This window comes from Jaculus jaculus, chromosome 3, assembly GCF_020740685.1.
Source record: "Jaculus jaculus isolate mJacJac1 chromosome 3, mJacJac1.mat.Y.cur, whole genome shotgun sequence".
Classification (NCBI taxonomy): Eukaryota; Metazoa; Chordata; class Mammalia; order Rodentia; family Dipodidae; genus Jaculus; species Jaculus jaculus.
This window is the reverse complement of record NC_059104.1, coordinates 126,216,493-126,288,581: the sequence shown is the minus strand read 5'-3', so window position 1 is coordinate 126,288,581 and position 72,089 is coordinate 126,216,493. Positions and strand designations below refer to the sequence as shown.

The 72,089-nt window shown below is 42.0% G+C and overlaps 3 protein-coding genes across 3 annotated transcripts; 1 reads left to right on the top strand and 2 right to left on the bottom strand.

The window, feature by feature from the left end:
* The first annotated feature begins 10,039 nt into the window (after nt 1-10,039).
* Nucleotides 10,040-11,263, top strand: LOC101593412 (upstream-binding factor 1-like protein 1). Its single transcript, XM_004661887.1, has one exon. The coding sequence runs from the start codon at nt 10,040-10,042 to the stop codon at nt 11,261-11,263; it is 1,224 nt and encodes a 407-aa protein (XP_004661944.1).
* Nucleotides 11,264-46,613: 35,350 nt separating this feature from the next.
* On the bottom strand, nt 46,614-47,837 carry LOC123459469 (upstream-binding factor 1-like protein 1). Its single transcript, XM_045146092.1, has one exon. It carries the CDS (start codon nt 47,835-47,837, stop codon nt 46,614-46,616), a length of 1,224 nt encoding a protein of 407 aa, XP_045002027.1.
* A 13,602-nt stretch (nt 47,838-61,439) lies between these two features.
* LOC123459468 (upstream-binding factor 1-like protein 1) lies at nt 61,440-62,663 on the bottom strand. The gene has a single exon (XM_045146090.1). The coding sequence runs from the start codon at nt 62,661-62,663 to the stop codon at nt 61,440-61,442; it is 1,224 nt and encodes a 407-aa protein (XP_045002025.1).
* Between the last annotated feature and the right edge of the window lie 9,426 nt (nt 62,664-72,089).

Genomic DNA, 72,089 nt, shown 5'->3' with positions numbered 1-72,089 from the left:
GACACTTGTGCATCCTCTGATTTGTTCAGGGGGTCATGATAATGCATGCCAGGATCATTCTCCAATGACACATCCTTTAGTGGCTGGATGTGCTGTTCAATTCTTCATAGACTAACAAAGATGTAGACAAGCACACTGCTCTCTGATGTTACCTGATGCGACTCCAACCTGCTTCAGCACCACAATGCTTTCATGATTGTAGATGAGTGCTAAGTTTTAGAAAGAGTTAATGTTAGTTCCTGGTTATATTTTGCTTCTGAATATTCCTAGCTACTTTCATACATATCAGCTTCATACTAATTTTATCCCTTTGACATGAAAACCATTTTAACTCATGTATAAAGTAAAAATTGTACATATTATTAGAGCACAAGGATATGTTTTGATACATGTTTACTTTGTGTAACATATAAAACAGATCTATCTATCTATCATCTAATCTAATCTAATCTATCTATTTTGCCTGACTTAGATATGTATACAACCTCAAATATTTAATATTTCTATTGAAATTTGTCAAAAATAATTTCCTTTTTTGAAATCTATACTACATTGTTATTGATACTAAATATCTTTGTAAAATAATATTTAAAGTGTTTTTCCAAACAAATAATTATTCTTGGAATGTAATAATTACACTTTTTTCATGTATGTGTGTGTAGTACGTGTGGTGAGTATATGGTATGGGGTATGTGTTATATTCATAGGTGTATGCAGACCACATGTACTCACATGGAAAGGCCAAAGGATAACTTGAATGTCTTCCTATGTTCATCCATTAGTTTTCAGAATGGCCATTTTCAGGCTGAAGAGCAATTCCAGATGATACTCAGTTGTCCACTCCTCAAATTTCTGAGGTTACAGGCACGTGTGGCCATGCTCAGATATTTACATGGGTGTGGGGGAATCCAACTCAGGGAAATGCAGGCCCTCAGGCCTTCATGTTGCCCAGCCAGAGCTCTTTATGGCCGAGCCATTTTCCCAGTCACCCCAGTTACAGTTCTTGTACCTCTCCAGTTGTGAGATGTTGGATGGAATGTGCAGAACCTTCCTAAGAGACAGCAGTGACAGGTTTTTGTCTTCCTTGGGAATCAAGTGCTGCAGGGACTTCAGCGGGGACTAGAGCTTCTTCAAGGTGGACAGGGCTCCTCAATCTAGGAAGGAAGTGTTCGGTCTTCCTTGTAACAAGGAAGGCAGTGGGTGTTAAGAAGTAGAAGAGATGGCTTAGAGGTTAAGGTGTTTGCCTGAGAAGCCTAAGAAACCAGGTTGAGTCCCCAGAACTCATGTAAGCCAGATGTACAAGGTGACACATTTGTCTGTAATTCATTTTCAGTGGCTCAAGGCCCTGGTACACCCATTCTCTCTTGCTATTTGACTCTCTTTCTGCCTTAAGTAAATAAATTAATAATAATAAAAAATTGAGTGAATGCCACTGGCACCCTCTACAGTTATGGAATTCCCATGTTAGAAATCTGGAACATCCTACTGTTATTTCCCTCTTCTCTCTTTTTTGGGGAGTGAATATATGTGGGTTTTTTTTTTTTAACCTTCATCAGTGGAGAGCTCTAGGAGCAGAGGGTGTAGTAATTCCACATTCTGCTTCCTAGATCTAGTTGAGAACACGTGCTCCCCACTGGGTGCTCTTAGAAGGGAGAATAGTAAATGTTTCCTTTAATAGCACACTCCATTTTGCAAGTTGCCTTTTCTCTCCACCTTTGAGTAGATCCAGTCTTAGAAGCTCATGAAAGTGAGTGGAGGCTGTCATGTCTCCCCTCTCTTGTAGGATGCACTCTTTATGTGATTACTTTAAGGTCACCAGAGTGAGTGTGAATACTGTCCTCTCCCTCAAATGGGGATGGTCTATCATTGCAAGGTGATGATCAGGGTTCATTATACCAACATGTATCAATTCCTCCCTGGAGAAAAGCAAAGGCATTTGGAGGGGGCAAGCAAAGGCAAGATGGATTTTGAGAACTAAAGAGAAGTGATGATGGAATGGTGCAGATGGGATACCACATGAGTGAGGTCAGAGGGAGGGTGCTGAATGTCAACAGTTTTGCCTACCACAGTGTGTTTCCTCTGACCCCATTATACCTTATTCTGATTCTAGAGGGGTGGGTCCTGCCTCTCGCCAGTTTGCAGTGGCAGATTTGGTGCTCTAGTACAGCTTGCAGACTATGTCATTCTTACCACATACAGAAGAAAAGAGACTATGAGGAAAGGTCTGACTAGCTCACCTTGGAAAATTCATTTCTAGAATTATTCTACTATGTCTACAATCCAGTTGCAAATGAGCAGATTGTGAACAGATAATTTAATTTTTCTCTGTACTAGTCAATATGTGTATTTTTGGGATTTATTACATCTCCAGATTTCTGCAGCATCACTCCTCTAATAACTGTGGAGAGACTGCTGCCAGTCTTTCTGTAGATGCCACACAGCACAGCCCCTTCCTCACCTTCACATTGGTTCTCTAATGTTCCAACTACATTTTATCAACAGTATAGCTTCATTAGTTGATCATATGTGTGTGTGTGTGTGACTTTTATTTTCTATTAGGAAATTTAAAATATAAATATATTACAAATTGGTCATATTCCTACTGCTTTATGACCAATTTTCAATATGTTCCCTCTCCCCAACCACCATTGCACTGAGGGTCTTCCTGAATAGTTATTGTAATTACTGTGGGGTAATGATCTTGTTGCTCTCATGGCTAAACAGAGGGCCTCTTCCAGGGAGATGGTGGTAGACACTGAGGAGACCCAAAGTTCATTGAAGCAGAAAATTAGAGGCTGTTTAGAGCTCAATGCTAAAGGAAACATAAATCACACCCTCCAAGGCTCAGGGGACATTGTGGAAGACAGAGCAGAAGGAATATAAAATCTACAGGGTCAGACACTATGCTTGAGGCACTAACCCCCACACATAGTTTCATTTTTATATTGATGAAGAAAATGACCAATTTCTTCCCCACCCCCCAAAAGGAGGTAGAGATGTTGAGTTTTCCAGTGTGGGCTCATATTCCTAGGCAGAGGTAGACAGGAGATGATACATCAGTACAGAAAAATAAGCCTCCCTTGTTCTCTCTATATAGAGCTGCTGAGACATGAAAATAACTTTGCCCTTCCTTCCAACTCATTTTAACTGGGACACTGACAAGACATTTTGCAGTGCACACAATCAGTTTCTAATTAGAAAATTCTTTCTGTATTCTTTCCTTCCTAGAAGACTGTGAGGCCCCATATTGAAGGCACCCTTTGGGGACATGAAGGATGGGGTATGGAGGTTGGGGGAGGTATAATTTTAGTGATATTTTCTGTAGAATATGCAGAACACAACGCTTCTTCCAGCTTCTGATTTCCAGAATCCTAGTGATGAGAGGGAACTACAAGTGAGATAATCTGTGTCAGTAAGTTGTAGGATGGCACTGGAAAAAGACACTAACCAAGAAAGAACCTACTGTAGACCTGTGGTTGCCCAAGTAACATCTGCTGCATTTCAGGAATTGAGTGGATATTGTCCCACTGATCACAGGGAAGATGGAAGAGTAGAACCTCACAGATGTATAACTAAAGTGACCATTGTGCCAGGATGGAGGAGTTACAGGAAGCATGTGGATTGTAAGCACAGTGAGTGATGCAGCATTCCTTAACTCACTGAGTTTATTTCCTTCCATTTAAGCCAATTGTGAGAATGCTGATGTACTGTGTTCAGTGTACCACTAATGAGGCCTTTGTGACTAGTGGTTGCTGGTTTTCATTGCAGGAATCAATTGGTGCAGTTGTGCATGCCTCAGCCTGTAAATCCACACTCAGATATTGAACCATGACAGGGATGGTACAAAGGCCTAACTTCTTTAGAGCTGTGGTCACAGGACATGGAGACATCCAGCTAGAACTGACCAGTTGGATACTTGTCATAGTGCTGGAAATTGTTGAGAGATAAAAGTCAGCAAAAATCTCTTTTTTTTTCTTTTTTGTCTTTTCGAGGTAGGGTCTTACTCTAGCCTAGGCTGACCTGGGATTGACTAGGTAATCTCAGGGTATCCTTGAACTCATTTCAATCCTACTACCTCTGCCTCCTGAGTGCTGGTATTAAAGGTGTGCGACACCACCCTTGGCTTACCAAAAGTCGTAAGTAATGCAAGATACACAACCACGTGGCCAGAGGAGATTTGCCTACAAGTGCAATTGTGTCACTAAGTCATGGGGGTAACCAAATGCTCTCTGATTAGATTTGAAGCCTACTCACTGAGATGAAATTCATGCTTGGCACTGAAAACTGAGTCAAAACTCCATGGCTCTGAAGGACATAGACTCAATGAGGGACATTGCAACTGTTCTTTGTGTAAATGGGTAAGTTTAGCTGACCAGATTACCATCTAAATATACATTTAGTTTATGTTCATTGATTAATGCTCTTCACATCTGAGCTAAAGATGCTTTTGTTTTTGGATTTTCAAGGTAGGGTTTCACTGTAGCCCATGAAGATTTTTTTCTTTTTTTAATTGATGGCAATGAATACTGGGAAGGTCCAAGACTCATCAGAATGATGGGATGAACACAAAGCCCAGTGGTTAGCAGTCAATGTGTCATCTCTCCCACAAGAGCATGGCTCCAGGAACATTCAGCGGGGGTGTCAGAATATGGTGCTTGCTCTTACTACCAACCAGAAAAAAACTTCTATGTGGAATAGTAGTAGATACTGATGGGACTCAAAACCCATCTAATAAGATTATGTTAAAAGCTTAACAAAAACTGAGGCCAGGCATGGTGGCACACACATTTAGTTCTAGCACTCAGGAGGCAGAGGTAAGGAGGATGGTTATAAATTTGAGCCCAGTTTGAGACTACATAATGAATTCCAGGATATCCTGGGCTACAGTGAGACCCTATCTTGAAAACCCAAAACAATAGTAAAAAGAAAGAAGGAAAGAAAGAGAGAGAGAAATGAGATATCTCTATCTCTATCATAGCCCCTTATGAGTAGTCTTATGGATTAAGAGAGTTTATATGTCCTCATTGCATGGAGGTAGGCTGGGTTCAAACTACTAATCCTGCTGCTTCCCCCTCTCAAATTCTAGGATTAAAGGTGTGAGGCATCACACCCAGGAAAATCCTGTGGCACCCAATAATCCCCTAAATTTCTTGGGGCTGGGATTAAAGGTGTGACCCCCCACACCCAGAAGATTCCTGTCACTCACAATAAATTGCTTGGTGGAATTTCTTTTATAAAACCAGAATTTTAAGCTCAGCAAGGACAAATCTTAATTATTTTTTTAGTATGTAATAATTAAGATTACCTTTCTAATTATTGTTAAATTAAAATTTCTAGCTCACCAACAAGTCCTTATTTAAATCTAATTGCCACTTTCTTTTTATGTCCTATTATTTTGTCTCACAAAAATCTTAGCCATGCATGCTATAAAAAATCTTAGACAGAAGACAAAATAGAGAGAAAACTAAAACTCTATGCTGTTAACATTTTCTTTTCCTTTGGTACAGAGGAAAGTAGCCATTTAAAAAAATATTTTGTGCTGGGTGTGGTTGGGCACGCCTTTATTCCTAGCACTTGGGAGGCAGAGGTAGGAGGATTGCCATAAGTTCGAGGCCACCCTGAGAATACATAGTGAATTCCAGGTCAGCCTGAGCTAGAGTGAAACCCTACCTTGAGGAAATATATATATATATAATTTATTTATTTGAGAGAGAAGAGGCAGAGAGAGAATGGGCGCAGTAGGTCCTCTAGCTACCGCAAACTCCAGACCTATGCACCACCTTGTGCATCTGGCTTTATGTGGGTACTGGGAAGTGAAACCTAGATCCTTAGGCTTCACAGGCAAGTGTCTTAACAGCTCAGCCATCTCTCCAGCCCCAAGTAGCCTTTTTTTTTTTTTTAAAGACAAGTTGTGGAAAACATAGGACATAAATCTGCTTACATCTGAAATCAAGGGAATGCCAACACTTTTCTCAGAATACAGCTTACTACAAATTAAATAGCCCATGGCAATTCATTACTATAATTAACATTTCAATAAGTAGAAGAAGCTACAGAAATGGAGAGTCACAATGAACAAGACCAAGCTATGTGGCCTCTCCTTGTGGGGTCTACCTGTGCCATGTCTCCTCGTCACCACTTGCTACCAAGAATGGGTCCAATTCATGAATGAGTTGGTCACTCTATGAAGACCCCATCACTGCACATAGGGTTTCACCCACCTGAGCAGCAGTCTGCACACACTGCACTGCATAAACCCTAGACCACTGGCAGAGTGCAGTCTATCTAAATCACTGAGGAACTTGATTATTTCTGAAGGGTATTGTGTGAACTGCCATTCAAACCCAGGGAAGGAGCCGAATAAGAAAAGGGTAAAAGAAACCCAGCCTGGAAGTTCAGCTGTGCTTGGCATGGCAGGGGCATCCCCTGGTCAGGAGAGCAAGGGAGGTATCGAAATTGCAGTGCTGATTTTTCAGGTGGTTTCCGATTTGGGTTCTCAGGCTTGCCCAGGAAACACACTGAGCCATCATGTCTCCAGCCCCTTAATCTTTATATTAAGTAAAAACTTTGTATGGACGCATCATGTGTTGGTAGCATCATTTCCCTCCTCCCTGCCCCCATTTCACTGAGGGTCCTCCTCTCTGTAGGATTGCCGGTACTCACCATGTTGGTGTGGATTATGAGTTGCAAGAGACACAGTCTGTGTGTCAGGAGAGGGCAATGCTTGTGGATATTAGCTCCCACCCAGTGAATGTTGCACTCTTCCTGCCCCCTTTTTGACAGATTTCCTGAGACTTGATGGGAGTTCTAAGGCTCCTTTAGTGTTGAGCTCTCATCACATTCTGGATTTTTAAATTTTTTTTATTTTTTTAGTAACCTCTGTGTCTATCGCCATTGCCCTAGTACAGGATGTCAGGTTTCACTTCCCTTCCCCTTAAGCTTTCCATACCTACTATCTGTCCCTTGAGTTGCCTGTCAGGTATGCCTGCAACTCACGCTGTTCCAGGTTAGGAACAAAATATGAGGGAGAACATGTGGCAATTGTCTTTCTGTCCTTGTATGAGTTCACTTAGTATGATCTGTTCCACGTTCATCCATTTTCCTATGAACATTTTCCCCAAGAAGGAGAGAATTCCACTCCACTGTTAAGCTCAGGAGTGAATTTCTCAATGAGTATTTTTATTAACCAATGATCGAGGATCTAGATATTGCCCTGGCCTCAACCCTGGCAGAATAACATGGGAAGGGATAAACCAGGCCTCAACCTGGGTATTTACTACCTAAGAGTTTGGAAAGGTCTTGGCTTTAACAGGAAAAGATGATTAAGTTATGCAACTTCTCTGGACTACACAAACCTAATCAGGGCGGGGCATAAAGGGTGTTCCTATAAAAGCTTCCCAATTGAGAAGGGTGTCTGCTCAGACATTAGGAGCTGGCTGCAGTGTTGGTATCTGGGAGAGTCACAGCTGCCATCCTGAGAGAAGAGGGGAGACTGCACCTCAGAAGCAAAGGGTGTTCCTTGCTGTAGGACTCGCTAGAGCATCTACAGGTGAGTCAGAGTCCCGCATTTCTACATTTGTCTTTCTAAAACAGAAAACCTGTAGTAAGTCTAGTTCACACAAATGATGTAATTTGGGGGATGAGAAGATTGCTGAGCTGTGAAAGGGACTTGCTTGTATAGCCTCCTGTTCCTGGGTTCAAATTTCCCAGGATCATCTTCCAGCCAGATCACAATGTGGGGGCATGCTTCTAGAATTTGCTTGTAGAGAGCAGAGACCCTAGTGTGCCAGTGATCTTCCTCTCAAGTTTTTAAAAATATCTTTAACTTATGATTTAACTAAAAATTTTTAATATTTACTTTTGTTTTGACAATTGATAATAATTCATATTTTATATTGATGTTGTATTCCTTGTCTATCTAAAGTTTGGATTTATGGCCAGGTCAGCCTTGGCCAGAGTGAGATACTACCTTGAAAAACCAAACCAAACAAACAAATAAACAAAACCCCAATAAAGGCTAGATGTGGTGGCACATGCCTTTAATCCCAGCATTCAGGAGGCAGAGGTAGGAGGCTTGGCGTGAGTTCAAGACCACTCTGAGACTACGTAGAGAATTCTAGGGCAACCTGTGCTAGAATGACACCCTAACTTGAAAAATAAAAATAAATAAATAAATAAAGTTTTTTCACTCTGTGCTGCACCAAAACCCTGCAAGTGACACATGAGGGCACGGCTTTCACTCTTCCCCAGCCACCTGGGCAGATGAAGGTTCCTCTTCTGCATCTCACACCCTGGGCAGCCGCACAACTGGCTGGGCTTCTGACCAGTATGGTCCACAGTCACACATGGGGCACAGCTAGGCGGCTATCAGGAATCATAACATTTTACCATCAGAATGTTCAGGACAACACCTGTCAGGAGGGGTAGATGCTGTGGCTGTAATTTGTTCTCAGATGGGAAAAAAATATAAATAAAGAAAGTTTTGATTTATGGAAGAGGCAACCCATCATGCTTTATTTGGGTAGAGAGCAATTGTACCTAGGCCAGTAGGTTTTGAAAGATTTGTAAGATAGTTAACTTTTTCTTTTTAATTAAAAAATAATTTCTATTAATTTAATGTTTATGAAAGCGAGAGGGAGAGAGACAAGAGAGACATACTCAGAGAGAAAGACAGACAGAGAGAGAGAGAAAGAGAGAAAGATATTAAATGGGCATGCAAAGGCCTCTAGCCACTGCAAACAAATTCCAGATGTATGGCTCATTTTGTGTATTTGGCTCTTTGGTCATTTTTATTTATTTATTTAGTTATTTATTTTGGTTTTTCGAGGTAGGGTCTCACTCTAACCCAAGCTGACCTGGAATTCACTATGGAGTCTCAGGGTAGCCTTGAAATCACAGCAATCCTCCTACCTCTGCCTCCCGAGTGCTGGGATTAAAGGCGTGAGCCACCATGCCCGGCTTATTTATTCATTTGAGCATGACAGACAGACAGACAGAGAGAAGAGAGGCAGAGAAAGAGAGATGGCGCAACAGGGCCTCCAGCCACTGCAAAGGAACTCCAGATGCATGCATCCTCTTGTGCATCTGGTTTACCTGGGTCCTGGGGAATCCAGCCTCAAACTGGGGTCCTTAGGCTTCACAGGCAAGCACTTAACCACTAAGCCATCTCTCCAGCCCATATCTAGCGTTTTTGGTACACTGGGAAATTAATTCTGGATCCTCTGGCTTTGCAGGCAGCACCTTAACACCTGAGTCATCTCTCCAGCCCAAGACAGTTCACTTTATTAAAATTAAATTTGGTTTATTTATTTATTTGAGAGAGAGAGAATGGGCATACTAGGGTCTCCAGCCACTGCAAATGAACGCCAGATACATGTGCCAGCTTATACATCTGGCTTAGTGGGTACTGGCCTCCAACCAGGGTCCTTAGGCTTCACAGCAAGCGCTTAACTGCTAAGCCATCTCTCCAGCCCTCATTCTGCCAAGAAAGTTCTTTTAACCACTAAACCATCTTCCCAGTCCTACATTCAGTTGTTCCTAAGGCAGGCTCTGTTAATGTGTGGCAAAAGGAGGCTAAAGGGAGTGTAAGGGCTTCAATTTTGTAAAACGCATGCAAGTTTTAATTCTTCCACTTTTCTTTGTGAAATAGATCCTCACAACAGATGAGGCAAACCTGTAACGCACTCTAGAGCTCCAGCTTCTCAGGGAACTCAAGGCCATCCTCCGAGGGCTTGGATTAAAGGTGTGCTCTGCCAATACTGACTCACAAATATCATTACACAGGGGGAAATTTTCAATATATGTTGCAAAAGTCAAGTAATCATATGTGGGACACATTGGCACTGAGGTGTGATGGTTCTCCTAAACCACAATGAAAGGGATTAACGTTCTTTTCTCTTCTCCTCAGACATACAGAATCACACACTGCGGAACTACAGGAGTGACTGACCTGGTCACACGCGAGTGTCAGGAGATTCGAGACCCTGTCGAGGTGTTTGCACAACAGAGACATTTTTAGTGGCCCAGTTTCAAGCTGGACATGGCGTCATCGCACAACCAAGGACACTGGTCCACAAAAGACACTCTGAAGTTACTGGAGGGCATGGAGGAGAACCTGCCACCCAACGACCGCCGAGCATTCCACAAAACACAGGCAGCTCTGGACTGGGGGAAAATAGCTTTTGCAGGTTTTACAGGAGAAACGTGCAGACTCAAGTGGCAGGAGTTGTCTCACGAACTGAGGAAGGTGCGCACACTGTCAGAGTTAGTGAAGGAAGCTAAGGAACAGGTGGAGCAAGGCCAGGCCAGCAGGAAGTACAAGAAGCACCCCGACTTCCCCAAAAGGCCCCTGACAGCCTACCTGCGCTTTTACAAGGAGCAGAGGGCCCAGTGCCTCCGGATGCACCCTGAGCTCAACAACAAGCAGCTGGCCCGAGTCCTGTCGGAGAAGTACAGGCAGCTCCCGGAGCAGGCCCGGCAGAGGTACGCGCAAGAGTTCCAGAAGGAGAGGGAGGACTTTGAGAAGAAAGTGGCTCAGTTCCGGGAAGAGCACCCCGACGTCGTCCAGCGTGCTGGGCGATCTGGGGTGCCCGCGAAGCACCAAGGCAGAGTCCCCACAAAGTTGCGAGGACCAGCGCAAAAGGACAGCGCTCGTCCAGAAACGGATGGACGGCCCGCCGCGCGGAAATCTCTGGCCGAACCCGCGAAGCCCCCCATGAGCGGCTTCCACAAGTTTCAGCAGGACTCGTGGTCGAGCGGGGAGCTGTGTTACCTGCCCGTGCGGGAGCGCATGGTGGAGATTGGCAGGCGCTGGCAGCGTGTGCCCCCGAGCGTGAGGGGGCGCTACCAGAGGCAGGCCGAGGAGATGCAGCAGCAGTACTGGGTGGACCTGGACGCCTGGCTCAGGACTCTGTCGCCCGAGGACTACGCTGCCTACAGAGAGGCCCAGGCCACGTGCGGGAAGCGGAAGTGCACCATGGTGACAGATGGCCCCAGCCCCAAGTTCATGAGAAGAGATCCCCAGCGCTCCTCAGCACAGGAGCTGCCACAGCTTCCCAGGGACGAGCGGGGGCCCCTGCCTGCGGGGTCAGACTCCTCAGACACCACTGTGGTCCAGGAGGGGGGCTCCCCGACACCAGGCGAGAGGGGGATGGGAGATGGGACCCGGGCCCAAGGGACCAGCTCCTCAGATCTCCAGGGCAGTGGAGATGAAGAAGAGGCCAACAGGAGCTCTGAGGACAGTCTGTGTGATTCATCGTCCTAAGGGGAATCCTCAGACTTAGACTCTATTTGAGACTGTTCTCCTGTATTGTCCTATCTCAACCCTCCCAGTCTGAAGTCCTGGGAATTTCTGTTAGACGGAGGGGTTTCTTAGTGAAATATTTAGCGTTTCCTTCTAAATAAATATTATTTGCATATATTTTCAGCCCTTAATTTTTGTTGGTTTGTTTTTATTTTTTGCCTGTGTTTGTAGTATTGCGTGTGGTGTGCTGTGGGTGTGATTTGTTGTGTGGCATAGGCGTGTGAATATGCTCATGTGCACCATCAGTACATTCATACATCAATACATTCTCTGCCATCTGTTAGTTTTCTTAAGAGAGAGTACTTCCCTTACTCCCAAACTGCCATTTTTAGTCAAATTGACCATCAACGTTGCATATTTCTATAGATTCCATCCGCCCCCCACCCCATGAATGTCATTACACCTTATGGTAGCTGTTTACAGGTATGCTTGGGAATTGGACTAGGGAAAGTCAAGCCCTCTCAGGCCTTCATGTTTGCCCAGTAAGTGTTCTTTAGTGTTGAGCTTTCTCCCTCACTGTTCGACTTACAGTTCTTGTACTTCTGGTTTCTTCAGAGCTTTAAGGATGCAATATAGAATGTGCAAAGGCTTTTTGAGAGATACCAGTGATAAATTCTTACCTAGCAGAAATCAGGCCTTTCGTGGACTGTAAGGGGGATAATAACATTTTCAAGGCACACAGGATTTCACAATTTAAGGATGGAAGCACTCTGTCTTCTTTGTAACAAGGACAGGAGTGTGTGTGAAGGTTGTATATGAAGAGTTTTTTAGGTTGAATGAAAATGAGAATGGAGAACTGAACTCAGTAGAAAAAGTACAAGAAAAAAAAGAGTATCTCGGGCTGTAGAGATGGCTTAGCAATTAAGGTGCTTCCTTGTGAAACCTAAGGATCCACATTTTTCTCCCCATGTCCCATGTAAGCCAGATAGATGTTCAAAGGTGAGGGAAGCACATGGTTGCACATGTCCACTAGGTAGTGTAAGCATCTGGAGTTCCATTGCAGTGGAATGCTCCCCCCCCCCCTCTCTCTCTCTCTCCGTCTTTCTCTCTCTCATATGTTCTCTCTGAAAAATAAATAAATAAAGTTTAAACAACAGAGCACTTGAAAAGGAACATATTGAGGTCCAGGGCTATGTAACTCAAGCAGTGAGTCTCTCTGCCTTGGTATTCCAAAAGGTAAATCAGTTTTAGATGTCCTGACTAAACTGTTCTATTTCGCTCTCATGTACCCTCTACCTTAGATAGGACCTCACCATGTAGCCAAGACTTAGTATGAAATATTTTATAAAATATTTTTTTAATTTATTTGCAGGCAGAGAGATATAGACACATTGACAGAGACAGAGAAAATGGGTGTGCCATGGCCTCCAACCATTGCAAACAAACTCCAGATATATGTGCCACCTTGTGCATCTGACCTATGTGAGTGCTGGGGAATTGAACCTAGGACCTTAGGCCTCACAGAAAGCACCAAACCATCTCTCCACCCTATAAAGAATGATTTTTAAAAATTTTTTTTATTTATTTGAGAGCAACAGACACAGAAAGACAGATAGAGGGAGAGAGAGAATGGGCGCGCCAGGGCTTCCAGCCTCTGCAAACGAACTCCAGACGCGTGCGCCCCCTTGTGCATCTGGCTAACGTGGGACCTGGGGAACCGAGCCTCAAACCGAGCCTCGAACCGGAGTCCTTAGGCTTCACAGGCAAGCGCTTAACCGCTAAGCCATCTCTCCAGCCCAGGAATGATTTTTTTAAAGACTATCTTCAAACATCTCAGCATGCAACAGAGGCTGGCCTCATCCTCTTTCCTCAGTTTCCCTTGTGTTAATATCACAGGCATGCACCTCCACACACAACTCTTGGGGATTATTTTCCTCTTTTGTTTGGTTTTTCAATGTAAGGTTGTGCTCTTCCCCAGGCTGACCTGGAATTCACTATATAGCTTTAGGGTGGCCCTGAAGAGGATCACTTTTCTAGCCTGAACTTGGGTAGTTCTTATTAATGAACTGAATTGAAAGATGAGAGAAGAAAGGAAAGTTAAGAAAACAATCTAGGACATTTGAAATCTATGTAGTAGTATAAGGAAACTGCTCAGAAATCAATAATAATACTTCTGATGCCTTCAAAAGAGAGAGCTCAGCACATCCCTCTAGTTGTGATTCATCTTTTTCATTAAACTTAAGTCTTACCAGAAGTATACATAGGGCATCTAAGTATTTTTTTTTTTTTTTTTTTTTTTTTGGTTTTTCGAGGTAAGGTCTCACTCTGGCTCAGGCTGACCTGGAATTCACTCTGTAGTCTCAGGGTGGCCTCGAACTCTCGGCGATCCTCCTACCTCTGCCTCCCGAGTGCTGGGATTAAAGGTGTGCGCCACCACGCCCGGCAAGACTTACTTTTCTTTTTTTAATTTTTATTAACATTTTCCATGATTATAAAATATATCCCATGGTAATTCCCTCCCTCCCCACCCCCACACTTTCCCGTTTGAAATTCCATTCTCAATCATATTACCTCCCCATTACAATCATTGTAATTACATATATACAATATCAACCTATTAAGTACCCTCCTCCCTTCCTTTCTCTTCCATTTATGTCTCCTTTTTAACTTACTGGCCTCATAAGTATTTTCCTTGTCACGCAGAAGCCCAGTCATCAGTAGCTAGGATCCACATATAAGAGAGAACATGTGGTGCTTGGCTTTCTGGGCCTGGGTTACCTCACATAGTATAATCCTTTCCAGGTCCATCCATTTTTCTGCAAATTTCATAACTTCATTTTTCTTTACTGCTGAGTAGAACTCCATTGTATAAATGTGCCACATCTTTATTATCCACTCATCAGTTGAGGGACATCTAGGCTGGTTCCATTTCCCAGCTATTATAAATTGAGCAGCAATAAACATGGTTGAGCATGTACTTCTAAGGAAATGAGATGAGTCCTTTGGATATATGCCTAGGAGTGCTATAGCTGGGTCATATGGTAGATCAATCTTTAGCTGTTTTAGGAACCTCCACACTGATTTCCACAATGGCTGGACCAGATTGCATTCCCATCAGCAGTGTAGAAGGTTTCCTGTTTTTCCACATCCCTGCCAACATTTATGATCATTTGTTTTCAGGATGGTGGCCAATCTGACAGGATGAGATGGAATCTCAATGTAGTTTTCATCTGCATTTCCGTGATGACTAGTGACATAAGAACATTTTTTTAGATGCTTATATGCCATTCATATTTCTTCCTTTGAGAATGCTCTATTTAGCTCCATAGCCCATTTTTTGATTGGCTTGTTTGATTACTTATTATTTAACTTTTTGAGTTCTTTGTATATCCTAGATATTAATCCTCTATCAGATATATAGCTGGCGAAGATGTTTTCCCATTTTGTAGGTTGCCTCTTTGCTTTTATCACTGTGTCCTTTGCAGTGCAAAATCTTTGTAATCTCATGAGGTCCCAGAGATTCATCTGTGGTTTTATTGCCTGAGCAATTGGGGTTGTATTCAGAAAGTCCTTGCCAAGACCAATATGTTGAAGGGTTTCCCCTACTTTTTCCTCTAGCAGTTTCAGAGTTTCAGGTCTGATGTTAAAGTCTTTAATCCATTTTGACTGAATTCTTGTGCATGGCGAGAGAGAAGAATCTATTTTCATCCTTCTGCAGATATTTATCCAGTTTTCAAAACACCATTTGCTGAAGAGGCTGTCTCTTCTCCAATGAGTATTTTTGGCATTTTTATCGAATATCAGGTGGCTATAGCTACTTGGGCTTACATCTGGGTCCTCTATTCTGTTCCACTGATCTACATGTCTGTTTTTGTGCCAGTACCATGCTGTTTTTGTTACTATGGCTCTGTAGTATAGGTTAAAATCAGGTATGGTGATACCACCAGCCTCTTTTTTGTTGCTCAGTATTATTTTAGATATTTGGGGTTTTTTTTTGTGATTCCAAATGAATTTTTGGATTGTTTTTTCTATTTCCATGAAGAAAGCCTTTGGAATTTTGATAGGGATTGCATTAAATGTGTAGATTGCTTTAGGTAAGATTGCCATTTTCACGATATTGATTCTTCCAAGCCAGGAACAAGGGATGTTTCTCCACTTTCTAGTGTCTTCTGCAATTTCTCGCTTGAGTGTTTTAAAGTTCTCATTGTATAGATTCTTTACTTCCTTGGTTAGGTTTATTCCAAGATATTTTATTTTTTTTTGATGCAATTGTGAATGGGAGTGATTCTCTGATTTCATCCTCTGTGTGTTTGTTGTTAGCATATACGAAGGCTACTGATTTCTGTGTATTTATTTTGTATCCTGCTACATTGCTGTAGGTTTTGATCAGCTCTAACAGCTTGCTAGTAGAGTCTTTAGGGTCCTTTATGTATAGAATCATGTCATCTGCAAATAATGATAACTTGATTTCTTCCTTTCCAATTTGTATCCCTTTTATGTGTGTCTCTTGCCTTATTGCTATGGCTAAGACTTCCAAAACTATATTAAATAGAAGTGGAGACAGTGGACACCCTTGTCTTGTTCCTGATTTTAGTGGAAAAGCTTCCAGTTTTTCCCCATTTAGTAATATGTTGGCTGTAGGCTTGTCATAAATAGCCTTTATTATATTGAGATATGTTCCTTCTATTCCCAGTCTCTGTAGGACTTTTATCATGAAGGGATGTTGGATTTTGTCAAATGCTTTCTCTGCATCTAATGAGATGATCATGTGATTTTTGTCCTTCAACCCATTTATGTAATGTATTACATTTATAGATTTGCGTATGTTGAACCATCCCTGCATCTCTGGGATAAAGCCTACTTGGTCAGGGTGAATGATCTTTTTGATATACTCTTGTATTGTGTTTGCCAATATTTTGTTGAGAATTTTTGCATCTATGTTTTTGAGGGAGATTGGTCTGTAATTTTCTTTTTTTGTTCTATCTTTGCCTGGTTTTGGTATCAGGGTGATGCTGGCCTCATAGAAGGAGTTTGGTAGGATTCCTTCTTTTTCTATTTCCTGGAAAAGCTTAAGAAGCAATGGTGTTAGCTCTTCCTTAAAAGTCTGGTAAAATTCAGCAGTGAATCCATCTGGGCCTGGACTTTTTTTAGTTGGGAGATTATTGATAACTGTTCGGATCTCCATGTTTGTTATAGGTCTATTTAAGTGATTAATCTCATTTTGATTTAATTTAGGTAGGTCATATAGATCAAGGAAATCATCCATTTCTTTCAGATTTTCATACTTTGTGGAGTATATGCTTTTATAGTATGTCCCTATAATTTTTTGAATTTCTCTGGAATCTGTTGTGATGTTACCTTGTTCATCTCTGATTTTATTAATTTGTGTCTCTTCTCTCTTTCTTTTGGTCAGATTTGCTAAGGGTTTATCAATCTTGTTTATCCTTTCAAAGAACCAACTCTTTGTTTCATTAATTCTTTGGATTGTTCTTTTTGTTTCTATTTCATTAATTTCTGCCCTAATCTTTATTATTTCTTCCCGTCTACTACTTTTTGGTTTGCCTTGTTCTTCTTTTTCCAAGGCTTTAAGGCGAAGCATTAGGTCGTTTACTTGCGACCTTTCTAATTTCTTAATATAGGCACTTAAGGCTATAAATTTACCTCTTAGAACTGCCTTCATTGTGTCCCAGAGATTTTGGTATGTTGTGTTCTCATTATCATTTGACTCTATAAATTTTTTGATTTCCTTTTTGATTTCTTCATTGACCCACTCATCATTTAGTAGTGTATTGTTTAGTTTCCATGATTTTGTATTGTTTAGTTTAGAATGTATATTCTGCAGCCTTTGGATGAAATGTCCTGTATATATCTGTTAGGTCCATTCCTTCTATGACCTCATTTAGTCCAGATGCCTCTCTGTTTATTCTTTCCCTGGATGACCTGTCAATTGATGAGAGTGGGGTGTTAAAGTCACCCACCACCACTGTGTTTGGTGTTATCTGTGACCTTAGTTCTAATATTGTTTGTTTGACGAATTTGGGAGCCCCCATGTTAGGTGCATATATGTTTAGGATTGTAATGTCCTCCTGTTGGAGTGTGCCCTTAATCAATATAAAGTGACCTTCCTTATCTTTTTTGACTAATGTCGGACTAAAGTCTACCCTGTCTGATATTAGGATAGCAACCCCTGCTTGTTTTCTAGGCCCATTTGCTTGAAACACCGCCTTCCAACCTTTCACCCTAAGATAATGTCTATCCTTTGTAGAAAGGTGAGTTTCTTGGAGACAACAAATTGTAGGATCCTGCTTTTTAACCCAGTCTGCAAATCTATGTCTTTTCGTTGGGGCATTGAGACCGTTGATATTAAGAGATATTATTGAAAGGTGTGTATTTATGTTTGCCATTTGTGTGTGTGTGTGTGTGTGTGTTACTTGTTCTACCTGTGCTCTCTTCTGTTAACTGGTATTTGAGTATAGCTGGTTTTTTCTAGGTTCCTTATATGTGTGCTTTTCCTTTTGTTCAGCATGGAGGATTCTATCAAGTATTTTCTGTAGAGCTGGTTTTGTCTTCAGATACTCCTTTAACCTGCTTTTGTCATGGAATGTCTTTATTTCTCCATCTATTTGGATGGATAACTTTGTAGGATAAAGTAACCTTGGTTGACAATTGTTATCTTTCAGAACTTGGAATATATCACTCCAAGCCCTTCTGGCTTTAAAAGTTTGTGTTGAATAATCTGCTGTAATCCTGATGGGCTTGCTTTTGTAGGTAACTTGATTTTTCTCTCTAACTGCTTTCAATATTTTTTCTTTGGTTTGTGTGTTTGGAAGTTTGAGTATAATGTGGCGAGGAGAGGTTCTTTCTGGGTTTTGTCTGGCTGGGGTTCTAAAGGCTTCCTGTATCTGTATTGGCACCTCTTTCCCAATTTGGGGAAAATTTTCCTCTATGATTTTGTTGAAGATGCCTACTATGCCTCTGGAGTGGAGTTCTTCTCCTTCTACTATGCCCTGAATTCTTATATTGGATCTTTTCATGGTGTCCTGAATATCTTGAAATTCCCACTCATACTTTTCTATAAGTTTGTCTTTCTCTTTGTTGGACTGCATTAGGTCTGCCACCTGATCTTCTAGCTTAGATATTCTGTCCTCTCCCTCATCCATCCTACTGGTGAGATTTTCTACAGAGTTTTTTATTTCATTAACTGTGTTCTTCATTGCTAGTAATTCTGACTGGTTTTTCTTTATTATTTCTATTTCCCTATTTATGTCTTGTATTGCCTTCTTTATTTCATTAAATTGGTGTCCTGCCTCTTCTTTGATTCCTTTGATTTCCTCTTTGATTTCCTCTTTGATTTCTTCTTTGATTGTTTTCATGTGTTCTTTGACCTCTTTGAACATATTTATAATTATTCTTTTGAACTCTTTCTCAGGCATTTCCTCTAACTCTTTCTCACTGGAGGACATTTCTGATGCATTAATACTTTTAGGTGGATTTATATCGTCTTGCTTTTTAGTGTTTCTTGTGTTATAATGTATATATTTTTGCATCTTGGATTAAGTTAATGCTTGGATTTTCTAGCTAGCTGTGTATTCTTAGCTGTATCAATTGATTTGATGTAATATATTTTCAGGGTAGGACCTTAAGGTATTAGGTGTGGCTCTTAAGACTCTCAGAGTATCTACAAAGATGTTCTTAGGGGTTGAGTTTCCCTGCTATAGGAGTATTCAAGCAGGCTGAGTGGAATAAAATACTGGTAGATTCTAAAATTTAACTAAACACTGTACACATTCAATCAAAAACAGCCCCGAGTATGTATGCAAGAGTAGTTATTATAATGACCAGATCCTCTATCAACAAAGAGGTTTAGATTTCTGGTCTGTTGAGGTATCCAAGTCAGCTTGTGACCAAGTGAGACCCTTCCCTGGTGCAATCCCAGTTACCTTGGGTGATTGTGGTCTCAGTCAAGTTGCTGCCTGGGTCGTCGGGCTGCTGTTCTGATTTCTGGAGCTGGGCACTTGCTTTTCCTACGGGGCAAACTGAGCCGCTGCTGCTGTCCCGAAGCCGCTGCTGCGGGATCTGCCGCCGCTGCCGCTCCTGGGTCCGCTGTTGTTGGGGCCACTGGTACCGGTGCTGGAGCCGCTGAAGTTGCTGCCGAACTCTGCTCCTGCTTGGGTCCCGCTGTCAGCCCAAGTTGGCGTGGCCGGGTCCCGGGCCGCTGCTGTGTTCGCTGGAGCTGGGTTCAGGTGGTGGGGGAGGGGAGGGAGCCGGGGCTGCTCTGGTTGTATCGCTGTTCCAAGTGTGCTTCTACCTCGTGGTCTGCTCTTCCCTCCGGTGCTCGCTGCCGCTCTCCCCTCACGTTTCCCGAGTTGCGGAGAGCGCGGTGTGGGGGGAAAATCCCGCACCTGGCTTGTCCTGCAGCTGGAGCCGAGAGTCCGGCGGCTTTCTGCCGCTCCGCGTCTGCGGCGGGTGGCCGAGCCGCCCCGGAGCCGCTGTTCCCGCCTGTGCAGGCTCTGGATGCTCTGGAACTCTTCTACTTCTCCGCTGCCGCCTCAATTTCCTATACACCTCACTTTTTAGTAAAAGTGTGTATTTTGCTGAGTTTTTTTGGTCTTTTCCCCCCCCTAGGCTGCTTTGGCGTGGTGCCTACGCCGCCATCTTAACCGGAAATCTCCTAAGTATTTTTTTAATGATGTGTAATCTATGGGATTGCAAAGTGAGAACTAATCAATGCCATTGCTGCTGTTTAATTGACATACATTACCAGTATAAAAGCATTCAATTTTGGTGCTGGAGGGATGGCTTAGTGGTTAAGGCATTTGCTAGCAAAGCCAAAGAACCCAGGTTTGATTTTCCAGGACCCACATTAGCCAGATGCACAAGGGGTGCATGCATCTGAACTTCGTTTGCAGTGGCTGAAGGCCCTGGCACGCCCATTCTCTCCCTCTCTCTCTCTCTCCCCCCCCCACTTTCTCTGTCAAATAAATAAATTAATTAAAATAAAATATATAAAAACATTCAATTTTAATGGATATAATTTTCTGAGGAAATCTTAAGGAAGAAACAAAGCTAAATTCAGAGAGACAAATAACCATGAGGAATGATAAAGGTGAGGCATTCTGAAAAACATTATAGAATACATGTTTAGCTCCAAGAAATGGCAACAGACAATGTTTTAAAAAATCCATCTGGGGCTGGAGAGATGGCTTAGCAGTTAAGCGCTTGCTTGTGAAGCCTAAGGACCCTGGTTCGAGGCTCGGTTCCCCAGGTCCCACGTTAGCCAGATGCAATAGGGGGCCCACGCATCTGGAGTTCGTTTGCAGAGGCTGGAAGCCCTGGCGTGCCCATTCTCTCTGTCTCCCTCTATCTGTCTTTCTCTCTGTGTCTTTCGCTCTCAAATAAATAAATAAAATTAAAAAAAAATCCATCTGCACAGACATTCAGTATTCATTTTTGTACTGTGAAATCTCTGCCTCAAATATTCACTGATTTCTAAACTATACCTATTAGCCTCAAGTTAGTTTCAAATGTTTGGTCATCTTCTGTTAATATTCAACATTTGCAAATCATCAAGAACAGCCTGAACTTCAAATTTCTCTCCTCACACCTTATGGTTGAAGGTCTGCTCTCAGAGAGAAACCTCTTCCCCAGTAGGGCTCCTCCCACTGGAGACTCAGTTTATAAACCTGAATCTATAAGCCTCACACTCAATCCTCCACGTGGGCTTAATCCCTGAACTGACTCTGTTTTAAGAGGTACTGCTTTTGTCAGGCAAACAAGTGGGGTGCTTGATGTGTATCTAGACATGAGTAGCAGTGACCATTGGTCCACAAGTTCTCCCTCAGTCAGGGATCTACATTGTCCTCTGTCAAAGAAAGACACAGATTCCCCCATGGAGATATGTGTATGTCTATTTGACATTTAAAATAAATGCTTCTCCCTAACAAAGGGGCTGTGATTGCTGGGTTTGTAAGGAAGGAATGATGGAAGATGCACTCTCCCCTAGAGCAGGCAAGAAGTTACATAAAGAACTTGAAAAAAATATATATAGATAGATCATTTATTTGTATATTTATTTGAGAGAGCGAGAGAGAAAGAGACAGAGAGAGAATAGGCACACCAGGCCTGCTAGCCACTGCAAACAAGCTCCAGTCACATGTGCCAACTTTCTGCCCCTGGCATTCGTGGGTCCTGGGGAATCTAACCAGGGTCTTTTGGCTTTGCTGGCATACAGCTTAACTGCTAAGCCATCTCTTCAGCCCCAAGAACTTTCTTTGAAACTCATCTGATAGGCCTCTATAGGTTGAGATTAGACAGGGGCACGGGGCACATTAGAGAAGAGAGGATCTAGAGTATATTGAGCCACCTTCATAATCACCTGGGGCTCCTCAAGTGTGATGAGATTATTATATGTAGGGACGGCCTAGGACCTGTCAGTATTCAACCAAGTGAGATATCTAAAACAGGTTCCCTTGGCAGTTAGGACAGAGTCCTGGCCGAAGCCAGGTCAAGCCTCTCAAGATCTCTCTCCCTTTGGGACATTCTTTACCAAAGTGCATCATTTCTCCACTGAGGAAACTAGCCCTGGAGCTGTCTTTGGTGTGGGAGGCTCTGCCCTGAGTGACTTTCATTGCTGTTAGGATTTCGTGGGGTGTGCTTCTATTTTCTCTCTCTCCTGCTATCTCCTTTTCCCTTTGTGCCAAATCCCAGTAGTAATAAACAGAAGGTTCAGTATGGATCAACTCGTATAAATTCTTCTGTTTTTAGTTACAGATTAATTTTTGTAATATTTTGTGAATAGCAACTGCTGATTGTGTTAGGAATTACCTTAAGGAAATATTCCTCCATGGTTCATTGGAATACATTACTATACTCTTCAGTTGTCTTTGTAAGTGTCTGTAGGTAGATGATGGAGGGAGGCCATCTGTTTGACAGCTGGGTATTGTCCAGAGGTGAAGTATTGGAGGCAGTCTGTCCCATCTGAAATTAAATGGAAGTAGAGAAAAATAGAGGAATCTAAGGTCAGAATGTGCCCAATGCTGTTGCACATCGCTTTGTGTGTGGGTGTCACATCAGGCCAGCATCTGGGAAGGACACACCCTCAGAACAGCACACAGGACACAGCCAGGTTTAAGTCCATCTCAGAGTGAGGCAGACCCAGGTAGAATTTCCGTTGCCTACCCTTCACTTGGCTGTGTCTTACTCCCAATTCCTAACTTTCTCTTAGGCATTTGTCAGGATTTCCCTTCCCATTCTCTGCCTTCAAGCACCTGGCACTGAGTTCCCTCTCACCTAATTTAGATTCCTCTCCAGGGTTCAAGTTCATTGATGCTTTAGGCCTCTAGTGGAAGATCTGCTTTTTGTTTTCTAGGTGTTTTTGAGATTACTACTTTTTACAACAAATTAGCCACATGAATTTGTTAATATTTTATTTTTATTTATTTATTTATCAGGGAAATTGTTTGAGAGAAAGAGAGAGAGAGCACAAATGGGCGCAACAGGGCCTCCAGCTATGCAGAGGAACTCCAGCAGCATTTTGACCCCTTGTGCATCTGGCTAATGTGGGTCCTGGGGAATCAAACCTGGGTCCTTTGGCTTAGCAGGTAAATGCCTTAACCACTAATCCATCCCTCCAGCCCCACACTTGAATTTTTAAATTTTTTTTGTTCATTTTTATTTATTTATTTGAGAGAGAGAGAGAGAGAGAGAGAGAGAGAGAGAGAGACAGAATGGGCGTGCCAGGGCTTCCAGCCACTGCTAACTAACTCCAGACACCTGTGCCCCCTTGTGCATCTGGCTAACATGGGTACTGGGGAATCAAGCCTAGAACCATCTCTCCAGCCCTTGAATTTTTCAAATAGGCTCTATGGTAGCAGATCTTCTTAGTCTGAAATAACCCATAGGCAAGCCTGTTGGTTGTCCTCTGTATTTCAAGGGGTCAGTAACTTGATTAAACACCTTAATACAGTTTTACCAGTAGATGAAAGCTGAACAGAGAGGAACATAATTAACTTGGAAGAACACAAAATTGAATTTTAAAAATATCTTATTTTTTTAAATTTATTTATTTGACAGAGAATGTGGAATAGATAGAGGAAAAGAATAGGTATGCCAGGGCCTCCAGCCACTGCAAACGAACTCCAGATGGTTGCACACCATTGTGCATCTGGCTAACATGGGTCCTATGGAATCAAACTTGGGTCCTTTGGCTTTGCAGGCAAATGCCTTAATCACTAAACCATCCCTCCAGACCAAAATTCAAATTTTTTATTACTCTTATTATGTACAAATTAGTAAAATTGAATTGAGGTTTTAGCCCTAACATAATCAAATCTATCCATTTATTAAAAGGAGTCCAATAAGATTACATTTAGGGCTGGGATATGACTTAGCAGTTAAGGCACTTGTTTGCAAAGCCTAAAGACATGTTCAATTCCCCAGATCTCACAGAAGACTCAGAAGGTGAGGCATAAACAAGGTCACACATGGGCACAAGGTGACACACTTATCTGGAGTTTGATTGTAGTGGCTGGAGGTCCTGGTGATGTAATTCTGTGTGTGTGTGTGTGTGTGTGTGTGTTAAAAATAATTGCATTTATGACACCATGCTGCAAATTAAGATTACCTGTTCACCTGTTGCTAAATTACAAAATTATAACTTGCTGTAAGCTCTCATTAAATCTACTGTTCATGTTTTTAAATGGAGATATACATATGTGTGTATATATACACACAAATATATATGTATATATGTATCCATTGTGCATTTTAAATATCTTTTCACAAGAGTTTAAAAACTGCAATTTTTTATTATGTAGAAACTTTGTATAAACACATTATATGTTGGTACCATCATTTTTATCTTCCTTGTCCCCATATAACACTGAGAGGCTTCTTTTGTGGAATTGCTGGTATTGACCATGAGGTTGTGGGTTATGAGTTGTGACAGCAGCAGTCAGTTTCTTGGGGGGGAGGCACAATGTCCTTGTACTCCCCCACGCACTCTGAGGCTCTTCTAATCTTTCTGTCTTTTCTACAAATTCCCTGAGCTTTGGTTTGTGTGTTTGTATGTTCTAAGATTTTAGTGTTGTCATATCAGCAGCTTTCTTTGGATTTCTTTTACTTTTTCTTTTTTTCTCTTTTTGGTTGTTCAAGGTTGGGTCTTGCTGTAGCCACATGCTGACCTGGAATCCATTATATAGTCTCAGGGTGGCCTTGAACTCACTGCAGTCCTCTTACATCTGCCTGCCAAGAGCTGGGATTAAAGGTGTGTATCACCACGCCCAGCAGTTCCTGGATTTCTATTTTGGTATAGTTTGGATATCCTCAGAGTTTGTCTCCATTATCATACTACAGGCTGTCATGTGGGCTATAGTTTTCTTTTTCTTTTTGTTCATTTTTATTTATTTATTTGAGAGTGACAGAGAGAGAAAGAGGCAGATAGAGAGAGAGAAAGAATGGGTACGCCAGGGTTTCCAGCCACTGCAAACGAACTCCAGATGCGTGCGCCCTCTTGTGCATCTGGCTAACGTGGGTCCTGGAGAATCGAGCCTCGAACCAGGGTCCTTTGGCTTCACAGGCAACCGCTTAATCACTAAACCATCTCTCCAGCCCGGCTGTAGTTTTCTGACTATCTCCTCCCACCCTCCCACTTCCCTCCCCTCAAATTCTTTCATCACTTTTATCTGTCTCTTGCATTGCTTGTTAGAAATGACTGCAACTCAAGTTAGAACTGCATTTTTAAAATATTTTATTTTTATTTATTTATGAGAGAGAGAGAGAGAATGGGCATGCTTGACCTCTAGCCACTGCAAAGAAATTCCTGATGCATGTGCTACCATGTGCATTTGGCCTTGCAGGATCTGGAGAATGGAGCCTGGGTCCTTAGGCTTCCCTAGCAAGTGCATTATCCACTAAGCCAGCTCTCCAGCCCCTAGAACTGCATTTTTTATTGTTATTGTTTTTGGTTTTTCCAGGTAGGGTCTTGATGTATGTAGCTCAGGCTGACCAGGAATTCACTATGTCATACCAAGGTGGCCTCAAACTCATGGCCATCCTGCCTCTGCCTCCCAAGTGCTGGGATTAAAGGCTTTCACGGCAACACCCAGCTACATTTTTTGGGGGGGGGGGCTACATTTTTTATTCAGAGAGAGAGAGAAAATTGGTGAGCCTGAGCAACTGCAATCGAACTTCAGACATTTCCACCACCTAGTGAGCATGCGGAACCTTGCGCTGACCTCACCTTTGTGTGTCCAACATGGGTCCTTAGGCTTCAGAGGCAAGTGCCTCAACTGCTAAGCCATCTCTCCAGCCCTAGAACTACATATAGATAGTCAGATAGATAGATGGATAGATTAGATAGATAGATAGATAGATAGATAGATAGATAGATAGATAGATAGATAGTATTTTCAAATTTATTTTTATTGGGTATGGACATATTTAGTATGTAAACAACACATGTTGGTACCATCCTTTCCCTCCTCCCTGCCCCTTTTCTGAAGAGGTCCTCATCCTTGGGGATGCAGGTCAACCTCGTGAGGATTGTGGGTAATGCATTATGAGGACAATAGTCAGTTATGGAGGAGAGGCAATGTCTCTGTGTAAAATGTCCCAACTTGTGACTCTGACAGTCTTTCCTCCTCCTCTTACACAAAATCCCCTGAGCCATGTTGGATGCATTTTAAGTCCACTTCAGTGATGCGCTCTTAGGATCCTCTGGATCTCTGGTTTTGTAAGTGTTGAGTGTCCTCAGTGTCTATCTCCTGTACCCTTGTGGTGATATAAAATTCACTAGGAAAGCAGCACTCTTGCTCATTTCCCTAATTCCTCTCTGGTTTCAGCTGGGCTGGGGGGTTGTGCACAGGGTCATTTATCTCCTCAGTCCGGCTCCTGTCTGAAAAGCGAAGCAGATTCTCCAATGCTCAGTGAAGTCAGCACCAGGTAAATGGGATAACCATTATTAATTTAGAGAGAATTTAAGGTTACTGGGAGCTTGACAATAGAAAGCGGAATCATTGTCTGGATATGATTCTGACTTGTTTCCCAGTTCCAGATAAGGTTTCCTTTCCACAGACCAGATCTGTTAGTCAGTCCAAGAGCAGTTCGTTACCCACCATGGCTGTGTGCCACTATTGCACTTGTATGAGCATCACATCAAGTTGTTTGCTTCTGAGTTGCTTAGACTTTGAGTTGCTCAGAAAAATGTTGGCCACTTCCAGCACCGCCCCCACCCCCATAGCTCATGTAACACCTTCCAGCACTAGATGGGTAATTGTCTGGAGACTGGCTCTCTTCTGGATTCCAACCAAGTCTGTCCATGGTTCCTGCTGAAGGCATATGGTGTGTTCAGCAGTAGGGCCTTACCATTAACCTCTGGTTGGTAATCAAGTGCTCTGGCAGAAGTCTGTCTTGTTTGTTTTGGAAGATCTAGTAAATCTCTCTGATCAACATACCATTGTGGATGTAAACCACATCCTGGCACAGGGAGTTACAAGCAAGTGCCAAGGGAAAAGAAAAGAGAAAGAGACAAAGAAGAAAGATAAACAGGAGAAATTTAAGTTTAGGCTTCATCTCATGCTCTCCAGGGTCCTTTGATTCGTGTGCTTCCCCTAGGGTCCTCTTGAGGGTTCCAGCTTTTAATCTAACCTTCTAGGATATTGGATTCTATGGTACCAGTTCAAGTTGGGTTCAGTTTTGTGTTCCCCTCCATCCTTCCCATTCCCCCAAAACCATACTCTCCCCATTGTCCAAACATCAAGATGCAATTCAGGTATGTCAGCAACTTTGGCTGATCATATTAGAACTCTGTGTCCAAACTCTTGATATGTTAGCTACTTGCCATTCCTTTAGAAGTGATTTTAGATACCTCCTAAACTATTCAACATTGTCATCAGGTCATGTGTATATTACTGTGAATATTTTGGGAATATTTTATAACCTATGTACAGTTGGAATCTTGTTCATATTTTCAGAAACAGAAGTGACTTTCTCTTCCTTCTGTTAAGTAGAAACTAACCAAATCTATGGAAATGTTGTCACCAAAATAAACCCAGAAGTTCCCCAAATTCCAGTCTTATCTGTATCTACTAAGATACCATACCCTATGTCTCAGTTGTGGATAACCAGATAGATCAACACAACACTAAAAAATAAAGTGAATGTCTTAGAAATCAAATGAAAAGACAAACCACAGAATCATAAAACAGTAAGTAGCCAGTTGTGGTGGCACATGCTATCAAGATATGACTGAAGAGGAATAGGCAGGAGGATCAGGAGTTCAAGAACAGTCTGGGCTACACATATAAAAAAAGAAGAAAAAAGAGAGGAAAAAAAAACCCAGTAAGTATGTGAGATAATTTTTCCTTTATTAAACTGTAACACTTTTAAAAACTAGTGACATTGGGCTGGAGAGATGGCTTAGCGGTTAAGCGCTTGCCTGTGAAGCCTAAGGACCCCGGTTCGAGGCTCGGTTCCCCAGGTCCCACGTTAGCCAGATGCACAAGGGGGCGCACGCGTCTGGAGTTCGTTTGCAGAGGCTGGAAGCCCTGGCGCGCCCATTCTCTCTCTCTCCCTCTCTCTTTCTTTCTCTCTGTGTCTGAGGCAAAAAAACAACAAAAAAAAAAACTAGTGACATTAACACAAAATTAGTATAAAAATATGGTGTGTACAAATCAATGGAGCAAAATTTTATCCAGAGCACATAGTCTACATTCCCATGGACCAGTGTTCCTGTCAATTATGGGCTGGCAACTGCCCCGACCACAGTCACTTGGGTCCAAAGCAAAGGAAAGGCCAGAGGGGGAAGGAGAAGGAACAGGAGAGAAGACTGCAAATGGGGGAGCTGTTATGCACATTAACAAAGCTCATGTTGCCAAACTCATAATCCAGGGAAACACCAACATGGCCCAGGGTCCTTTGTATGTACTGAGGCAATAAAGGGGAAGAAGTAAAGAGACAGCACCCACTATCCTCACTCACACAGAATAGAAGAAAACACCCCTCAGAGTTAACGAGCATGTCATTTTTCCTGGTCCAAGAATCATCACAAAGGCCCCCAATCCAGTTTCCACAGTCCTCCACATCCACCTCCCAATAATATCGTCCAAAAGAAAATGTTTGGGCTCCCCACACCAGAGAACTCTTTGATGTTGAAGCATTATCGCTGACATTGGAGTAATGGGAATGCATGATCAGCCTTCTCAGGTCTTCAGACAGGGAGATGTGACCTGTGACTAGGTCATTCTCCCAGGAAATGTACACTGTAGAAAGAAGACAAGAATTATGCTAACCAGAGACTCACATCTCTGATGGACAGGGACTTGTACACAGTCCAATAGGCTATCACAGAATATACAGTGCAAGGCAAGAATTCTACAGGTTTATGGATTTATAAGGTGATTAGTATTCATAAAATTCAACATATATATGTTTCTTGGTTTTTCAAAGTAGGTTCTTACTCTAGCCCAGGCTGACCTGGGATTCACTATGTAGTTATGTATTCTCATGGTGGTCTTGAACTCACTGTAATCCTCCTACTTCTGCATCCCAAGTGCTGGGATTAAAGGCATGAGCCACTGCACTTGGCTAAAACTCAATATTAAGTCATAAAAATGCAAGAAATTCATGATTCCCTTCAAATACATAGTATATACATAGTGCCAAGCTCTAGAACTTATTTTCCCAAAAGATATAAATTATGGGATCACTAAAAATTCACACTAATGAAGAACAGCAACTTACTCTTCTGCTCAAATTGCTAATAGTTTCCCCAAGCAACTGAGAAGTCAACCGTCAGGCTTGGCTCAAAGTTGAAAATATTAAATGTATACATGTGTGTCTACATGTACTGACATTAAGCATCTCAGCATGAAGGTCTTCACGTATAGTTGATTATGGTGTATGTATATGTATGCAATATCTATGTCCTTCCTACATCTCTCTAAGTTTTTCATACATTTCTCCTAGAATGGAAAAATTGCCTGCAGAAATCCTATGAAAAACAATAGTGATTGAGCAGTGGGAAAAGACTCCACCAAGAAATCATTAGGGAGGAAGAAGTTGTTCTGCCCAGATTTCCCGTTACCTTGGAATCGGCTGAGCATGTCAATCAGTCCAGTTATGGGCCAGGAACTGTGCACTGGGTTCAGGGGCTGGGGCATGTTCTGCTGCACAGCCTCACTCCTGCAAGGAGAAGACTCAGTTAGGCTTTCAGGCCTCAAAGTCTTCATCGGAACAATGACATCATGTCCCGCACATGGGGAAACAGCTGAATCCATTCACTGCCCTCCCACATCTTTTTTTTTTTTTTTTAATTTGCTTTCTATTCTGCAAGTAAAGGCAGTTTGGTACCATTATTAGGCTCATCCGTGACCTACCCCCTCCCCATTGGCCCCTCCTTGTTGAGGTATATGGGTCGTGCATTGTGGAGTTAGTCCACAGTTATTGGTACAATAAATGTCTCCATATATTATGACCCAACATGTGGCTCTGACATTCTTTCCGCCCCCTCTTCCGTAAAATTTCCCTGAGCCATGTTAGGTTCATTTTTGGTCTGCTTCAGTGATGAGGTGTTGGGGGCCTCTGAGGCTCTGGCTGTCTGATTTGGTAGGCGTTGATTTTTCTCTGTGTTGGTCTCCTTCCCCCTTGTGCTGGTATCCGGTTCATCAGGAAAACAGCACCCTTGCTTGTTTCACCAATTTTCCTTAGTTTCAGCCCGGGGCCCTTTTGAGGTATGATGGGGTGGCTCTCCCCTTAGGATCGGCATCTATCTGAAAAAGAGAAGCAGATTCTCCAACGGAGAGTAAGTGTATAGTGATCCAATTAGCTTCACCTTGCTGGCAGAAAATATCCAACCAAGAGCATTTTTGGGGAGCAAATGGTTTATTTTAGCTTGCAGATTCAAGGGGAAGCTCCATGGTATCAGAGAAGAATGTGCCATGAACAGAGGGTGGATATAAACTCCTAGCCAACATCAGGTGGACAACATCAGAAGGAGAGTGTGCCAAACACTGGCACAGGGGAAGATGGCAACAGCATCTATAAGCTCAGTCCCAAGAATAAACTGTCTCCTGGAGTCTTCAATTTCTAAATTGCCACCAGTGGGGACCTAGCATTCTGAACTCATAAGTTTATGCGAACCACCTGAATCAAATTGCTACCATACCTAAAATTCCAGTTTCATTTTGCTTTGTTTGGCTCAGAATGTTCTCCTGTTTCCTGTCTTCCCCATGGAAAGAAGCAAGATCTGCTCCTTCTCCCAATTCTCTGTCTTGTTTTCTGTCAAATTTTTAGGCTTAGCACATTTGGTAGGTTGGGAGCCACTATACAAGATTCTATTATTCCTTCCCTCCTGCTTGCATAGGCAATAGAAAAATGTGAGTCCTGTATATAAACCACTGACTAATGTTATTCGGTACAAACTAAGATAAACTGGGAAGTAAGTAGGTAGAATGATCATTGAGCTTCTGGCATCTCCAGTTTTCTCTTGACCACAGGAAGCCTAGCAATGCCAAGGACAGCTCAATGCCCAGAGACTCTCTGAGTGTGTCTTTCAGCTCTAGTGTGTTTCCTATTCTCTTGATCAGAGAGATTATAGAAACATTTTCAACTACAAATAGTTTGCAGAAGGACTGTCAAAATAGAGGGACGATACTCAATGCTTCCAAGGAAAACTGCATGATAAGGATGGCCTTGGCTCATTAGCATAATTTCAGAGCCACAGAGCTCTCAGGGCCCTAAAAGTCTCTCCTAAAGAACCAAAATAAACCTTCAAAAGGGCATATTTACTCTTTGCTTGCTTTCAGTCACTCTATACAAAGATGGTGCTGCGTCAATCTAACCATGTATCACTGTTTCCCCTCTATCATCCTCAAAGTCCTTGCTGTCTACAAGAATGAGAACCCTAAGTAGCTCCAATTTGCTGTAATCCCCCTTTCTCCTAAAGCCTTTCTTTATTTCTCCCTATATTTTCTTCCAGGACTGTCTTCTCACACACTACCAAAGCACTTTTTGGGATATCTAAACTGACACATCGGTTAAACTCTCTCAGATAGAGTGTTAACAATAAGTGTTATTGAAGTGATTAAATATATTGAATAGCCTTGCATTTTATATTGGTCTGCATACAAACTTATACTTGTTGTCATATATTCAAATTGTGTCTGATTGTAAGAGATATATGCTTTGATAAAATGATGCAATTATGCCATTTGCTGAATCAACAAAACATTTTAAACTTCTTAGTGGCAGTTTTTTCTGAATCCTCATAATATATATTATCAATTAGACTATACATATCCAATAGAACCAAAATAAGTTCTTGTATAATTTCATAAAATAAATAGAAAATAGAGTCCACATATACAAAATAAAGTCAAGTTAAAGTAATGAAAGAATTTTTAACTTTTAAATTCGTCACCTAGAAGCACCCTGAAGCCTGTTATTGTTTCCCCAACTTTAATAATAATAGCACTGGTGGGCAGAGGTAGGACAATCACTGTCAATTATAGGCCAACCTACACTACAGTTAGAGGGAAAAAAATAACAAAAAAACTTTTAAGTAAAGTACTACAGCAGGTGTGTTGGTGCATGCCTTCATTCCAGCATTCAGGAGGCAATGGTCAGTGGACTGCTGGGAGTTTGTGGCCAACTTGAGACTACATTGTGGATTCCAGGTACGTTTGGGTTACAAGAAGACCCTAAATCAAAAAATAATGTACAAGGACCTGAAATTACAACATTCAGGTCAATGAGAAGAGTATCTAATGACTGGCCAGCCTGGAGTTTTAATGAGATTTTACAAAAAATTCAAATAAAAAAGGAAAGAAAGAAGACTAAATAAAAGAAACTATACTATAATGCAACTTATGTGTTATAGCACTAGTGCATTTTGTGTTGTTTAATAAAAGTTAAAAAAAAATTCTGGGCAGATGCTCACCTCACCTTGAATGCAGTCCTTTCCACAGCTCAGCTCAACCTAAGTGCAATAGTTCTGGAGAAGCATGAAGTGATTCCTCAGAGTCAGGCTTTATAAATTTCTGAAGACCACACCCTTCTCCTCCAAGTGGTGGATTCACATAGGCTTTAGAAGGTGTGGACTGACAAGAGCAGATTTCTGAAGTGTAGGGCACACCCTATGCTGACCTTGCAGGAATGTAACTTTTTATTTTGGGTGAAGATTTAAGTGTAGCCCAGGCTGACTTGGAAGTCATGCTGTAGTTGCAGACTGGCCTCAAACTCCTGGTGATCCTCCTGCCTCTGACTCCCAAGTACTGGGATTAAAGGTGTGCATGACCACACCCAGCTGGTTCCATTTTTAACATTTCTCAACCTTGAATTTATTGTTGATAATAGAATTCCCAGGACTGGAGAGATGGCTTAGCAGTCAAGCGCTTGCCTGTGAAGCCTAAGAAACCAGTTTGAGGCTCGATTCTCCAGGATCCATGTTAGCCCAATGCACAAGGAAGCACATGCGTCTGAAGTTCCTTTGCAGTGGCTAGCAGCCCATGGCGTGCCTATTCTTTCTCTCTCTTTTTCTTTCTCTCTCCCTCCTTCTCTCTGTCTGTCACTCTCAAATAAATAAATAACGATAAAACTACATTTAAAAAAAGAATGTCCAAACAAGTATTTTAGAACTTTTTTTAGAGTGCCTCCCACCGCTACTCCTCAAGGTAAATTTTCTATAGGAATTTAGGTTCATTCCTCCCTTAAGAGTTACATCTTGACTCTCCATCATTGATTTGTTTTGCAAAACTGACTCATACAAAAATGGCACCTTGAATACAGTGGATAATCAGAAAATTCATTCATTTAAACACGGACTCATGGGATTAACTTCCAAAGCCCGAATCTTGAGCTCTGATAGCTCAGAGGTTTATAAACACATATAAAACACATATAGAGGTTTATAAGGCAGTTGTCAGATTCAAGGCAGTCATTACCTTGAATTCTTTACACTATTGATGATTTACAAGTTTCTAATGTTATATGATTTGGGGGCATAAACAAAACTTCCTTAGCAATCAGTGATCAGGATGTACAAATGAAGAATAGAAAGCTGTTTGTTCAGGGTATTTTGACCCATGACTTTCTCTTATAAGATATCTGACCAACCCAGGATGAACTCAGTGCTGGTTATGATAAGAACAGGACAGGTTGGGTGTGGTGGTGTACTCCTTTAATCCTAGAACTTGGGAGGCAGAGATAGGAGAAGAGCCATGAGTTCAAGGCCACCCTGAGACTTGAGACTACTACATAGGGATTTCTAGGTCAGCCTGAGCCATTGAGATCCTAGCTCAAAAAAAAAAAAGAACAGGACAAGGTTGTTTACAATCTTCTCAGCTTAGAATCTGAGGTGTTTGTAAAACATTGATCAGTTATAGAAAAGCAAAGAGGACCTTCAGTTTGCTTAAAATCTCTACAAAATTCCCCCCTTTTGATGTCTCTTATAGATATTATCAAGAGACATCACCTAGTTGGTATCATAAGAGATGTTAACCATTTGATAGTCCTGCAGGAGTGTTTGGAATTTTACTTGACTGTCCTATTGAGATGTAAGAGCCAATGGAAGGACCATGATGAACAAGAAGAAAGGGTATGAAAATGGAAAAAGCCAGGATCTTTAGAATGGCCCTATCTCTGATGTATAGAGCTTAGTTGGGAACAAGCCCTTAGAAGAAGCAGATAAATGTTTTGAACAAGGCACAGAAAAACCCAGTAGGATTGATGGACATTATGTCCATTTCCCCATTATCCCATGTTGAACTCCTCAGGCTCTGCCTTGCATGAACCAGTGTGTTTCCAGGACTGCTACTTTGAGCAAGGCTGTAGATTCCTCAAGCTTCTTCCATGTGCAGACTAGTTAGCTTCTGTGGTGACTAGATCAGGGCTCTAGGCTTCATGTAAGGGGCAGTTGTCCTCTAAAGCTTGAACTTGAGGGGTCCCTCTGGGTCCCTTGTGACGTGGCAGGCATTGCAATTGGCTGAGGATGCTGTCCTTTAAACTCTGGTGTTAGGAATCTATACTGTATCTCTTGGCTGTACTCATCTGATTAGCAAAATTGGTTTAGTTAAAGAAGTACAGAACAGGGGGCTGGAGAGATGGCTTAGTGGTTAAGCGCTTGCCTGTGATGCCTAAGGACCTAGTTCCACTCCTCAGGTCCCATGTAAGCCAGATGCACAATGGGGCACACACATCTGGTGTTCATTTGCAGTGGTTGGAGGCCTTGGTGTGCCCATTCTCTCTCTAGCTGCCTATTGCTGTATCTCTTTCTCTTTATCTAATAAATAAATAAAAATTTATTTTTTAAAAAAGAAGTACAGGGCTGGAGAAATGGCTTAGTGGTTAAGTGCTTGCCTGTGAAGCCTAAGGACCCTGGTTCGAGGCTCAATTCCCCAGGACCCATGTTAGCTAGTTGCACAAGTGGGCGCACGTATCTGGAGTTCGTTTGCCATGGCTGGAGTCCCCTGGATTGCACATCCTCTCTGTCTCTCTATGTCTCTCTCTCCCTCTTTCTCTCTCTGTCTATTGCTCTCAGATAAATAAATAAAAATGAACCAAATATAAAAAAAGAAGTACAGAACACATCTGGTTAACAAAACAGATCTGGTAAGACAAAGGACTTTAAAATCATTCTGATCAACATTTAAGTTTACTTATCAGGTGACAGAGTAAGCCTATCTGGAACATAGATAGGAGACACATTTTTTTTTTTTGTTTACTTTATTTATTTATTTGAGAGTGACAGAGAAAGAGGCAGATAGAGAGTGAGAGAATGGGAGTGCCAGGGCCTCCAGCCACTGCAAACAACTCCAGACACGTGCGCCTCCTTGTGCATCTGGCTAACATGGGTCCTGGGGAATTGAACCTCGAACCAGGGTCCTTGGGCTTCACAGGCAAGCGCTTAACCTCTAAGCCATCTCTCCAGCCCAGGAGACACATTTTATACTTTAAGTATCTGTCAGTTATTAATACAAGCAGACCATGGAAGCATGGTTTAGAAACCTGGAAACAAAATTTTATTTTACACATTAGAAGTCCTGTAAACAATATTTTACCAATAACTTTAAGTCAGTTGGCTTGATGTAGACATTTTATGACAAAAAAAAAAAAACCCAAGAACATATGAAATCTTCGCATCTGTGTTTGGAAACATCTTGGGGCAGTATGTATACCTATGTAAGTACCAATTACCCTGAAAAAGCTTGAAGCACAACAGCAGAGTTTAAGATCATTTTGCTTCAATGAAGATCATTTTAATACAAGGTTGTATTCTAGAGCAGAAAACATGTTGAAAGTATCAATATATGCATAAGCAATGAACTTAAGATACCAGAAATGAGATAATTACTTTAGTAAAACTTTGACAGAGACTGTTTGATTAATACAGCTTAAGAATAATTCAAAAGCTGGTCATTGTTGAACTAAACCCTTATAATTTTAACATACATTACAAACCTTTTGAGAGACCTAAAATAATTTTGTAAACAAGTACCTTTAACTGTTAAGTCATTTTTCAACTTAACTTAAAATGAAATTTATGACTTTTAGAATATATGAAACTTAGACAAACTATCCAATATTATTTTAAAGCAGGTTTTCCTAGGACATAAGCATTTTCCTCAGTTCCTCTAGGGAGAAAATCACAATGACTAAATCATGTATTACAAAACTTAGATGATAACCTCGGTGATAATCACACAGCAGAGCCAGCATGAATGAGACAAGAATCATCTCAAAGTGTCAGTGCCTTTTTACATGGTAACCTTATAGTAGAAAATTAAATAGTGGGCTGGAGAGATGCCTTGTCTGTTAAGGCATTTGCCTGCAAAGCCAAAGGACCCAGACTCAATTCCCCAGGACCCATTTTAGCCAGATGCACAAGAGGGCACATGTGTCTGGAGTTCGTTTGCAGTGGTTAGAAGCCCTGGCAGGCCCATTCTCTCTCTCCGCCTCTTCCTCAGTCAAATAAATAAATAAATATTAAAAAGACAATTAAATACCAATGAGCAAACCTCAATTTTAAGAATCAGTTTTTTGTTTCTGTAGCTAAAAGTCTGACAAATTTCCAGGCATGGTGGTACATGCCTTAAACCCCAGCACTCAGGAGGGAGAGCCAGGGGGATTACAATGAGTTTGAGGCCACCCTGAGACTTCATAGTGAATTCCAGATTAGCCTGGGCTACATCAAGACCCTACCTTGAACAAACAAACAAACAAAAGAAAAAAAAAGATTGACAAATAGAGAAACATAGCAAACTTGGCTTAACTTTCTAAGGTCAGTCTTTTACAAACATTATCATGAATAGATTGATATTAGTGGGTTGAAATTTTAATTTAACCTGGATATTTTAAGCATGGTAACCTAAATGAATACTAGGACATTTGGCAACCAGTCAGGATTATCTTTTGTTAGTCGATATAAACCTTGGCTAGTCTAACATTCACCTTAGATACCCTGAGGGGTCTGCAATCTAATCAAGCACTTTAAGACTATTTATCTATTTTGTATTTTTGTCTAATAAAATTCTTATCTGACAGAGGTGTTTAGTGGTAACAAAAATAAGGATAGGAAAACACACACACACACAGAGAGATAGATACTTTAAAGCCTTTTTACTGTTTGAATTTGTTCCTTCTTGTATATCCTATAGATATATGTCTTTTCATTAAAATGTGTAACTTTTATCCATGTATTTGTACCTGTAACCATTATGTAAGATTCTCTTTTTATCAAACATCCAACATTTAAACTTTCCCTTTCAGGCTATCCTTTTAACAATTTCAAATCATTGTAACTATCAGCAAAAACCTTCACTAAAAACTCATATTTTCACTGTATAAATAAACTAAGCTTGTCCTATTCCCTTATGTTTTCTTATGTATTTTCTCTTTATTCCCATTCCTTTGAGGGCCTTTTCAGTGGGGTTATGAATGTATCAGCCAGTCTCTGTGGGTGCAGGAAAAAATGACTCAGAACACTACTTACCATAAGACTATTAATTATGATAACTTAAGTTTTTATTTTATGTTATTAATAAGATTTTTGATATTTTATGTATCAATTTGAGAGGGAGTGAGGGAAAGAATTAAGAAACTACTTGAAATAACTTTTTATAAAAGAGTAGACCAGACTTGATTTAAATATGTACAAAGTATACACATATATGTAGTATCATTTCTTGATTTTTGGAAACTTTTTCCTTATATATTCTCTAAAACATATTTTAAAAATATGAAAGCAAGTTAGAACATTATTATAAAATTTATGATAAATTCAGCATTCAGTAACTGAACCTAGGCATAAGAAATCATTAGGCTGTGTTTTCTGTTAGCCGTTCCATCAAACCATAGAGAGATAAAGTAAACCTTAAAACTGGTATAGTAAATTTCTTATAAGGAGTCCCCATCTGTCTACAGAAACTCAGGACTTACTGCACCACCATCGTGAAGCCAGGACACTAAGATTCCCATGCCTGCAGTCCCACCATGGCTTTGCAAGGCCGGGAAGACCAGGAAGCAGAGCCATCAGCTATTATTGATTAGGAGGTCAAAATATTAGGAAAGGTCTCATCTTATCAAAACCATGCACTATCACTTCCTGACAATGAAGAGTCAGTCTGTAAGTTAAGGACTTTGTATTGGGAATTTTCCAGTACAATCAACCAAAAATAATTCTTGAAATATAAAACACTATTTTTATGATTTATAACCATTCTTGGAAAATTAATGTAGGAGTCAGGATTTTGACATTTAGTACAATCAATGCCTGAATGGAAAATAAGGGTAAAGAGAAGAAGGGACTAGAACTTCCAATTTCATTGTTGAATGAATATAACAAATTCTTCAGAATCAGAATGGGAAAATTGTAGGTAACAAAACATGGGTGAAAACTAATGAACACAGCAGATATGTTTCCCATGGGGACAGGTAGGTGTGCAGAGGAAGGTGGTGTGTGTGTGTGTGTGTGTGTGTGTGTGTGTGTGTGTTGAATACTGGAGTATATGTCAAAAGCTTCATGAGGAAGAGCATCACCACTTAGAGAGAATAGAAGAGGAAAGTAAGGAGATCTTTCAAAGACTTGAGGAGAGTGAGGCCAGGATGGTCCTAAAGGGGAAAGCCCTGAGAGCAGACCTAAAGTCCAACCTAAGGTGTGAGGAGAGCAGTTTGCAGTTTAGGCTGTTCTTGATTCTTTGCAGATGTTGAATATTAACAGAAGATGAACAAACATTTGAAACCAACTTGAGGCTAAAATGTCAGTCAGTATAGTTTAGAAATCAGTGAGCATTTGAGGCAGAGATTTCACACCAAAAATGAACACTGAGTGTCTTCTCTCATGTGTTTTGGTTTGCGATTTTATCTGTTGCCATTTCCTTGGAGCTAAACAAGTATTTTATAATCTGTTTTTCAGAATGCCTAGCCTTTACCATTCCTCATGGTTATTTCTCTCTCTGAATTTAGCTTAGTTCCTTCCTTAAGATTTCCTCAGAAAATTATATCCTGTAGATGTTGGGAGCTGTAGCTGCTGTTTGACCATGAGAACTACAGTTGTTTTTGGATCTCTGGGTACAGAGGCCTTATTGTATGGCCTTGGCAAACAGTCTTCAGACACAGAGACATTTGTGGAGCAGACTTTAGGCACGTAGACACTGTCTAGAAAGTTTTATTTTCTGTATATAAGCTTATGCTTGCCTGAATAAATCTGAGACCTTGATCAGAATATAGACTTGGTCTCCTTCTTTGTGTCTCTTGTCTCCCATCCAGGTTAATTTCCCCTCAGGTCCTGTTTAACTCCCCGCTGGCCAGGGCAAGTGGCGCCCGAACTTGGGGCTTGAGGTACGAAATGTGACCTGGATGTCGCTCAAGTGGATGCCCATCACCCCCATTGGATCGCCACCTCATCGGTGAGTGAAGATCTGCATGCAAATCACCGCAGGAGTGCCCACCTGTGATACAGATCCAGAGAGATAAGAAAAGCAACGCAATTATGGGACAAGCATTAAGTAAGCACGAATTGTCTGTTGAAGGGCTTAAAACTTCTCTCAAGACACGAGGAACACGGGTTAAGAAAAAAGATTTAGTGAAATTCTTTGTCTTTTTAGAAGGTGTCTGTCCTTGGTTCCCCCAGGAAGGAACTATAGATGAGAAGTGGTGGCGCCGTGTTGGTGACTGTCTAAATGACTACTACCGTTCTTATGGTCCTGAAAAGGTTCCAGTGCAGGCATTTTCTTATTGGAATCTCATAAATGATGTACTACAGGTCCGCCACTATCACCCTGATGTTTCGAAAGTAGTTACAGATAGTGAGAATTTCCTTAAAAATAAATTCACCAGTAGTCAGACCTTCCTCCCTAAGAATGAAGTCCCAGAGAATCCCTACCCCGCCCGCACCGGCTCTTGCTCCGTGCTGTGCAGTGGGCAAACAACCTGCCCCCTCTCTCCAGGCTCTAATTGTTCCTCTATTACCATTCCTATGCCAGAAAATGCTGATGGTCCACCACCTAATAACCCACCCCCACCTAGTAACCCTCTCCGGCAATCTATCTATCCAGTTCTGTCTAACTTATAAACCACCAATCCTAATGATGACTCCCTTTCCCCTGAGAAAGAGGCAAATAAAGCTGAGGGAGAGGCTGAATTGCAGGATGAAGCTACTAAATATCATAACCCTGATTGCCCCCCAGGCACTTTTGGGTACACGGTCACCACCCTATAACATAGCATCCCCTTCTTCTGCCCTGGTGCTTGATGCTTCCTCTGATCTAGAATAAATAACTAGACAAGCCATTACTAAAATTTCCCGGGAGGCACAATCTCTTAAGACGCTCCTCCGAGCCAAAAAGGAAAAGTCACAGCTGCTCAAGCAATTACACGACCTTGATTTAGAAATATGCTCCCCCTCCACTCACCCTGTTCAGAAAACTAAAACCAAAAGTAAAACTCTCCATGCCTTTCCTGTAACTTGCTCCCAAGTTAAACCTATTGAAGGAAAAACTAATGAGGCTGAGCCGTAGGATCCAGATACCCCAGAAGAGGGGGAGGGAGGATCTGAAACAAAGGATCCTGCTGGGTCAGAAAGCACTGAGAATGAGGAAGGGGATGAAACTCTACTCATTAAAGCCCAGTGATATCACCGTCTTAAGTTTAAACATATAAAAGAGTTAAAAAATGCAGTTACCTTGTATGGTCCTATTGCTCCTTTCACTCTCTCTGTTAGAATCTCTAAGTGAAGACTTACTTGCTGTTAATGATTGGGTTATGTTAAGTAAAGCTACTTTAACTAAAGGTGATTTTCTTCTATGGAAAGCTGATTACACTGAGAGGTGCCAGAATGCTGCCCACCGTAATTTGGCCGCTGGTGGTTCCTCCAAATCCTGGACGCTAGATAAACTTCTGGACAACAGTCCCTACGATACAAATGAAAAACAAACCAAATTTCCTCCAGGATTACTTACACAAATTCAACATGCAGCTCTCAAAGCCTGGAAGAGCCTTCCCTCTAAAGGGTCAGCTGTCACCTCTTTTGCTAACCTCAGACAGGGTCCACAAGAGCTTTACAGTGATTTTATTGGCCACCTTACAGAGGCCGCTGAACACTTTATGGGAAAGGAGGAAACAGATAATGAATTTGTTAGACATCTTGCCTTTGAGAATGCTAACTCAGCCTGCCAAGCGGCTACACGCCCCATCGCTGTGGCAAAAATAGTTCTGACTTTATCAAACTCTGTGCTGATGTAGACCCTGCATCCCACAGCATTGGATTAGCCATAGGAACAGCCCTTAAAGATTTTACCCAAGGGGACAAGCTCAAAACTTGTTTTAATTGCAAACAACCAGGTCATTTTTCCAGAGAATGCACAGCCCTTAAGGCTGAGCAGCCACTCCCATCCTCTCTGTGCCTGGAAAGTTCTCCCTCAAGGTATGGCTAATAGTCCAACTTTATGTCAGAAATCTGTGGCTAAAGATTTAGCTTCTACAAGAAGCAAATTTCCCCAATTATATATTATTCATTATATGGATGATATTTTATTAGCTGAAAAGAAAAAGACAGAAATCTAGTTACAAAAAACAAAAAAGGGAAAAATGATACAGGGTTCAGTAACAAGGTGGTTAAATCATAGTTTGTTTATTTTTAAATTTTTTACTTTTGGATGCAAAAGGGTCTTCTGCTGCTGACCATTTTTGGCATGCACAAACCAACACTAATTATGCTAAAGTATTGTGGAAAGATCCATTGACTAACAAATGGAGTGGACCCGACCCTGTATTAATATGGGGACGAGGATCTGTTTGTATTTTTTCACAGAAAGAAAATGGAGCCAGATGATTGCCAGAATGTTTGGTGCAGCATGCAGGCCATGAGATCAAACAAGAGGACACTGCTGATCATGATAATATGGAGTCATCTACATCTTGCTTACAGTGAACTTTACTGAACCTATGTTCCTGATCCTCCTATATTACATCCAGTGACTAGGGAGAAAAAAGAAATCATAGTTCTAGTCAATAACACTCGGTTGCTAAGTACGCCATCTAGTAAAAATATAAAATTACATCAAGTAATTATGAGTTCATATTCAGGGCGTGGTCTAGGTATTCCACTATGCTTTTCTAAGACTAGCATAGTGGGATGTTTTGAAATAAAGGAAAGAAACATTACTGTAAAGCATGTACAAGAGCAAGTACAAGGTACAAAGAAGATAAAGCAGATTCAAACAAGCAGAATTTCTATTTGGCTTCCCTATGGAAATCAGGTTACAGGGGATAGTCCACCAGAGGACTTTATTCCCTGTGAAGGAAATACACCTTGGTTCAATAAATCTATACATTGGAGCAAATGTGTAGGGAAAAAATTTATCAGGTATAATGTTTCTGGATCTACTAGATATGTTAAGGACTGGTCAGGATCAGCAGACTCTATAGACAGTAAAACTGAATGGGTTAATGATTGGGCCACTGGACTGTCCTCAGGATCGTGGTGATCAGACAATGGACATCAGCAAACTTCTGTGTGGAAAATTGCTGCTGCTATGGGAGGTATCAAGGTTACATCTGACAGCAATGATTCAAATAGCCTTCCAAAGGTAACTGTTATGGCCTGTGTTACCCCACCTTATGCCCTGATGTTAGGGAATATAAATATTACTTGGTATCACTGGTCTGAGGAAATGCTTAATGTTACCTGTGATAATTGTAGTCTGTCCAATTGTATTTCTCATGATTTCTGGAACTGTAATGATTGTCAAACAACCTGAATTTGTTATGATTCCTGTCAATCTTTCAAAGCCTTGGTATTCTGACAAAGGTATTCAAACTCTAGAGGAGTTTAAAAATAGTTTAAGTTAGACAAAAGAGAGTTGTAGGTTTAGTTATTGCTGGGATTGTTGCATTCATTACATTATTAGCTTCTATTACTACTGCTGCTGTTGTTCTTACACAAGAAGTTCATACTGCACACTTTGTCAACAATCTAGCTAAGAACGTTTCTGTTGCTTTGGGAACTCAAGTTACCATAGACAAGAAGTTAGAAGAAGAAATAGATGCTTTATTTGATGTAGTGACCTATTTAGGAGAGCAAATTCAAGGAATGAAGATTAGAGCTCGATTAGAATGCCATGTGGATTATCAATGGATCTGCATCACCTCTAAAACTTACAATGCTAGTTATAAAGATTGGGTAAAGGTCAAAATGCACTTGGAAGGAATTTGGCACCATGATAACATATCATTAGATTTGGTTAGTTTACATTCAAAAATTTTAGCTATACAAAACAGTCATCTTGACTTTGATGCCACCAAAGTTGCTAATGATTTACTTGCTGCAATTAAGTCTGTGTTGCCTGGTTGGGACTCTAAGTTCTTGGATAGGCAGCTTTGCAGCTGTGGGAGTTTGCCTTCTGCTTCTCTTATGCCTATTGCCTATTTTCTTCAAGTGTCTAATGAAATCTGTTGTGAATGTTCACGCAGAGGTCCAAGCTATGCACTATAGAATACGTCCTTGACTCCCCTCCTTTAGGAGTTGCATAGGATCCAGACCTATGCATATCGGCTCACAATAAAGTGAGTATGATACGGGCACCAACGTGGGTGCAGGGCAAAGCACCACAAGGGAAGGTCCTTTTCTGACTGCTTCTGAATTCCCTGAGAGAAAAACCTGACTTGCATGGAGGTTGGTACCACACTTATTATGATCATATAGGCCCTGCCTCCCCTCCCCAAAAGGTACCAAGGGCCAAGATTGTGGGATGAAAAAATAACAGCCCACAGGAGGTGTCAGGTCAATACTCCCCCAGTTGGTTAAAGCCCACTGCTGAATAGCCGGTCTCCCCGTCTTTTGTATAAAAGAAGGGAGGAGATGTTGGGAGCTGTAGCTGCTCTTTGACTATGAGAACTGCAGTTGTTTTTGGATCTCTGGGTACAGGGGCCTTATTGTATGGTCTTGGCAAACAGTCTTCAGACACAGAGGCATTTGTGGAGCAGACTTTAGGCATGTAGGCACTGTCTAGAAAGTTTTATTTTCTGTATATAAGCTTATGCTTGCCTGAATAAATCTGAGACCTTGATCAGAATATAGACTTGGTCTCCTTCTTTGTGTCTCTTGTCCCCCATCCAGGCTAATTTCCCCTCAGGTCCTTGTTTAACTCCCTGCTGGCTGGGGCATTTAGAAATTGAATATTTTGAGCTGGAGAGATGGCTTAGTGGTTAAGCACTTGCCTGTGAAGCCTAAGGACCCCAGTTTGAGGCTCCATTCACCAGGACCCACATAAGCCAGATGCACAAGGGGGTGCACACATCTGGAGTTTGTTTGCAGTGGCTAGAGGCCCTGGACACCCATTTTCCCCTCTCTCTCTCCCTTTCCCTTTTTCTCTCTGTCACTTTCAATTAAGTCAATAAAAATAAACAAAAAACTTTTAAAAAAGAAATTGAATGTTTTTACACTGGTAATGTATGCCCATTTCAAAGCAATGATTGGAAATGATTGTTTCTCACTTTGCAATCCCATCGATTACACATGATAAAAAAAAAAACAACTTAGAAGTCCCATTGTATAATTCTGGTGAGACTTAAGTGTAATGAAACAGATGAATCACAAGTAGAGGGACGTGCTGAGCTCTCTCCAGTTTGAAGGCATCATTAGTGTTACTACTGATTACTGAGCAGATTTCTTACATCACTACAGAGATTTCAAAGATCCTAGATTTTTTTCCTTAACTTTCCTTTCTTTTCTCACCTCTCAGTTCAGTTCATTAATGAGAACAACCAAAGTTCAGGTTAGAAAAGGAAAACCCTTCGTGGCCACGCTGAGGCTATATAGTGAATTCCAGGTCAGCCTGGGCTACAGCAAGACCTTATATGGAAAAACCAAACAAAAAAGAAAGAAAATTGATCCCCATGAGTTGTGTGTAGAGGTGCACACCTGTATTACTAGCACAAGAAAAACTGAGGAAAGAGAATCAGGCCAGCCTCTTTGCATACTGAGATGTTCAAAGATTAATATGATAGTCTGTGAAGTTTAAGGTCCTAGGTTCAATTCCCCAGTACTCACATAAGTCAGATGCACAATATGACACATACATCTGGAATTTGTTTTCAGTGGCTGCAGGCTATGGTACACCCATTCTCCCTATCTCCCTGTATGTCTGTATCTCTCTGCTTAAAAATAAACAAAATATCTTTTAAAAAAGATTTCATGGTAAGCCTTGGCTACATAGTGAGACCCTATCTAAGGCAGAGGGGACATGAGAGGGAAATAGAACAGTTTAGCCAGGACATGTAAAACTGTATTATCTTTTAGAACACCAAGAGGGAAGGGAGAGACCCTCTAGAGACCCTCTACTTGACTTTCATAAACCTGGAACTCAATATGTTCCTTTACAGATGCTCTTTTATTTATTTTTTTGTTTCTTTACTTTTATTTATTTATTTGAGAGTGTCAGAGAGAAGGAGGCAGAGAGAGAGAGAAAGAGAGAGAGAGGGAGACAGAGAGAGACAGAATGGGCATGTCAGGGCTTCCAGCCACTTCAAACGAACTCCAGAGGACTGCACCCCCTTGTGCATCTGGCTAATGCGGGTCCTGGGGAATCAAGCTTTGAACAAGGGTTTGTGACTTCACAGGCAAACACTTAACCACTCAGACATCTCTCCAGCCCTTTTATTTTAATTTTATTTATTTACATATATTTTCATAGAGAGAGCACATGTAAGAAAGTTAGCATGCCAAGGTCTCAGTTATTGCGCTCGAACTCCAAGTGCTTGTACCACCTAGTGAACATGTGCAACCTTGCACCTTTGTGCATCTGGCTTACATGGGACCTGGAGAGTTGAACATGGGTCCATGAGTTTCACAGGCAAGCACCTTAACCTCTAAGACATCTCTCCATGCCCATGTGCCTTGAAAATGTTTTTATCCCCCTGCAGTCCCTGAAGGGCCTGATTTCTGCTAGGCAAGAATTTGTCACTGGTATCTCTTAACAGGCCTTTGCACATTCTATATTGCATCCTTAAAACTCTGAAGAGGGCTGGAGAGATGGCTTAGCGGTTAAGTGCTTGCCTGTGAAGACTAAGGACCCCGGTTCAAGGCTCGATTCCCCAGGACCCACGTTAGCCAGATGCACAAGGGGGCGCAAGCGTCTGGAGTTCGTTTGCAGAGGCTGGAAGCCCTGGCGCGCCCATTCTCTCTCTCTCCCTCTATCTGTCTTCTCTGTGTGTCTGTCGCTCTCAAATAAATAAATGAAAAATGAATAAAAACATATTAAAAAAAAAAAACTCTGAAGAAACCAGAAGTACAAGAAATAAATGTAAGTCGGACGGTGAGGGAGAAAGCTCAACACTAAAGAACACTTACTGGGCAAACATGAAGGCCTGAGAGGGCTTGAGGTTCCCTAGTCCAATTCCCAGGCATACCTGTAAACAGCTACCATAAGGTGTAATGACATTCATGGAGGGAGGGGGGGTATGGAGTCTAGAGAAACATGTAAGGTTAATAGTCAATTTGACTAAAAATGGCAGTTTGGGAGTAAGGGAAGTGCTCTCGATTAAGGAAACTAAAAGATGGCAGAGAATGTATTGATGTATGAATGTATGGATGGTGCACATGTGCATACTCTCACGCCTATGCCACACACACCAAGTCACACCAACAGCACACCACACGCAGTACACAACACACAGGCAAAAAAAATAAAAACCAACAAAAATAAAAGGGCTGAAAATATTATATGCCAATAAATATTTATTTAGAAGGAAACACTAAAGTAATATTTCACTAAGAAACCCCTCCGTCTAACAGAAATTCCCAGGACTTCAGACTGGGAGGGTTGTGATAGGACAATATAGGAGAACAGTCTCAAATAGAGTCTAAGTCTGAGGATTCCCCTTAGGACGATGAATCACACAGACTGTCCTCAGAGCTCCTGTTGGCCTCTTCTTCATCTCCACTGCCCTGGAGATCTGAGGAGCTGGTCCCTTGGGCCCGGGTCCCATCTCCCATCCCCCTCTCGCCTGGTGTCGGGGAGCCCCCCTCCTGGACCACAGTGGTGTCTGAGGAGTCTGACCCCGCAGGCAGGGGCCCCCGCTCGTCCCTGGGAAGCTGTGGCAGCTCCTGTGCTGAGGAGCGCTGGGGATCTCTTCTCATGAACTTGGGGCTGGGGCCATCTGTCACCATGGTGCACTTCCGCTTCCCGCACGTGGCCTGGGCCTCTCTGTAGGCAGCGTAGTCCTCGGGCGACAGAGTCCTGAGCCAGGCGTCCAGGTCCACCCAGTACTGCTGCTGCATCTCCTCGGCCTGCCTCTGGTAGCGCCCCCTCACGCTCGGGGGCACACGCTGCCAGCGCCTGCCAATCTCCACCATGCGCTCCCGCACGGGCAGGTAACACAGCTCCCCGCTCGACCACGAGTCCTGCTGAAACTTGTGGAAGCCGCTCATGGGGGGCTTCGCGGGTTCGGCCAGAGATTTCCGCGCGGCGGGCCGTCCATCCGTTTCTGGACGAGCGCTGTCCTTTTGCGCTGGTCCTCGCAACTTTGTGGGGACTCTGCCTTGGTGCTTCGCGGGCACCCCAGATCGCCCAGCACGCTGGACGACGTCGGGGTGCTCTTCCCGGAACTGAGCCACTTTCTTCTCAAAGTCCTCCCTCTCCTTCTGGAACTCTTGCGCGTACCTCTGCCGGGCCTGCTCCGGGAGCTGCCTGTACTTCTCCGACAGGACTCGGGCCAGCTGCTTGTTGTTGAGCTCAGGGTGCATCCGGAGGCACTGGGCCCTCTGCTCCTTGAAAAAGCGCAGGTAGGCTGTCAGGGGCCTTTTGGGGAAGTCGGGGTGCTTCTTGTACTTCCTGCTGGCCTGGCCTTGCTCCACCTGTTCCTTAGCTTCCTTCACTAACTCTGACAGTGTGCGCACCTTCCTCAGTTCGTGAGACAACTCCTGCCACTTGAGTCTGCACGTTTCGCCTGTAAAACCTGCAAAAGCTATTTTCCCCCAGTCCAGAGCTGCCTGTGTTTTGTGGAATGCTCGGCGGTCGTTGGGTGGCAGGTTCTCCTCCATGCCCTCCAGTAATTTCAGAGTGTCTTTTGTGGACCAGTGTCCTTGGTTGTGCGATGACGCCATGTCCAGCTTGAAACTGGGCCACTAAAAATGTCTCTGTTGTGCAAACACCTCGACAGGGTCTCGAATCTCCTCACACTCGCGTGTGACCAGGTCAGTCACTCCTGTAGTTCCGCAGTGTGTGATTCTGTATGTCTGAGGAGAAGAGAAAAGAACGTTAATCCCTTTCATTGTGGTTTAGGAGAACCATCACACCTCATTGCCAATGTGTCCCACATATGATTACTTGACTTTTGCAACATATATTGAAAATTTCCCCCGTGTAATGAAATTTGTTATTCAGCAGTGGGGGAGCACACCTTTAATCTAAGCCCTCAGGAGGCAGAGGTAGGATGACCTTGAACTGCATGAGAAACTGGACTCTAGAGTGAGTTCCAGGTTGACCTCGTCTATTGTGGGCATTTATTTCACAAAGAAAAGTGAAAGGAAGAAAACTTGCTTGTGTTTTACAATATCGAAGCACATGTTGTCACATGTTAAGAGGGCCTGCCTTTGGAAAAACTGAATGTAGGACTGGGAAGATGGCTTAGTGGTTAAAAGAACTATCTTGGGGGAAGGGGGCTGGAGAGATGGTTTAATGGTTAAGCACTTGCTGTGAAGCCTAAAGTCCCTGGTTGGAGGATTGATTCTCCAGTACCCACATAAGCCCTATACACAAGGTGGCACATATATCTGGAGTTCATTTGAGGTGGCTGGAGATCCTAGTGTGCCCATTCTCTCTCTCTCTCTCAAATAAATAAATAAATAATTTTTTTTAAAAAAAAGAACTATTATGGGCTGGTGAGGTTGCTTAGCGGTTAAGTGATTGCCTGTGAAGCCTAAGGACCCAAGTTCGAGGCTGGATTCCCCAGGACACACGCAATCCAGATGCACAAAAGGGCGCATGCATCTGGAGTTTGTTTGCACTGGCTTTAGGCCCTGCAGCACCCTCTCTTTCTCTCTGCCTCTTTCTCTCTCGGTGTGTCTGCAAATAAATAAATAAAAGTAAATGAAAAGCCAAATGCACAAAATGAGCCATACATCTGGAGTTTGTTTGCAGTGGCTAGAGGCCTTTGCATGCCCATTTATTATCTGTGTGTGTGTCTCCCTCTGTGTCTGTCTGTCGCTTCCCGCCTTTGTTTCTCCCTCACAAATTAAATTAATAAAAAATTATTTGTACTTAAACTTTCAAAAATTAATTATCTGACAAATCTTTCAAAACCTGTTGGCCTTGGTACAATTCCGTTGTACCCAAATAAAGCCAGTAGGATAGCCTCTTCCATAAATCAAGGCTTTATTTATTTACTTATTTTCTTGTTTTGTTTTTTGAGGTAGGGTCTTAGTCTAGCTCAGGCCAATTTGGTATTCTCTACATAGTCTCAGGGTGGCCTTGAACTGACAAAAATTCTCCTAACTCTACCTCCTGAGTGCTGGGATTAATGGCATGCACCATCACATCTGGCCTTTATTGCGTTTTTCTTTATTTGTTTCCTTTGGTTTTTCAAGGTAGGGTTTCACTCTGGCCCAGGCTGACATGGCCATAAATCCAAACTTTAGATGGACAAGGAACACAACATCAATATAAAACATGAATTACTATCAATTGTCAAACAACAGTAAATGTTAAAAGCCTTAGTAGAATGATAAGTTAAAGATATTTTTAAAAACTTGTGAGGAACATCACTGGCACACCAGGGCCTCAGGTCTCTACAAGCAAATTCTAAAAGCCTGCCCCCACATTTTTCATCTGGATTGAAGATGATACTGGGGAATTTGAACTCTAGGACAGAAAGCTGTACAAGTAAGTCCCTTGTTCTCCTCAGCAATCTTCTCATCCCCCAAATTACATCATTTGTGTGAACTAGACTTACTACAGTTTTCTGTTTTAGAAAGACAAATGTAGAAATGTGGGACACTGACTCACCTGTAGATGCTCTAGCAAGTCCTACAGCAAGGAACACCCTTTGCTTCTGAGGTGCAGTCTCCCCTCTTCTCTCAGGATGGCAGCTGTGATTCGCCCAGATACCAACACTGCAGCCAGCTCCTAATGTCTGAGCAGACACCCTTCTCAATTGGGAAGCTTTTATAGGAACACCCTTTATGCCCCGCCCTGATTAGGTTTGTGTAGTCCAGAGAAGTTGCATAACTTAATCAACTTTTCCTGTTAAAGCCAAGACCTTTCCAAACTCTTAGGTAGTAAATACCCAGGTTGAGGCCTGGTTTATCCCTTCCCATGTTATTCTGCCAGGATTGAGGCCAGGGCAACCTCTAGATCCTACATCATTGGTTAATAAAAATACTCATTGATGGGCTGGAGAGATGGCTTAGCGGTTAAGCGCTTGCCTGTGAAGCCTAAGGACCCCAGTTCAAGGCTCGGTTCCCCAGGTCCCACGTTAGCCAGATGCACAAGGGGGCACATGCATCTGGAGTTCGTTTGCAGAGGCTGGAAGCCCTGGAGCGCCCATTCTCTCTCTCTCCCTCTATCTGTCTTTCTCTCTGTATCTGTCGCTCTCAAATAAATAAATAAATAATTAAAAAAAAAATTAAAAAAAAAATACTCATTGAGAAATTCACTCCTGAGCTTCAACAGTGGAGTGGAATTCTCTCTTTCCTGGGGAAAATGTTCATAGGAAAATGGATGAATGTGGAACAGATCATACTAAGTGAACTCATACAAGGACAGAAAGACAATTGCCACATGTTCTCCCTCATATTTTGTTCCTAACCTGGAACAGTGTGAGTTGCAGGCATACCTGACAGGCAACTCAAGGGACAGATAGTGGGGATAGAAAGCTTAAGGGGAAGGGAAGTGAAACCTGACTTCCCACACTAGGGAATAGCAATAGACACAGAGGATGCTCAAAACATACCAAAGCCATAATCCAGAATGTTCTAAGATCTCAAACCTAGAGTAGGCTTTATACTCTCATTAAGGCTCAGGATATTCTGTGGAAGAGGGTGCAGGAATTGTGCAACATCCACTAGGTAGGAGCAAATAGACAGAGGCATTACCCTTCCCTGACACACAAAGACTGTGGCTGTTGCAACTCATAATCCATGCCTCCATGGTGAGTGCCAACAATCCCACACAGAGGAGGACCCTCGGTGAAATGGGGGCAGGGAGGAGGGAAATGATGGTACCAACGCATGATGCGTCCATACAAAGTTTTTACTTAATATAAAGATTAAGGGGCTGAAGAGAATGCTCAGTGTGCTTCCTAGGAAAGCCTGAGAACTTGAAACTAGAAACCACATGGAAAATGAACAGAATACACACCCACAGCTGGATATGGCCATGAGTGCCTGTAACCCTAGCCACATAGTGGAGCAGGGACCTGGAGTCACTGGAAGTTGGGGGAGGGGGGACAACTTTCGATACCTCCCTTGCTCTCCTGACCAGGGGATGCCCCTGCCATGCCAAGAACAGCTGACCTTCCAGGCTGGTTTTCGTTTATCCTTTCCTTGTTAGACTCCTTCCCTGGCTTTGAATGGCAGCTCACACAGTACCCTTCAGAAATAATCAAGTTCCTCAGAGATCTAGATAGACTACACTCTGCCAGTGGTCTAGGAGTCATGCAGTGCAGTGTGTGCAGACTGCTGCTCAGGTGGGTGAAACCCTATGTGCAGTGATGGGGGCCTTCATAGAGTGACCAGTCCATTCAGGAATTGGACCCATTCTTGGTAGCAAATGGTGCCGAGGAGGAATGCAGAGGTAGACCCCGCAAGGAAAGACCACATGGCTTCAACTTGTTACTATTTAATTCATACTAAGCTGGATTCTGGGAAAAGGGTTAGCACTCCCTTGATCTCAGACAAAAGCAGATTTACATCATATGTGTTCCACATCTTGTCTTTAAAAGAAATGGCTATTTGGGTTGAAGAGATGGCTTATCTGTTAAGACACTTGCCTGTGACACCTAAGGATCTAGGTTTGACTCCCCAGTACCAACATCAAGCCGAATGCACAAGGGGCTGCATGTTTTCGGAGTTTGTTTGAGGTAGCTAGAGGCCCTAGTGCACCTATTCTCTCTATGCCTCTTCTGTGTCTCTCTTTCAAATAAATACGTAAAAATATTTAAAAATGTCTACTTTCCTAACATCAAACAGTTTTAGTTTTCTCTTTTGTCTAAGATTTTTGGTAGCATGCAGTTCTAAGATTTTTGTAAAAAATTCTATGTTCTAAAAACTAGAACATAAAAGGAAATTGACAATCAGATTTAAATGTGGATTGCTGTGAGCTAGTAATTTAGAATTTAACAATAGATAAAAAGGTAATCATAATTATTACATGCTAAAAAGGTAATTAAGATTTGTCCTTGCTGAGCTTTTAATGCTAGTTTTATAAAAGGAAGTCCACCAAGAAATTTAGAGGTTTATTGCGAAAAACAGGATCCTGCTGGGTGTGGCGGGTCACACCTTTAATCCCAGCACCAGGCAATTTAGGGGATTATTGGGAGCACAGGATTTTCCTTGGTGTGATGCCTCACACTCTTAATCCTAGCACTTGAGAGGAGGAACCAGCTTGATCAATACTTTGAACATAGCCTTCATCTAGGCAGTGGCAACACAAGCTCTCTTAGACCATAAGGCTACCCATAAAGGGATATGATAGAATATCTCCTTCCTTTCTTTCTTCCTTTCTTTCTTTCTATCTTTTCTCTCTCTCTCTCTCTCTTTCTTTCTTTCTTCCTATCTTTTATTTCTTTCTTCCTTTCTATTTTTTCCCTCTTTCTTTCTTTTTTCTTTCCTTCCTTCCTTCCTTCCTTCCTTCCTTCCTTCCTTCCTTCCTTCTTTCTTTCTTTCTTTCTTTCTTTCTTTCTTTCTTTCTTTCTTTCTTTCTTTCTGTTTTTGTTTTTCAAGGTAGGGTCTCACTCTAGCCCAGGATATCCTGGAATTCATTATGTACTCTGAGGCTGGCTTCAAACTTATAGCTATTGTCCTAGCTCTGCCTCCTGAATGCTAGGACTAAATGTGTGCCACCATGCCTAGCTTCATTTCTTGCAAGCTCTTAACATCCTCTTATTTGTGGTGTTTGAGTCTTATCAGCATCTCCTACCATTCCACTAAGAAGTTTTTTTCTGGCTGGTAGTGAGAGCAAGCAGCATATTCTTTCCTGACACCTCCTCTGAATGTTCCCTGACCATGGTCTTGTGGGAGAGATGAAACATTGACTGCTACGCACGGGGCTTTGTGTTCATCTCATCATTTGATGAGTCTTGGGTCTTCCTATTGTTCATTGCCTTCAATTAAGAAAGGGGGTGGTGGTGGTGCTGGATGGATGGCTTAGTGGTTAAGGTGTTTGCCTGCAAAGCCAAAGGACCCAGGACAAAATGAAGTCAACTTAAAGTATTGAAAAAATTTTTAAATTCTTCATTTACAAGAACCCTACAGCCAGTTATGGCTTCCCCACCTTTAATATAATAGCACTGATGGGATGAGGTAGGACAATCACTGCCAATTATAGGCCAAACTAAACTACAGTTAGAACCTTTGGGAAAAAAAACTAACAAAAAAATTTTTTTAAGTAAAGTAGTACAGGCAGATGTGTTGCTGCATGCCTTCATTCCAGCACTCAGTAGGCAATGGTCAGAGGATTGCTGGAAGTTGTTTTCAACTGGAGACTACATTGTCAATTCCAGGTATTCTTGGGTTACAGGAAGACCCTAAATCAAAAAATAATGTATAAGGACCTGAAATTACAACACTCTGGTCAGTGAGAAGAGTATCCAATGACTGGCCAGCCTGGAGTTGTAATGAGATCTTACAAAAAGTTCAACTAAAAAAGGAAAGAAAGAAGACTAAATAAAAGAAACTATAGTATACTATAATGCAACTTATGTGTAATAGCACTACTGCATTTTGTGTTGTTCAATGAAAGTTCTGGATAAATTCTGTGCAGATGCTCACCTCACCTTGAATGCAGTCCTCTCCACAGCTCAGCTCAACCTAAGTGCAATAGTTCTGGAGAAGCATGAAGTTACTCCTCAGAATCATGCTTTTAAGTTTCTGAAGACCACACCCTTCTCCTCCAAGTGGTGGATTCACCAAGGCATTAGAAGGTGTGGACTGACAAGCACAGATTTTCTAAAGTGTAGGACACACCCTACCCTGAACTTGCAGGGATTTAACTGTTTTCATTTTGAGTTAATATCTCACTGTAGCCCAGGCTGACTTGGAAGTCATGCTGTAGATGCAGGCTGGCCTCGAACTCCTGGTGATCCTCCTACCTCTTACTCCCAAGAACTGGTATTAAAGGTGTGCATGACCACACCCAGCTAGCTTTCAATTTCTTTTTGTGTGTGTGTTTTTGTTTTTTGAGGTAGGGTCTCACTCTGGTCCAGGCTGACCTGGAATTAACTCTGTAGTCTCAGGGTGGCCTTGAACTCATGGCGATCCTCCTACCTCTGCCTCCCGAGTGCTGGGATTAAAGGCGTGCGCCACCACGCCCGGCCAATTTTTAATATTTCTCAACCTTGAATTTATTGTTGATAATAGAATTCCCAGGACTGGAGAGATGGCTTAGCAGTCAAGCGCTTCTCTGTGAAGCCTAAGAAACGTGTTTGATGCTCGATTCTCCAGGATCCATGTTAGCCCAATGCGCAAGAAAGCACACACGTCTGAAGTTCCTTTGCAGTGGCTAGAAGCCCTGGCGTGCCCATTCTCTCTCTCTCTTTCTTTCTCCCTCCTTCTCCCTGTCACTCTCAAATAAATAAATAAAGATAAAAATAAATTAAAGAAAGGAATGCCCAAACAAGTATTTTAGAACTTTTTTTTAGAGTGCCTCCCACCGCTACTCCTCATGGTTAATTTTCTATAGGAATTTAGGTTCATTCCTTCCTTAAGAGTAACAGCTCGACTCTCCATCATTGATTAGTTTTGCAAAACTGGCCCATATAAAAATGGCAGCTTGAATACAGTGGATAATCAGAAAATTCATTCATTTAAACATGGACTCATGGGATTAACTTCCAAAGCCTGAATCCTGAGCTCTGATAGCGCAGAAGTTTTATAAACACTATGACAGGCCATTGTCAGATTCACGGCAGTCATCACTTTGAATTCTTTACACTATTGCTGGTTTACAAGTTTCGAATGTTATGTGATTTCCTGTCACAATCAAAAATTCCTTAGGAATCAGTGATCAGGATATACAAATATAGAACAGAAAACTTTGTTCAGGGGTGTTTGACCCATACTTTTCTCTTATAAGATATCATGCCAACCCATGATGGAACTCAGTGACAGAGCTGTGTACGTTTATGATAAGGACAGGACAGGTTGAGTGTGGTGGAGTATGCCTGTAAACTTAGAACTTGGGAGGCAGAGATAGGAGGAAAACCATGAGTTTAAGGCCACCCTGAGACTTAGGACTACATAGGGATTTATAGGTCAGCCTAGGATAGTGAGTCCCTAGCTCAACAACATTAAAAAAAAAAAAAAAAAAAAAACAGGACAAAGTTGTTTGCAATTTTATCAGCTTAGAATCTGAGGTGTTTGTAAAACATTGATCAGCACAGAAGAGCAAAGAGGACCTTCAATTTGGTCAATTCTCCCCTTTTTGATGTCTTTTATAGATATTATCGAGAGACATCACCTAGTTGGTATCATAAGAGATGTTAACCATTTGCTAGTCCTGCAGGAGTGTTTGGAATTTTACTTGACTGTCCTATTGAGATGTAAGAGCCAATGGAAGAACCATGATGAACATGAGGAAAGGGCATGAAAATGGAAAAAGCCAGGATCCTTAGAATGGCCCTGACTATCTCTAATGTATAGACCTTAGTTGGGAACAAGCTCTTAGAAGAAGCAGATAAATGTTTTGAACAAGGCACAGAAAAACCCAGTAGGATTGATGGACATTATGTCCATTTCCCCATTATCCCATGTTGAACTCCTCAGGCTTCTGCCCTGCGTGAACCAGTGTGTTTCCAGGACTGCTACTTGAGCAAGGCTGTAGATTCCTCAAGCTTCTTCCATGTGCAGACTAGTTAGCTTCTGTGGTGACTAGATCAGGGCTCTAGTCTTCATGCAAGGGGCAGTTGTCCTCTAACGCTTGAACTTGAGGGGTCCCTGTGGTCCCTTCTGCCATGTCAGGCATTGCAATTGGCTGAGGATGCTGTATTCTTTACGCTGGTGTTAGGAATCTATACTGTATCTCTTGGCTGCACTCATCTGATTAGCAAAACTGGTTTAGTTAAAGAAGTACAGAACAGGGGGCTGGAGAGATGGCTTAGTGATTAAGGAACTTGCCTACAAAGCCAGAGGAACCCGGTTTCACTCTGTGGGTCCCACCTATGCCAGGTGCACAAGGGGGCGCATACATCTGGAGTTCATATACAGTGGCTGGAGGTCCTGGTGCACCCAGTCTCTCTCTCTCTACCTACCAATTTCTGTGTTTCTTTCTCTGTCAAATAAATAAATAAAGATAAAAACTTAACTAAAAATAAGTATAGAATATATCTGGATAACACAACAGATATGGTAAGACATTCTGACCAACATTTAAGTTTACTTATCAGGTGACAGACAATGTAAGCCATATCTGGAACACATTTTATCCTTCTAGTATCTGTCAGTTATTAGTACAGGCAGGCCATAGAAACATGGTCTGGAAACCTGGAAACAATATTTTACATGTTAGAAGTTGTGAAAACAATATTTAATCAACAACTTTAAGTCAGTTGGCTTGATGTAGAAATTTTATGACAGAAAAAGACAAGAACCTATAGCATCTTCTCATCTGTGTTTGAAAACATCATTTGCCAGTATGTATACCTTTGTAAGTTCCAATTATCCTGAACAAGAACAAAGCACAACAGCAGAGTTTAAGATCATTTTTCTTTTATGAAGATCATTTTAACATGAGGTTGTATTCTAGAGCAGAGAACATGTTGTAAGTATCAATATATGCATATGCAATGAACTTAAGATACCAGAAATGAGATATTTGCTTTAGTAAAACTTTGACAGAGACTGTTTTATTAATACAGCTTCAGAATAGCTCAAAAGCTGGCAATACTTGAACTGAACCCACCTAATTTTAACATACATTAAAGACATTTTGACCGACCTAAATGAACTTTGTAAACAAGTACCTTTAACCACTGAGTCATTTTTTACGTAACCTAAAATGAAATTTATGCCTTTTAGAATATATGAAGCATAGACAAACTATCCAAGATTATTATAGAGGAGGTTTTCCTAGGACATAAGCATTTTCCTGAGTTTCTGTAAGAGAAAGTCACAATGACTAAATCGTGGATTAGAAGACTTAGGTGATAACTTGGTGATAATCATGTAGCAGAGCCAGATTGAACAAGACAAGAATCATCTCGAAGTTAGAGTGCTTTTTGACATAGTCACCTTATAATAGAAAAATAAATACCGGGTTGTAGAGATGCCTGAGCAGCCAAAGGGCTCAGGTTCAATGGTCATGGACCAACATAACCCAGATGCACAAGGTGGCACATACCTCTAGAGTTTGCATTGGCATGCCAATTCCATAGATATAGATATATAGATATCTTTCTCTCAAATAAAATAATTAAATAAATAAAACATTTTAACAGGTATAATAATTTTTTTCATCTATCAGTGAAGGAAGTTATAAATAATCCCTCCTTATACACAGACACACAAACACACAAACCAGCAAATCATAAGCAAATATTCCTGAAATTCAGTCTAATGTAGCATTCACCCTAGCATCAACACATCCTATTTATACTTTGTGAGCTTCATCAAGGTCTAGATGTACTTAAGAGTGGAGAGAAAAGGAAACTTTTCGAAAATGAGTGAATTATTTAAGAGGCATTTACTGTATTCCTTCATAAGACCCTAGGTAGAGAAAAGATTTTATAAAGTAGACCTAATGGGTATAATGGGGAATTAATTGATCTTTCTCTCTTAAGGGCTGTCCACTGGCTAATGAAAATTTAAAAAGAAAAAGGCTAAAAATCAATCCCACTAAACTCCCTCCAAAAAATAGGAAAGAAGAAGAAAAAAAAGATACTAAGATTTCCTAGGTTATTCTCACGGGAATTCCATAAATGGAGGGTTTGCCAGTGGCACTCACTCAGTGTTTTGTTGTTTCTGAAGCTGTGACTCCCTGTAGCCTAGGTGAAATTGGACCTAACTCTGTAGCCAAGTCTGGCCTGCAACTCACGACAATCTTGCTACCTCATCCTGTGAGTGCTGGGATTAAAGACATGCTACCACACTCCACTTAGAGCTCTATTTTCTTTCTCTTTTTTTTAAAAAAATATTTTTTAAAGAGACATAGAAGGAGAGAGGGAGTGAGAGAATATGAATGAATGAGCACACAGGGGCCTTCAGATGCTGCAAATGAGCTCCAGATGCATGAGCTACTTTGTGCATCTGACTTACCTGGGTCCTGGTAAATCGAACCTAAGTCCTTTGGCTTTGCAGGCAAATACCTTAACCACTAAGCCATCTCTCCAGCCCTACAGCTCTACTTCTTAACACCCACTGCTTTCCTTATGACAAAGAAGACAGAGTGCTTCCATCCTTAAAATGTGGAGAGGTATCAGCCTGAAGAAGTTCAGATCCCCCTTGCTTTCAATACAGCACCTGTTTCCTACAGACAAGAAACTATCACTGCTGTCTCTTTAAAAGATTTTGCACATTCCATCCAACATCCACAGGACTATAAAGGATTCAGAGGTATAAGAAGTGTAACTGGGGGCTGGAGAGATGGTTTAGCAGTTAAGAGCTTGTCTGTGAAGCCTAAGGACCCTGGTTCGAGGCTCGATTCCCCAGGACCCATGTTAGCCAGATGCACAAGGGGGCGCATGCATCTGGAATTCGTCTGTAATGGCTGGAGGCCCTGGAGTGCCCATTCTTTCTCTCTCTCTTTCTCTCTTTCTCTCTCTTTGCCTCTTTCTCTGACTGTTGCTCTCAAATAAATAAATAAAAATAAACCAAAAATAATTAATTAAAAAATGAAAATAAAGAAGTGTAACTGGGACGAGGTAGATGGCTCAAAAAAACAATAACATTTGGTGGGCAAGCAAAAAGAGCCTGAGAGGACCTGATTTTTCCTATAATTTTGTAAAAAGCTAGGCCTGTCCCCAGGGCTGTAATATCATTCATGTGGGGAATGGAGGTTTGAGAAACACCAGGGCTTCTTAGTTAGTCATTCTGACTGTAAACTGGCAATTCTGGGTTGGGTGATACTCTTACTTAAGAAAACTAAGAGATGAGCAGCAAGACTCTCAATGTTAATTTCTGGGCTACCAATGTGAAAGCATTTGAGGTGTACATCTGCATATACACATGTTTATACCACACAACATAACGTACCTACTGTATGCCACACATACTAGACAAACAAGGCAAAAAATCCCAAAGAATTTAAAATATTATTATATGCCAAAAATAATTATTTATTTGGAAAAAGATGTTAAATAATATCTCACTTAGGTATCACTCACTCTAATAGGGATGGCCTGAGCATTTCTTTAGAAGGGTTTTATTTTTTTTATTGTTTTGGATTTTAGATGTGGAGTCTCACTCTAGTCCAGGCTAACCTGTAATTCACTATGTAGTTCCAGGCTGGCCTTGAACTCATAGCCATCTTCCTAACTCTCCCTCTCTAGTGCTAGGATTAAAGACATGTGCCACCACCTAAGGAGGGTTTTGGGAAAAAGAAAAAACAATCTAAGATATGAATAATCTCAAATGGAGACTAAGTCTGAGGAGTCCCTTGAGAAAGTGGAATCAGACCCACTGTCCTAAGAGCACACACTTGTGTCTTCATGTGTCGCTCTAGCCCAGGATAACATGGATCTCTCTTTGTATCCCTAAGCCTGAAACTCATAGCAATCTTCCTAACTTAGCTTCCTAAATTCTGGGACTAAAGGCATGTGCCACAACACCTGGTTTTTGTTGCTTTTATATTTATAGCATCATGTGCCTTTGATGGTTGTTCCAGGAGTGTTATTTTTCACCCCCAGAGACACCAGGTGCCCATCATAAGTGCACATGGCACTTCTAGTTGTCCCTGCAGTCAACTTAAGTATGCCTCTCCCAGGGTTTCTGTGTCTCAAGAGTCCTGAAAAGACTTAAGCTTAATAAAAAATAATGAATCACAACTAGAGGGATGTGCTGAACTCTCTCTGGGTTGAAGACATCATAAGTGTTACTATTGACTTCTGATCAGTTTCCTATACCACTACATAGACTTCAAACACCGTAGATTTTTTTCTTAGCTTCCATTTTTCCCCTCACCTCTCAATTCAGTTAATCTATAAGAACTGCCAAAGTTCAGGTTAGAAAAGTGATCCCCAGGAGTTGTGTGTGGAGGTGCATGCCTGTAATAATAGCACTAGGGAAACTGAGGAAATGGATCAGGTCAGCCTCAATTGCATACTGAAACTTTTAAAGATACTATTAAAAAGAACGATTTTAAGCCAGGTGTGGTTGTGCACGCCTTTAATCCCAGCACTCGGGAGGCAGAGATAGGAGGATTGCTGTGAGTCCGAGGCCACCTTGAGACTCCATAGTGAATTCCAGGTCAGCCTGAGCTAGAGTGAGACCCTACCTTGAAAAACCAAAAAAAAAAAAAAAAAAAAAAAAAAAAAGATTTTAAGGTCAGCCTTGACTACATCATGAGACTCTGTCTAAAACAGAGAGGATTGAAGAGAGAGTACACATTAGTCAGATCATGCAAACCTAAGTTCTCTTTGGAACACCAGGAGGGAAGTGACAGACCCTCCACTTGATCTCAGTAAGTCTCCTTTCAGATGCATTTTTTTGTCCTGTCCTTTTCTACGGAGTTCTGAAGTGTGAACAGTGTCATCCACACATGGTGGTCAGCCCGAAATGAATACCTTCCCTTCTGCATTCTTCCTTTCATTCACCCTAAACAACACACCATATCCCACATTCCCACACACTGCTTTCCTTATTAGAAAGAAGACTGAGTGCTTTCATCATTAAATACTGGAGGACTGTCAGCACTGAATATGTTCTGACTCTTACAAGATAACAATTCATTACTGCTGGCTCTGAACAAGGTACTACACATTCCATCCACCATTCTTTGAATTTTGAAAAACTCAATTACCAGAACTGTAACTAGGACTAGGGAGATGACTCAACACATGCTGGGCAAAGCGTGAGGGCCTGCTTTTTCCAGTCAATTTCCAGCATGCATGTAAAGAGGTAGGTATGGCCAAACAGCTGTAATCTCAATCATGGGGGGAGTGGAGACTAGAGAAATACCCAGGGCTTGCTAATCAGTCAATCTGACCGAAAATGGCAGTTCTGGAGTTAGTGAAATAGTCTTTCTAATGGAACACAATGGAAGGCAGAGACAGCCATTGTAACCCCTGGCTTCCCTAAGTGAATACATTGAGGGTGCACATCAGCGTGGACACAAGAATACAACACACACCACACCTGTTATACAACATGCAGGCAAATAACATACCTGAAAATTTTATTATATGTCAAGAAAAAATATTTATTTAGAAAAAAGCTTGAAATACTCCACTGAGGTATCCCTTTGTCTAACAGGAATTCCCAGAACTTCAGACTGGGAGGGTTGTGATAGGACAATATAGGAGAACAGTCTCAAATAGAGTCTAAGTCTGAGGATTCCCCTTAGGACGATGAATCACACAGACTGTCCTCAGAGCTCCTGTTGGCCTCTTCTTCATCTCCACTGCCCTGGAGATCTGAGGAGCTGGTCCCTTGGGCCCGGGTCCCATCTCCCATCCCCCTCTCGCCTGGTGTCGGGGAGCCCCCCTCCTGGACCACAGTGGTGTCTGAGGAGTCTGACCCCGCAGGCAGGGGCCCCCGCTCGTCCCTGGGAAGCTGTGGCAGCTCCTGTGCTGAGGAGCGCTGGGGATCTCTTCTCATGAACTTGGGGCTGGGGCCATCTGTCACCATGGTGCACTTCCGCTTCCCGCACGTGGCCTGGGCCTCTCTGTAGGCAGCGTAGTCCTCGGGCGACAGAGTCCTGAGCCAGGCGTCCAGGTCCACCCAGTACTGCTGCTGCATCTCCTCGGCCTGCCTCTGGTAGCGCCCCCTCACGCTCGGGGGCACACGCTGCCAGCGCCTGCCAATCTCCACCATGCGCTCCCGCACGGGCAGGTAACACAGCTCCCCGCTCGACCACGAGTCCTGCTGAAACTTGTGGAAGCCGCTCATGGGGGGCTTCGCGGGTTCGGCCAGAGATTTCCGCGCGGCGGGCCGTCCATCCGTTTCTGGACGAGCGCTGTCCTTTTGCGCTGGTCCTCGCAACTTTGTGGGGACTCTGCCTTGGTGCTTCGCGGGCACCCCAGATCGCCCAGCACGCTGGACGACGTCGGGGTGCTCTTCCCGGAACTGAGCCACTTTCTTCTCAAAGTCCTCCCTCTCCTTCTGGAACTCTTGCGCGTACCTCTGCCGGGCCTGCTCCGGGAGCTGCCTGTACTTCTCCGACAGGACTCGGGCCAGCTGCTTGTTGTTGAGCTCAGGGTGCATCCGGAGGCACTGGGCCCTCTGCTCCTTGTAAAAGCGCAGGTAGGCTGTCAGGGGCCTTTTGGGGAAGTCGGGGTGCTTCTTGTACTTCCTGCTGGCCTGGCCTTGCTCCACCTGTTCCTTAGCTTCCTTCACTAACTCTGACAGTGTGCGCACCTTCCTCAGTTCGTGAGACAACTCCTGCCACTTGAGTCTGCACGTTTCTCCTGTAAAACCTGCAAAAGCTATTTTCCCCCAGTCCAGAGCTGCCTGTGTTTTGTGGAATGCTCGGCGGTCGTTGGGTGGCAGGTTCTCCTCCATGCCCTCCAGTAACTTCAGAGTGTCTTTTGTGGACCAGTGTCCTTGGTTGTGCGATGACGCCATGTCCAGCTTGAAACTGGGCCACTAAAAATGTCTCTGTTGTGCAAACACCTCGACAGGGTCTCGAATCTCCTCACACTCGCGTGTGACCAGGTCACTCACTCCTGTAGTTCCGCAGTGTGTGATTCTGTATGTCTGAGGAGAAGAGAAAAGAACGTTAATCCCTTTCATTGTGGTTTAGGAGAACCATCACACCTCATTGCCAATGTGTCCCACATATGATTACTTGACTTTTGCAACATATATTGAAAATTTCCCCCGTGTAATGAAATTTGTTATTCAGCAGTGGGGGAGCACACCTTTAATCTAAGCCCTCAGGAGGCAGAGGTAGGATGACCTTGAACTGCATGAGAAACTGGACTCTAGAGTGAGTTCCAGGTTGACCTCGTCTATTGTGGGCATTTATTTCACAAAGAAAAGTGAAAGGAAGAAAACTTGCTTGTGTTTTACAATATCGAAGCCCTTCTATTCACTTCAGCCTCCTTTTGTCACATGTTAAGAGGGCCTGCCTTTGGAAAAACTGAATGTAGGACTGGGAAGATGGCTTAGTGGTTAAAAGAACTATCTTGGGGGAAGGGGGCTGGAGAGATGGTTTAATGGTTAAGCACTTGCTGTGAAGCCTAAAGTCCCTGGTTGGAGGATTGATTCTCCAGTACCCACATAAGCCCTATACACAAGGTGGCACATATATCTGGAGTTCATTTGAGGTGGCTGGAGATCCTAGTGTGCCCATTCTCTCTCTCTCTCTCAAATAAATAAATAAATAATTTTTTTTAAAAAAAAAAGAACTATTGTGGGCTGGTGAGGTTGCTTAGTGGTTAAGTGATTGCCTGTGAAGCCTAAGGACCCAAGTTCGAGGCTGGATTCCCCAGGACACACGCAATCCAGATGCACAAAAGGGCGCATGCATCTGGAGTTTGTTTGCACTGGCTTTAGGCCCTGCAGCACCCTCTCTTTCTCTCTGCCTCTTTCTCTCTCGGTGTGTCTGCAAATATATAAATAAAAGTAAATGAAAAGCCAAATGCACAAAATGAGCCATACATCTGGAGTTTGTTTGCAGTGGCTAGAGGCCTTTGCATGCCCATTTATTATCTGTGTGTGTGTCTCCCTTTGTGTCTGTCTGTCGCTTCCCGCCTTTGTTTCTCCCTCACAAATTAAATTAATAAAAAATTATTTGTACTTAAACTTTTAAAAATTAATTATCTGACAAATCTTTCAAAACCTGTTGGCCTTGGTACAATTCCGTTGTACCCAAATAAAGCCAGTAGGATAGCCTCTTCCATAAATCAAGGCTTTATTTATTTACTTATTTTCTTGTTTTGTTTTTTGAGGTAGGGTCTTAGTCTAGCTCAGGCCAATTTGGTATTCTCTACATAGTCTCAGGGTGGCCTTGAACTGACAAAAATTCTCCTAACTCTACCTCCTGAGTGCTGGGATTAATGGCATGCACCATCACATCTGGCCTTTATTGCGTTTTTCTTTATTTGTTTCCTTTGGTTTTTCAAGGTAGGGTTTCACTCTGGCCCAGGCTGACATGGCCATAAATCCAAACTTTAGATGGACAAGGAACACAACATCAATATAAAACATGAATTACTATCAATTGTCAAACAACAGTAAATGTTAAAAGCCTTAGTAGAATGATAAGTTAAAGATATTTTTAAAAACTTGTGAGGAACATCACTGGCACACCAGGGCCTCAGGTCTCTACAAGCAAATTCTAAAAGCCTGCCCCCACATTTTTCATCTGGATTGAAGATGATACTGGGGAATTTGAACTCTAGGACAGAAAGCTGTACAAGTAAGTCCCTTGTTCTCCTCCTCAGCAATCTTCTCATCCCCCAAATTACATCATTTGTGTGAACTAGACTTACTACAGTTTTCTGTTTTAGAAAGACAAATGTAGAAATGTGGGACACTGACTCACCTGTAGATGCTCTAGCAAGTCCTACAGCAAGGAACACCCTTTGCTTCTGAGGTGCAGTCTCCCCTCTTCTCTCAGGATGGCAGCTGTGATTCGCCCAGATACCAACACTGCAGCCAGCTCCTAATGTCTGAGCAGACACCCTTCTCAATTGGGAAGCTTTTATAGGAACACCCTTTATGCCCCGCCCTGATTAGGTTTGTGTAGTCCAGAGAAGTTGCATAACTTAATCAACTTTTCCTGTTAAAGCCAAGACCTTTCCAAACTCTTAGGTAGTAAATACCCAGGTTGAGGCCTGGTTTATCCCTTCCCATGTTATTCTGCCAGGATTGAGGCCAGGGCAACATCTAGATCCTACATCATTGGTTAATAAAAATACTCATTGATGGGCTGGAGAGATGGCTTAGCGGTTAAGCGCTTGCCTGTGAAGCCTAAGGACCCCAGTTCAAGGCTCGGTTCCCCAGGTCCCACGTTAGCCAGATGCACAAGGGGGCACATGCATCTGGAGTTCGTTTGCAGAGGCTGGAAGCCCTGGCGCGCCCATTCTCTCTCTCCCTCTATCTGTCTTTCTCTCTGTATCTGTCGCTCTCAAATAAATAAATAAATAATTAAAAAAAATTTAAAAAAAAAATACTCATTGAGAAATTCACTCCTGAGCTTCAAAAGTGGAGTGGAATTCTCTCTTTCCTGGGGAAAATGTTCATAGGAAAATGGATGAATGTGGAACAGATCATACTAAGTGAACTCATACAAGGACAGAAAGACAATTGCCACATGTTCTCCCTCATATTTTGTTCCCAACCTGGAACAGTGTGAGTTGCAGGCATACCTGACAGGCAACTCAAGGGACAGATAGTGGGGATAGAAAGCTTAAGGGGAAGGGAAGTGAAACCTGACTTCCCACACTAGGGAATAGCAATAGACACAGAGGATGCTCAAAACATACCAAAGCCATAATCCAGAATGTTCTAAGATCTCAAACCTAGAGTAGGCTTTATACTCTCATTAAGGCTCAGGATATTCTGTGGAAGAGGGTGCAGGAATTGTGCAACATCCACTAGGTAGGAGCAAATAGACAGAGGCATTACCCTTCCCTGACACACAAAGACTGTGGCTGTTGCAACTCATAATCCATGCCTCCATGGTGAGTGCCAACAATCCCACACAGAGGAGGACCCTCGGTGAAATGGGGGCAGGGAGGAGGGAAATGATGGTACCAACGCATGATGCGTCCATACAAAGTTTTTACTTAATATAAAGATTAAGGGGCTGAAGAGAATGCTCAGTGTGCTTCCTAGGAAAGCCTGAGAACTTGAAACTAGAAACCACATGGAAAATGAACAGAATACACACCCACAGCTGGATATGGCCATGAGTGCCTGTAACCCTAGCCACATAGTGGAGCAGGGACCTGGAGTCACTGGAAGTTGGGGGAGGGGGGACAACTTTCGATACCTCCCTTGCTCTCCTGACCAGGGGATGCCCCTGCCATGCCAAGAACAGCTGACCTTCCAGGCTGGTTTTCGTTTATCCTTTCCTTGTTAGACTCCTTCCCTGGCTTTGAATGGCAGCTCACACAGTACCCTTCAGAAATAATCAAGTTCCTCAGAGATCTAGATAGACTACACTCTGCCAGTGGTCTAGGAGTCATGCAGTGCAGTGTGTGCAGACTGCTGCTCACGTGGATGAAACCCTATGTGCAGTGATGGGGGCCTTCATAGAGTGACCAGTCCATTCAGGAATTGGACCCATTCTTGGTAGCAAATGGTGCCGAGGAGGAATGCAGAGGTAGACCCCGCAAGGAAAGACCACATGGCTTCGACTTGTTACTATTTAATTCATACTAAGCTGGATTCTGGGAAAAGGGTTAGCACTCCCTTGATCTCAGACAAAAGCAGATTTACATCATATGTGTTCCACATCTTGTCTTTAAAAGAAATGGCTATTTGGGTTGAAGAGATGGCTTATCTGTTAAGACACTTGCCTGTGACGCCTAAGGATCTAGGTTTGACTCCCCAGTACCAACATCAAGCCGAATGCACAAGGGGCTGCATGTTTTCGGAGTTTGTTTGAGGTAGCTAGAGGCCCTAGTGCACCTATTCTCTCTATGCCTCTTCTGTGTCTCTCTTTCAAATAAATACGTAAAAATATTTAAAAATGTCTACTTTCCTAACATCAAACAGTTTTAGTTTTCTCTTTTGTCTAAGATTTTTGGTAGCATGCAGTTCTAAGATTTTTGTAAAAAATTCTATGTTCTAAAAACTAGAACATAAAAGGAAATTGACAATCAGATTTAAATGTGGATTGCTGTGAGCTAGTAATTTAGAATTTAACAATAGATAAAAAGGTAATCATAATTATTACATGCTAAAAAGGTAATTAAGATTTGTCCTTGCTGAGCTTTTAATGCTTGTTTTATAAAAGGAAGTCCACCAAGAAATTTAGAGGTTTATTGCGAAAAACAGGATCCTGCTGGGTGTGGCGGGTCACACCTTTAATCCCAGCACCAGGCAATTTAGGGGATTATTGGGAGCACAGGATTTTCCTTGGTGTGATGCCTCACACTCTTAATCCTAGCACTTGAGAGGAGGAACCAGCTTGATCAATACTTTGAACATAGCCTTCATCTAGGCAGTGGCAACACAAGCTCTCTTAGACCATAAGGCTACCCATAAAGGGATATGATAGAATATCTCCTTCCTTTCTTTCTTCCTTTCTTTCTTTCTATCTTTTCTCTCTCTCTCTCTCTCTTTCTTTCTTTCTTCCTATCTTTCTATCTTTTATTTCTTTCTTCCTTTTTATTTTTTCCCTCTTTCTTTCTTTTTTCTTTCTTTCCTTCCTTCCTTCCTTCCTTCCTTCCTTCCTTCCTTCCTTCCTTCCTTCTTTCTTTCTTTCTTTCTTTCTTTCTTTCTTTCTTTCTTTCTTTCTGTTTTTGTTTTTCAAGGTAGGGTCTCACTCTAGCCCAGGATATCCTGGAATTCATTATGTACTCTGAGGCTGGCTTCAAACTTATAGCTATTGTCCTAGCTCTGCCTCCTGAATGCTAGGACTAAATGTGTGCCACCATGCCTAGCTTCATTTCTTGCAAGCTCTTAACATCCTCTTATTTGTGGTGTTTGAGTCTTATCAGCATCTCCTACCATTCCACTAAGAAGTTTTTTTCTGGCTGGTAGTGAGAGCAAGCAGCATATTCTTTCCTGACACCTCCTCTGAATGTTCCCTGACCATGGTCTTGTGGGAGAGATGAAACATTGACTGCTACCCACGGGGCTTTGTGTTCATCTCATCATTTGATGAGTCTTGGGTCTTCCTATTGTTCATTGCCTTCAATTAAGAAAGGGGGTGGTGGTGGTGCTGGATGGATGGCTTAGTGGTTAAGGTGTTTGCCTGCAAAGCCAAAGGACCCAGGACAAAATGAAGTCAACTTAAAGTATTGAAAAAATTTTTAAATTCTTCATTTACAAGAACCCTACAGCCAGTTATGGCTTCCCCACCTTTAATATAATAGCACTGATGGGATGAGGTAGGACAATCACTGCCAATTATAGGCCAAACTAAACTACAGTTAGAACCTTTGGGAAAAAAAACTAACAAAAAAATTTTTTTAAGTAAAGTAGTACAGGCAGATGTGTTGCTGCATGCCTTCATTCCAGCACTCAGTAGGCAATGGTCAGAGGATTGCTGGAAGTTGTTTTCAACCGGAGACTACATTGTCAATTCCAGGTATTCTTGGGTTACAGGAAGACCCTAAATCAAAAAATAATGTATAAGGACCTGAAATTACAACACTCTGGTCAGTGAGAAGAGTATCCAATGACTGGCCAGCCTGGAGTTGTAATGAGATCTTACAAAAAGTTCAACTAAAAAAGGAAAGAAAGAAGACTAAATAAAAGAAACTATAGTATACTATAATGCAACTTATGTGTAATAGCACTACTGCATTTTGTGTTGTTCAATGAAAGTTCTGGATAAATTCTGTGCAGATGCTCACCTCACCTTGAATGCAGTCCTCTCCACAGCTCAGCTCAACCTAAGTGCAATAGTTCTGGAGAAGCATGAAGTTACTCCTCAGAATCATGCTTTTAAGTTTCTGAAGACCACACCCTTCTCCTCCAAGTGGTGGATTCACCAAGGCATTAGAAGGTGTGGACTGACAAGCACAGATTTTCTAAAGTGTAGGACACACCCTACCCTGAACTTGCAGGGATTTAACTGTTTTCATTTTGAGTTAATATCTCACTGTAGCCCAGGCTGACTTGGAAGTCATGCTGTAGATGCAGGCTGGCCTCGAACTCCTGGTGATCCTCCTACCTCTTACTCCCAAGAACTGGTATTAAAGGTGTGCATGACCACACCCAGCTAGCTTTCAATTTCTTTTTGTGTGTGTGTTTTTGTTTTTTGAGGTAGGGTCTCACTCTGGTCCAGGCTGACCTGGAATTAACTCTGTAGTCTCAGGGTGGCCTTGAACTCATGGCGATCCTCCTACCTCTGCCTCCCGAGTGCTGGGATTAAAGGCGTGCGCCACCACGCCCGGCCAATTTTTAATATTTCTCAACCTTGAATTTATTGTTGATAATAGAATTCCCAGGACTGGAGAGATGGCTTAGCAGTCAAGCGCTTCTCTGTGAAGCCTAAGAAACGTGTTTGATGCTCGATTCTCCAGGATCCATGTTAGCCCAATGCGCAAGAAAGCACACACGTCTGAAGTTCCTTTGCAGTGGCTAGAAGCCCTGGCGTGCCCATTCTCTCTCTCTCTTTCTTTCTCCCTCCTTCTCCCTGTCACTCTCAAATAAATAAATAAAGATAAAAATAAATTAAAGAAAGGAATGCCCAAACAAGTATTTTAGAACTTTTTTTTAGAGTGCCTCCCACCGCTACTCCTCATGGTTAATTTTCTATAGGAATTTAGGTTCATTCCTTCCTTAAGAGTAACAGCTCGACTCTCCATCATTGATTTGTTTTGCAAAACTGGCCCATATAAAAATGGCAGCTTGAATACAGTGGATAATCAGAAAATTCATTCATTTAAACATGGACTCATGGGATTAACTTCCAAAGCCTGAATCCTGAGCTCTGATAGCGCAGAAGTTTTATAAACACTATGACAGGCCATTGTCAGATTCAAGGCAGTCATCACTTTGAATTCTTTACACTATTGCTGGTTTACAAGTTTCGAATGTTATGTGATTTCCTGTCACAATCAAAAATTCCTTAGGAATCAGTGATCAGGATATACAAATATAGAACAGAAAACTTTGTTCAGGGGTGTTTGACCCATACTTTTCTCTTATAAGATATCATGCCAACCCATGATGGAACTCAGTGACAGAGCTGTGTACGTTTATGATAAGGACAGGACAGGTTGAGTGTGGTGGAGTATGCCTGTAAACTTAGAACTTGGGAGGCAGAGATAGGAGGAAAACCATGAGTTTAAGGCCACCCTGAGACTTAGGACTACATAGGGATTTATAGGTCAGCCTAGGATAGTGAGTCCCTAGCTCAACAACATTAAAAAAAAAAAAAAAAAAAAACAGGACAAAGTTGTTTGCAATCTTATCAGCTTAGAATCTGAGGTGTTTGTAAAACATTGATCAGCACAGAAGAGCAAAGAGGACCTTCAATTTGGTCAATTCTCCCCTTTTTGATGTCTTTTATAGATATATCAAGAGACATCACCTAGTTGGTATCATAAGAGATGTTAACCATTTGCTAGTCCTGCAGGAGTGTTTGGAATTTTACTTGACTGTCCTATTGAGATGTAAGAGCCAATGGAAGAACCATGATGAACATGAGGAAAGGGCATGAAAATGGAAAAAGCCAGGATCCTTAGAATGGCCCTGACTATCTCTAATGTATAGACCTTAGTTGGGAACAAGCTCTTAGAAGAAGCAGATAAATGTTTTGAACAAGGCACAGAAAAACCCAGTAGGATTGATGGACATTATGTCCATTTCCCCATTATCCCATGTTGAACTCCTCAGGCTTCTGCCCTGCGTGAACCAGTGTGTTTCCAGGACTGCTACTTGAGCAAGGCTGTAGATTCCTCAAGCTTCTTCCATGTGCAGACTAGTTAGCTTCTGTGGTGACTAGATCAGGGCTCTAGTCTTCATGTAAGGGGCAGTTGTCCTCTAACGCTTGAACTTGAGGGGTCCCTCTGGGTCCCTTCTGCCATGTCAGGCATTGCAATTGGCTGAGGATGCTGTATTCTTTACGCTGGTGTTAGGAATCTATACTGTATCTCTTGGCTGCACTCATCTGATTAGCAAAACTGGTTTAGTTAAAGAAGTACAGAACAGGGGGCTGGAGAGATGGCTTAGTGATTAAGGAACTTGCCTACAAAGCCAGAGGAACCCGGTTTCACTCTGTGGGTCCCACCTATGCCAGGTGCACAAGGGGGCGCATACATCTGGAGTTCATATACAGTGGCTGGAGGTCCTGGTGCACCCAGTCTCTCTCTCTCTACCTACCAATTTCTGTGTTTCTTTCTCTGTCAAATAAATAAATAAAGATAAAAACTTAACTAAAAATAAGTATAGAATATATCTGGATAACACAACAGATATGGTAAGACATTCTGACCAACATTTAAGTTTACTTATCAGGTGACAGACAATGTAAGCCATATCTGGAACACATTTTATCCTTCTAGTATCTGTCAGTTATTAGTACAGGCAGGCCATAGAAACATGGTCTGGAAACCTGGAAACAATATTTTACATGTTAGAAGTTGTGAAAACAATATTTAATCAACAACTTTAAGTCAGTTGGCTTGATGTAGAAATTTTATGACAGAAAAAGACAAGAACCTATAGCATCTTCTCATCTGTGTTTGAAAACATCATTTGCCAGTATGTATACCTTTGTAAGTTCCAATTATCCTGAACAAGAACAAAGCACAACAGCAGAGTTTAAGATCATTTTTCTTTTATGAAGATCATTTTAACATGAGGTTGTATTCTAGAGCAGAGAACATGTTGTAAGTATCAATATATGCATATGCAATGAACTTAAGATACCAGAAATGAGATATTTGCTTTAGTAAAACTTTGACAGAGACTGTTTTATTAATACAGCTTCAGAATAGCTCAAAAGCTGGCAATACTTGAACTGAACCCACCTAATTTTAACATACATTAAAGACATTTTGACCGACCTAAATGAACTTTGTAAACAAGTACCTTTAACCACTGAGTCATTTTTTACGTAACCTAAAATGAAATTTATGCCTTTTAGAATATATGAAGCATAGACAAACTATCCAAGATTATTATAGAGGAGGTTTTCCTAGGACATAAGCATTTTCCTGAGTTTCTGTAAGAGAAAGTCACAATGACTAAATCGTGGATTAGAAGACTTAGGTGATAACTTGGTGATAATCATGTAGCAGAGCCAGATTGAACAAGACAAGAATCATCTCGAAGTTAGAGTGCTTTTTGACATAGTCACCTTATAATAGAAAAATAAATACCGGGTTGTAGAGATGCCTGAGCAGCCAAAGGGCTCAG

Coding starts and splice junctions, on each gene's coding strand:
- LOC101593412 (XM_004661887.1), top strand. CDS start 10,040: ATGGCGTCATCGCACAACCAAGGACACTGGTCCACAAAAGACACTCTG.
- LOC123459468 (XM_045146090.1), bottom strand. CDS start 62,663: ATGGCGTCATCGCACAACCAAGGACACTGGTCCACAAAAGACACTCTG.
- LOC123459469 (XM_045146092.1), bottom strand. CDS start 47,837: ATGGCGTCATCGCACAACCAAGGACACTGGTCCACAAAAGACACTCTG.